General features: G+C 38.3%; 2 protein-coding genes and 2 long non-coding RNA genes across 9 annotated transcripts in view; 2 read left to right on the top strand and 2 right to left on the bottom strand.

The window, feature by feature from the left end:
* The window catches only part of LOC110805974 (probable feruloyl esterase A), a 12,535-nt gene extending 9,277 nt beyond the window's left edge, over positions 1–3,258 (top strand). For both annotated transcript variants that reach the window (XM_022011607.2, XM_022011608.2), the window contains 2 exons: positions 594–682; positions 2,772–3,258. In XM_022011607.2, coding sequence (XP_021867299.1) covers positions 594–682; positions 2,772–2,985 — 303 coding nt within the window. In that variant the 3' untranslated portion in view covers positions 2,986–3,258. The remainder of the gene's footprint in view (positions 1–593; positions 683–2,771) is intronic.
* A 13,730-nt stretch (positions 3,259–16,988) lies between these two features.
* On the bottom strand, positions 16,989–27,885 carry LOC130470276 (uncharacterized). 2 transcript variants are annotated; one of them, XR_008930277.1, is made up of 5 exons: positions 27,656–27,885; positions 20,658–20,932; positions 20,125–20,264; positions 19,674–19,730; positions 16,989–17,222 (listed from the first exon to the last, which is right to left on the bottom strand). It is a non-coding gene; the product is annotated as an uncharacterized lncRNA (long non-coding RNA). The 2 variants fall into 2 exon arrangements; XR_008930278.1 differs by lacking the exon at positions 19,674–19,730 and having other exon boundaries at positions 27,656–27,883.
* A 10,887-nt stretch (positions 27,886–38,772) lies between these two features.
* Positions 38,773–50,115, top strand: LOC110805978 (uncharacterized). 4 transcript variants are annotated; one of them, XR_008930275.1, is made up of 4 exons: positions 38,773–39,111; positions 40,781–42,551; positions 48,269–48,472; positions 49,803–50,115. XR_008930275.1 is itself a non-coding variant. In XM_056840050.1 (4 exons), exons 2-4 carry the CDS (start codon positions 40,890–40,892, stop codon positions 49,835–49,837), a joined length of 402 nt encoding a protein of 133 aa, XP_056696028.1. In that variant the 5' UTR covers positions 38,773–39,111; positions 40,781–40,889; the 3' UTR covers positions 49,838–50,115. The 4 variants fall into 4 exon arrangements, 2 of the variants coding, with proteins under 2 accessions (XP_056696028.1, XP_056696027.1); XM_056840050.1 differs by lacking the exon at positions 48,269–48,472 and having other exon boundaries at positions 40,781–41,110; positions 42,406–42,551; XM_056840049.1 differs by lacking the exons at positions 48,269–48,472; positions 49,803–50,115 and adding an exon at positions 43,787–44,018 and having other exon boundaries at positions 38,774–39,111; positions 40,781–41,110; positions 42,406–42,551.
* LOC130470275 (uncharacterized) lies at positions 44,935–46,971 on the bottom strand. The gene is made up of 3 exons (XR_008930276.1): positions 46,716–46,971; positions 46,242–46,302; positions 44,935–45,152 (listed from the first exon to the last, which is right to left on the bottom strand). It is a non-coding gene; the product is annotated as an uncharacterized lncRNA (long non-coding RNA).
* Positions 50,116–72,089: the final 21,974 nt, after the last annotated feature.

Raw genomic sequence — 72,089 nt, 5'->3', positions numbered from 1 at the left:
GTAGTTGAATTGTTCCTTTTTTTTAGGAAAGAATTAAATTTTATGAGGAAAGAATTAAATTTTATGTGTATGTTGTGTAGTGTAAGTGTGTAGTTGCTGAATGCTTCTTGCACGTTGAATTTTTTTGAGATTTGAAACAGTTATTTTACAAAACCTTAACCTGTACTCATCATTTGTCTTTGCTTTACTTCCCATTCCTTTGAACCTCAACCTGTAGCTGGTTGTACAGACCTGCACCAATCATTTACAATTGTTGACTGTTCCTGTCACCCCACATGCTGTTGTTGGAGGTACCTTTGTTGTTTTGGGTAATATCTCTCCACTGTGTTCATAGTAATAGTTGGATTCTTGGCTTTGTGCTGAGCTCCATTGCGTTCCTCATTCGATTGAAGAGTTTTCGAGTTCTTAGTCATTTGTGTTATCAACCATCCCCAGGGCTCTAAGTTGAAGCAACTTGCTCTTGAGTCTTGGGGTGAACTTATATTATCTTTCAGGTCGTCGGCAAAATTGGCCGTTTATCACTAGCCTGAACAGAACCTTTGTTGTCTTGCTCGTTGTTAATCCCGTAACTAATTATCCTACTCAAATTGCAGGTGTGGTTGTATAATATCGGATATGGAAGTTTAATTTACCCTGTTGAGAAGATTTGTGATTGTTCTGGTGAAGATCCATCTTGTAGCAGGTAAGTAGCACAACATCATTGGCATCTTTTGTTTTATTAATCGGAAACTTTGTTGAATGTGAAATAATGAATTTCCTAGCAAGATTGCTATACATTCTAGACACGTGTGGCTCAAGATTTACCCACTATATAGGAAACTAGTCAGTTAAGGTATTTTCACAATTTGTTATTATGAATTTGAACTTCTAGTCAACAGGAACTCCCTTAATCAATCCGTTCTCCTCACTCCTATTTTGATTAAGATTAAAGCTTATCCATCACTCAAGTAAGAGAAAGAAACCCAAAAGAGGGCCTTGACAGTTTCTGGAAGCACCGAACTTGCTCCTATGCTTGTCATTGATGAATGGCAAAAGAAAATTGTATAAATGGGAAACATCCCTGTCCAGTGTTGACACCTTTTCCTTCGATGATATCCACAAATTTCAGAAAATTTTATGCCAGGCCCTTTCTTGACCATTAAGCATGGAGATGATAATGTTCTATTAGTACTTTGAAGCACTTGAAAACTATTCAATCATACTTATGGTCATATATCACAAATTCCTTCCAAGTCCACTTGAACAAACAGAAACTCTTCTCTCCCCTCTTCAACTTTACTGTAAAAACTTCTCTCTTTTAATGGCCACCATCTTCACCAACCCCTCAATTTCCAAAATAGTAGCAGATGATAACAAATATACGATCTTGATTGTCGACAAATATAATTACAAACTTGAAACTATAGATCCACCGTTAAACCCATTAATTGTTATTCATGGTAAGTATTTGAAGTACTTTGCAAACTGGATTTTATGTCGCCTCATCGTTCTCCTTTATAATTCCGCTTATAAGCTTTATTCCTTTAATTCAAATCCTTTTCAGTTGATTTGCCACTACAATCATTCCTTTCATTTAAAAGAAAGCTTAGTGTGTTAATGGCGAAAATCCAATTGATTGGTGGATCTATTATGTTGGGAGGAAAGACATGAAACACGTTAGGAGCGAAGAAAAGAATGATAAGTGGTGGTGGTGGTTTGATGGAGGAAATGGTGGACTGGTTGTATGATGAAGGAAATGGAAAGTGCAGAATAAACAACGGGCCAAAAAAGAATCTTGTTTTGAAAACAATGGGCAAATTCAATTTGATTTTTTTATTGAAATTGGTGTGGGAGGTTGTGAAGTTGACGATGATGGCGGATTTTCTTGGAGATGATACTTAGGAATGTCTTGGAGGTGTTTGGTTGTGATTTGTGAAGTTGACGATGGTATGATGGATGATGATGCATGCAAAAATTAGTAGATTTGTTAAATAATATAAAAAGAAATCATAATAGTATGTTGATGAAGGTGGGATGAAAGAGAAAGGATTTGATCAGAGTTTTTTTTTTTTTTAATTATTAGTATCTTTTTTTAAAACACTTAATTATTAGTATCATGGTCTTGTAATATGAAGTTTTATTTAAGTTTTTACTAAATTAAATAGGAGTATTCAAGTTTCAATAAATTAGTTTAAAAGTCTAGAAATTTATAATTTGCCCAAACAGTGTAGAATTGTTTCTATTTCTTAAAAGCAATTCTAAAATTTTGGGCCAAACAATTCTATTTCTCACAAGTGTTTCTCTAGAAACATTTTCCATATAACTACTTTTGAGAAATAGAAATTGTTTTCTAGAAGGTTGGCCAATCAGACCCTTAGGTTTGTTTGACTCTAAATTAACACCCGGTTTTCTGAAGTCCGTTTGACCGAGCTGAATCATATAAGAAAATCTATGGCCCAACCTATTACATAATAGTTTTTTTTGGGTAGGACAAGAAAGCTAATGCTGGAATTAAACGCCCAAATTGGTGGGGAGAAGAAAGGAAAGCAAAACATGAAAACTAGAAAAAAAAATAGGGAATAGACAAAGTGGTGGTCTGGTGGACAAATATAGCTTCCTGTTAGTAGTAAAACTTGAGCCATGTCTAACTACATCTAGGAGTACAATTATATTGGTGGATGTTATTTGGTGTTTTAAAAAAGATCCAAAGTTATGATTTGAAGCTAAAATATCTTTTAACTTGGAATGTTATATGGTCTAATTTTTATTTTGTGAGCCTTTTCATCTTTCAGGTCAGTAATGGGAAATAGCGTATTGGATCATCTGGTTTATTACGGAGTTAATTTACAGGCTGAGTCTTGGAATTCATGTAGAATTGTGTCTGGTCCTCATCTTTCAAGGTACACAACCGCAGATAACACTGGAAATATTATCTTGAGCAAGGATCCTGGTTCTATTCTTCACCTTGTAAATGCAGTGTCAGGCGATGGGGCAAGTGCATCGTAAAATGTCTATGAATTTGAGTACACCTGTATCTTAGCTTTAGAAGAATGGATCCAATCCTTGTATGTTGTGAAAGGTGTATGGTGGCACGGGGGTTGGATATTTGGATGTGTATATTGCTTGCTTCGGATGTATGTAGGGAAATATCCATGACTAATGTAAATAAACACACTGCTAGATAACATGTAAATTAAAATGTAAATTAACATTTCGTACACCTTCTCCATGTATTTGTACATTGGAAGTTCAGGATATATATACCATACGTTAGTATGATCTCTCTTACAAATTTTTGCTCAGGATATATATATATGTAATCATATACAATATGACCAGTGTGAAAAAAAGAATAAAACAAAATTCCATTGACAAGTGATTTAAATGATTTCTTGCAAAATGTGTAGATGTTTCTTTCCCAGCATGGGAAATAAAGTAATCGCCTATTGGAGCGGGATGAGTTGAACATAAAGGCTGGGGTCTAATTTTTTTTTTTTTTTTTTTTTTTTTTTTTTTTTTTTTTTTTTTTTTTACTGTTTGGAACCTATAATTTTTTTAACTATTTACTTTCCGGTCAAAATTGGAGCGTGATGAGTTGAAAATAAAGACAGAGGGTTTAATTTACAATTTTTTTTACTGTTTGAGACCTATAAATTTTTTTACTATTCATTTTCCGGTCAAAATTAGTGAAAATAAGCAGAAGATTAATCCTCTTGGTTGAAATCCACATGGTAGCAATCGGTTTGTTTGCGCGTAAATGATGCAAGCCGATGAAGCAATGCAAATAAAGGAAAAAAAATGCAAACCGACGACGTTTAAATTCGTGGACCACAAATATATACAACTAACATCCTATTTTAGCGCTACTTCAGCTTCTCCTCGATTCCATTTCCTCTTCAAGGGAAACAAGAACTTCTTCCTCTTAATTCCATTGTAATTTATAGGAGCTTGGATTCAAGCCAAAATCATCAGATTTTTTAGTGCAATAACTCCACATTCGCTAGGTACGTTGTTAGATTTTGTTTCTTTCTTGTCTATATGCTATAATTCTGTGAAAAATCTAAGATAGTCATAATAAAAATGACCATGGTAGTGGAATTAATATAGACCACATAAATTGATTTTATTTTATCTTTTTTATTTTCTTTTATCTTTATTTTTTTATCCAAAAATCATTTAATTGAATTTTGGGAAATATGAAAAATCAATGTATTTATTTTTGTGAAAATCAATAAATAATTTCCAAAAATAATTAGGAAAATAATTAACTTTTGAGTTTGGTTAATTTATGGGTTTAGTTCAATTCTCTCTCCTCTCCCTCTCCTCTCCCTCTCCTCTGCTGGCTTCCGGAAAACTCACCGGCGAAACCAAATCGAAGCGCGCTGTCACTATCTCCTGCCCCCGACATCCACTCCCCTTCTCAACTCTCTTAGTACACAATTCCATGATTTCCATCATCTTCAACCTCTGCTCATACTCTAGAAAGAAAAAGAAATGCAAATAAATTGAATGGCGATGGTTGTCAACGAGAGATGCAACGTTTCTGAACGCAGATTAATTTGATGATAAGGAGAAATGGTTGTCGAAGATTGAGAAATGTCGACACAATTAAATATTTGGTTTCTCAAATTTTCAGATCGGTGTTGCGAATTTATGTTTTAGATCTAGAAATTTTGTTGATAGTGTAGTTTGTAATGTTGTTTTGTTGAATTTACAGTTGCACATTGACAGTTTGGGTGCACGTAAGCTATTGGGGTCCGAGGAAAAAGATGCTTAAAATTGCGTTTTGGGATTGTAGGAAGAAGATGATGAACATTAGTTGAATTTAGAATTAATTCCCGGACGTGGCAATTACCAACTTGAGTGACAAACCCTGATTATAGTACTGGCTATGAATATTCGTGGCCACTACCAACGCACAATGATGATTAAAAAACCAGTATGGTAGTTCAATAGGCCATTACCAAATGTATTTATGGACATTACCGAACACATATCATGAAGTTCAATAGTCTAGCAGTTGAGTGAAATTACCAAATAGGTATATTGATGTGACCAAATATATAAATATAGAAGTTAGGACACTTATCAAACGTCTAAGACAACAAACAAGTACATAATATATATTCAACAGATTGCGAATTAAGAGATAAAACACAAACAAAATTATATATTATTAGGGTAACATAGAAAACCACAAAATATAGAGGCAACGTATATAGCTCAACTTGGCTGCAAATAGATAATTAAAACAGGGAGCAGAAAACAAGAAATAAAACTACCAACAAGGATGCAGAAAACAGGAAATAAAACTAAAAATACGAAAACAATACATGAAACACAACCTGCAACATCATCCATGGAAGCACCACCAGCTTCACCACCATCACTGCACGGACGAGATGTTCAAACTAGATTGTACATATTGTTAAAACCGGCTGAAACGGCTTCATATGTCCTAATGCTCTCATGCACCGTCGTTTCCGCGTTGATTCCAGCTATTGTTGCTATATCAGCAGTCTGATAGCACAGATGAGCACCCCCTAAACAAACGAGCATATGTCCTCGTAGCTAGTCATGCATTCCCAGTCGGGGCACCCATATTAGACAAGTAGTGTGTTCTACCATGCCCCGTCAGCTCAAAATTTTCTTTGCGCCCCCCAAAATCAACGAACCATATCCTAAGAAACCAGACCCGTCCCATTGTCCCCTCACCTTGGTTACCCTGAACCCAAGGCCGATGAGTTCTTGTTTAAGCCAAGCAAGACTTCTTCTTGTTGGCTTCCCTCTGATGTACTCTATCGGCAAGTTTTTCATGACAATTGTGTAAGGATGAACTTACTGAACATTGGAAGCCATTTCTGACGCGAATAAGATGAAAAAGGAGAGAAAATATGGATGGTTGTTTGAATAGAGAAAGAAAGGGAAGTGATGAATATTGGAAATAAAAAACAGACCTCTATATATAAAGGTGTTATCATGCATTGGATTCTGCTTTCATGGTAGTTACCTAGGTAATTTACCGCGGTTTGAATGCATGCATGGTAATTACCAATGTATTTTTAAACTTTAGTCTTCCAACAATACATGACTTCTTTAAAAAAAGCACTGAAAATTTATTAAAAGTCTTCAACAAGGTCATTTATTGGATTGAATGGTCATATCCCACTGTTTCCGTGCTTGGTAGGTACCTGAATCATATGCCATTGATTGCATGCATGGTAGGTACCTAAGTCTTGTAGTCTTACAGTGTTTCGTTTCCCAATAACGCAGAAGCACTCATTTAGACACCTACTTTTGTCCCCATTCCCGAAAGGGAAGGTTCGATGATGAGAACATAAATCTCCACTTGACAACGCATCTCCTATAAAATAACGAATCTCAATTCCCCTTTTCATTTCCCGAAACCTGCTATTTATGGAAACCTGTTAAAAATAGTAACCGCCGTAATGGGTAGCTGTTAAAAGTGGCAAGTCATAAAAGATAGAAACCTGTCAGAATTAGGTGTTGCACTCCAACATAAATCCTAAATGAGATAGAAATTGCGAGAGAATCCTATTCCTAATATGATTCGAAAATAAGGGTTACGTATTAATTAAAATCCTAACGAGCCTAGAGTTCGTAACGGGCCCAGACGCATCCCGTCATGAAATTAATACTCACTAAAAGACTCGATTAAGTCTCATACACTCCGGATTCTAAGAGCCCGAATCAGACAAAGAAACGGCCAAAACATCAATTTCAACGCCCAACCCTGGGCGCTGAAATTGCTTGGATCCTATTTTCAACGCCCAGCCCTGGGCGCTGAAATTACCTGGGACGTGTTCTTTCCTAATTCTTCATGGATTAGAGCTCTACAATTCTATCTTTCCACGAACTCTTTTCTATAAATAGGGCCCTAAGTTCGACGTGAAAAAAGACAACAACACACAATTATTATTCTGAGTATTGACTCTAAACCCCTAAGCCTAAGCCTCACGCTGCAAAACTGATCACGCGTTCTGTCGCAATCGATCCAAACATCGAACAGAACATATCCTGTCCCATAACTTGAGATTCGTTAAATAAAAGGAGAAATAGCAAAGTCAAAGTGGTTAGTTTTCTGAGAACCGTGACACACCTCTCAAGGGTGCGTCGTAATGTGTCCCTTTTCCATGATTTAATTGCTTTCCTCGCCCTTTTATAAACTGTTAAACTAATTAAATCTGATTGTTCTATCACGCCTAATAAAGACAATATGTTGGGAAATCGGATTATCATGCTAGGTCCCTTAAAACAATCTAAATCAGATAATCGCGTTCGATCTAGTACTACATGTTGCATATTGTTAAAATCAACTCAGATTAGTTTAATAGTTAACGCATGTCCCTTCAATTATTTATGCTAAGCTAGTAAGGATATCCTGCCTCTGGAGTTATCGAAGAGCGAGTACTCCTCTCGGTAGTTACAGTCCCCCGAACCCTCAATCTCTACCTTGCGGGTGTATGTTGAGAGATCCCCACACCAGGGATCACAAGGGAACCTACGGCCGTCGTGGTCAAACATAATTGCACTCCCTTTATGTCACGATAACCGGGTTTTGTCAGTTTTTTTCATTGTCGTTAAAAACTGAATGACGACTCCTATATTACTAGTCAATTGGGTGTAAACTCACAGGAAATCCAATTACACTTGATTTGACAAAAAGAAGCGTCACACCCACGAGGGACGAGGTCACGCATTAGCCTCGTGCTTTTTCGACCCCCTCACAGTGGCGACTCCACTGGGGATAGTGAAGGAAATACTCGTGCTTGTAGGTAATCAAAATAGCCGAAGGGTGAAACGATCCTACCCCGCGTTTATTTCCCCATCAAGTTGGGACGACCTGAAAATCAGCATATTAATGTGAACGGACAGAACCGCATAACGAATCTTGGCTCCCTCAGGGAGTTAGGACTAAGGATACCCATCGCCAACCGGGGGGTGCATACGCTTCGGATGTTGTCCACTCGGCACTTTCGCTAGTAGTACACCCGTCCCAAACCCAATCGCTCGCCCACTAGGTCCCTCTCATTGGTGCATGCCCCCTTGGCTTACATCGTGATTGGCCTCTTGGGCGAAATTCGTCTGTTGAAGGCACTACCTCGACCGGGGCATGTGTTGGATCTGCGATAGAAGCGGTACCAAGCCGGCGCAAATACTACCCATAGAAGCCTATCATAAACTACATGACATATTATTATCTTGCCTCATGATGTAATGGTAGTTATGTGTAGCGAAATACGTGATTGTGTGTGACAAATAATGCTAGAAAACCAACGACCTTAAAAATTGCCCAAACATTCATAAACCAATTGGCCAAAGAGTTATACCAAAATACATGTTCCGCAAACCCGAACGATCGCCACAAAAATATGCGACGCTCAGGATGGCCTGTAATGAATCCCACGAACGCTGCACAACGCGTAAAGGACGTTATTAGGCAAGCACGCAAAATCAAAGTCGCATAAACAAAAAAGTAGACGCAAACAAAAAACGAGAACCAGCCAGGGACGCATTTGCCTGGCCTTTTGGTCAGGCACAACAGCCTCGGTGCCCACGCATGAAGAAAATACGTAGCAAAAAAAACTTTTCGTGAATTTTTTTTTGCTACGAGGGCGTATGAAAAAGCACTCGATTCTAAAAGCGACTTATAAAAAATAAATAACTCTTTGTGTCGTTGTTAGGCCTCCTACGACGACGATGTTCGGCACCAAAACCGAGCATGCTAATTAAACCTTGAATGTCACATGGGCAAAGTACTCAAAAAATAATGTTCAAAATGAAGTTTTCAAGGAAAAATAATGTTCGAATAAAAAAATAAATCCGAGTCTAGACTAGGCTATGCCAAAGTACAATCTAAATCCTAAGTCTTAGTTGTCTTATCCATAGAATCGGTCCTAATGCTTGGTGTCGTTCTGCAAGTTAAAAGGTTAAACCATGTTGAGTCTCCCTTCCTAGCATTCAAATCAATAAGCACCCATATGTAATTGTCATTCCTTGCTAAAAATCTACGGCCTCAATACTCTCTCACCAACAAGAAGAATATATTATAGGATTTGCAAAATGGAAACAGTCACATTCTGGAAATCATTCCCCCATAGTCGCACAACCCCCAAAGTGAGCCTAAGGTGTCAATACCATTAGCAAAAATTAATGGCCTCAAGGCTTATGATCGCATTGGGCCACGACTATCATAGTCCTCTCGAGCGACTCGCCCCTTGAAGTATTCCTAAGTACGGAATAAAAGATTTTCCATGAATGCAACATGACAAACCATGAAAATACCCAAATCGGCATGCCATAAGGCTACCATTGGGGTAAATCAATACACACTAAGAGAGAAGCCGCACTAATGATTCTAGTCTTGCAAAAATAAAAATTCGATCTCCCCAACTAACTACCTTGCCAACATTAAGCAAAATGGCACATGACAAATGAACACCCAAGGGTTAAAATCTAAAGTGTCAACCAACGAAAGTTATGGTCCAATTAGCCTAAGTCTGAAAGTTGCTTGGTCAAGTGTTATAGGCTTACGCCACGTCATTATTTTGAGTCTAGGCCACCTCCTTGTATTCATACACGGGTTATAATCAGAAAAATTAATGAAAGTTCGAGTCTAAATCACAACTTCCAATTAAATCCCGAAAACTGTAAAAAAATATTATTTTCAATGTAATTCTTTCGTTAAATTTCAATAAGGTAAAAACAACATTTTGAATCTACGCTATTTGCACATTTTAAGAAACGACTAAATACGCTTGCAAAGTAAGACAATTTAAAGGTCCACCCTAGGCCTACTAAAATTAAAGGTCCACCCTAGGCCTACTAAAAATAGAGGTCCGCTATAGGCCTACAAAACGAGGCTCACTCAGTCTCACCTCGTGACTCAAAGACCACAACCATCTACCTCTTAGCCCAAATAAATAAAAAATTGATTGAAGGATTTATGGAGAAATCCCAAGAAAAAACAAAAAATAGAAAGAGAAAAGGGAGAGCGAAAAGAGCAAGCCATGAAATACTTAAAAAGAAAGAGAAAAGGGAGAGCGAAAAGAGCGAGCCATGAAATACTTAGCCCGTACCTCCCAAAGTGCGAAATTTACCCAAGTAAACGAAGGAAAAGAATTGAGTCAACCAATCCAAATCATAAAGATCTACGATGTCTACCCTTTCCAATCCTTATGTTCTTAGACGCCTTCGCTCTGGGGCCCCTGTTCAGCTCATTTAACCCACCCGTGTTCTCACTGCCATAACCCAAGAAACCATTACCTCGACTCTTGTTCTTGAACTTGTTGTCAACCGCAAACCACGCACGGCCATTGACACGTGCGTCATACCCATTATTTCCAAAACTTGCCCTTACGCCACCATTAGCATAATGACCATATAACTTGTTTGGATACATCCTGTTGATATACTCTGTAGCCGTCCCCATGCTACTCATCGGCCTTGGTTGATGTAAACTCATGACACTAGCTTGAGGCTGCAAATTGTGAGTCCTAGCAGATATAATCCTCATGCTCGACCAATGCCTATACAAATTATCCTATCTCATTCAACCCATCTTTCAAACCGTCTTGAGTCACGAGTAAAAAAAAGAAGACAAATGAAAAGTACAAAACAATAATGAATAATAAAAAAAGCAAACTTTGCAAAGCGCCTTTTAAAAGTTCGTCTAAAAAGAAAAAGAAGCATTTAGCGCACCAAAAAAGATCCGTCCATAAGTCATTTTCAGCGCCCAGAGCTGGGCGCCGAAATCTTTAGCGCCCCAGCCTGGGCGCTGAATCTCTCCGCTTGCCAAATTTTGTCCAGAAGTGCTCGTCATTTATCCGCACATACACGGAACAATAACGAACACTTGGGGGGGGGTACAACACGTGTTCAGATATACGTACCACCAAAAAATACATGTACTCAAAAAATATATATATAAAACAAATTTTTGGCTTACGGCAAGGCAGCGGATTAAAATAATAATAAACTTCACTTATTCTACCATTTCAAATAATATGTTTCCACCTCAGAACGTACTTGTTTAAAATCGGCATTCTAAGAAACCATTTTCTAGGCTAAGAACTACGCAAGACCTGATTCCAAATTAAATCTATTTAAGGCGGATACGTAGGCAATCCATAATTCGGTCCAACCAATTTGCAAAAATGTTAGAGCCTATAGACTAACAACAATAAAAAATAGAGTCCCGTATTGAAATTTAATTACTTGCAATCCAAGTAGAAAGAAAAATTTAAGTCAAAGGAAGAATCCAAGTCATCAAGATGCCAAAATTAATGAGCACACATCGAAAAATAATAAGGGCACGTACCCTTGCCAGAAGGAGCACTCACACTCATAGGCACTTAGCCAAGACTCAAAAGACCGCTTTGCCTCAATTGAATGGGGGCTAGCGCAAGCGTCTATGATCTCTAAAGTACTCGAATTGACCCTCCCTAAAGCGAACTAACTCACTTAAAGACCTTCTTTCACCACTAGACATAGTCGTACGCTTAAAGACCTTCTTTCACCCCTAAGACACAGTCATAATCGCCAACAAGTAATAAAGGCAATAAGCTTGCAATAAAGAGGATTGTTCTACGACGTCGCCCCATCGTTCCTTCGAACTCAGGGCACCAGTTCATGGTAATTCAAATGATTGCGAATCCCCTTTGAAAAAAAAATCAGACATTGCCAATAGGACTTGGCACTTAACCAAGGCTCACCCTACTCAGACATATGACACGGGCATCTAAAATCGAAATCTAAAAGCATCATCAATGGGAAGACATAATAGCAACTGGGGGCTAAAAAATTGAAATGAAAGAGCTAGGGAAAAGAACTAAGTATACCTTGACCTTTTGTACAGACATACACCAAGTAAATCTAAGTCAATTTGAAAACGGTTTATATTCCCGCAATTCTGGAAAAGATGGCCCTAAAAGCCCAAAGCATGTGCCACACGGGCGCAAGTAATATCTTGACGCCTGCACACCTGGCTTCCAGCAAATCCTTAGACAGCATTCCAAAAAACGTAACAGTATTTTGATTCACCCATATAATCCTGTACGAACCCTTCTATAAGTCAACCTACTTAGGACACTTCGGATTGTACACAGTAGGACTCGGATTTCAAATAATTTTCAAAGACTTCTTCGAACATAATAAAGTGTCATTGGTTTAATCTAAGTATGCGTTTATCTCAATGTTGCAAGAGAGTCAAAGATATTTCTAAATATGATTATGGGTAAAGAAAGGCACCTAGCTTTTGGTCAAGGCACACTTCAACATGTGACTACCTTGACCATGGCAATGTCGCACAATACGACATTTACAAGAGAAGTAGCAAATCACTACTCGAACGTACCTCGCACTAAACGAGTCTAGTTCAAACTATTCATGATCCATGTCACCATGAAGGCATAAAAACGTGTGCCAAGCATTATAGCACCAAGCCAATCCCGTGGCTACAATTGGGGGCTTGAGAAAAACACTCTAAAAATACTCGAAATGACGATTTTATCGCAAAGTCTCGACGCTAATGCTATACACACGTCATAGGGGCACAATCCTAAGCTTTAATCGTGTAAAACGAACCTTAGAATGGCTACAACCCCTCCCAAAATCTAAGCACTACTTAGAACATATAAAGTCACCCCACTAACAAGGGTAACTGAAAATCACGAGTCACCAAAACTCCGATCAAACTACTGCACATAACGCTTGTTAGGTTATGATACATATGACAATTCATAAATCATGCGGAAAAACCATAAAGCCCGGAAAGCATATTATTTACACATAATCATTTAGCATAGAATAGATGCATACATGTTGTAGCGTGCCTTCCCTAGCTGCGCCCGAACCGAACAAGAACAAGTCTTTAGGACTCCAAATGTCGTCCCTCCGTAGATAGTCCACAGTACGTCCGGATCCGCCTCAAGTTAGACCAAGTAGAATCGCCCTTAAGGTGCTTAGGAATTTCGGCTAGTGTTTGCAAGTGTATGGCTGATTTTTATTTTAAAAACTTACCCTTTGAATACTTCAATCGTACCCATAAATTGTGACCCTAGGCACCTATTTATAGGAGTATGGAAAAGGAATTGTAATCCTACTAGGATGTGGATTTGCTAGTTAGAACTTTATTAGGACTCTAAATAACAAAACAAATCTAATAGGATTAGGATTTTAATCTTTGCACAAATCCTAATAGGATTAGGATTTCCCGCACAAGCATTGCACAAGCCGTGCACCCGCGCAAGCCTTGCGGCCCACGACAGGCGCACAGCCCACGCTGCTGTGTTGCGCGCGCGCGCCCTTGGCTGGGCCTGACCTTGCGCTGGGCCTGGTCGAGGCGTGCGTTGGTGCGTGCGGCTCGCTGGGCGATGGCCTGGCTTCGTGCTGGGCCTTCGTTTAGCGGGCCTCGTCCGATGCTAATTCGTACGATACGCTTCCGATTAAATTCCTGATTCCGAAATTCATTTCCGATACGAACAATATTTAATATTTCCGATTCCGGAATTAATTTCCGTTCCGAACAAATATTTAATATTTCCGTTTCCGGAATTATTTTCCGATTCCGATAATATTTCCGATTCTGACAATATTTCCGTTTCCGGCAATATTTCCGATTCCGGCAATATTTCCATTTCCGATAATATTTTCCGATACGTACCATGTTTCCTTTTCCGGCAACATCTACGACTTGGATAATATTTATATTTCCGATACGATCCATATTTCCGTTTCCGGCAATATCATCGTTTCCGGAGTATTCATTTCTTGCTTGTGACGATCTCAACTCCCACTGAAACCAAGATCCGTCGATTCCGAATATCCGTAGATAGAGTATTTAATGTCATTAAATACTTGATCCGTTTACGTACTATTTGTGTGACCCTACGGGTTCAGTCAAGAGTAAGCTGTGGATTAATATCATTAATTCCACTTGAACTTAAGCGGCCTCTAGCTAGGCATTCAGCTCACTTGATCTCACTAAATTATTAACTTGTTAATTAATACTGAACCGCATTTATTAGACTTAACATAGAATGCATACTTGGACCAAGGGCATTATTTCCTTCAGTCTCCCACTTGTCCTTAGGAACAAGTGTGCATTTCCTAATTATTTTGTCGCTCGATGCTTGCTCTTGAACATAAGGTAAGAGTTGTCATCCTTATTATGTCCAGAGGTGTTTCTCGGTTTCAGAGTTCAACTGATCAAATAAACAGATAATCATAACCTATGATTCATCCGAGCACGGCCATGCATTTCACAGTTTCTAGCTCTCCGAGTGGCCTTGTACAACTTTTAAGCATCTCATCCCGATTTATGGGAGGACAATCCCAATCTTGCGATCTTGAGATTAGACTTCGTTTGATAGGTGATTACCTGAGCGTTGCCTTTATAGCCTCCTTTTACGGTGCGATGGTTGGTCAACGTCAAAGCAACCAGTTCTCAAACAAGTAATCTCAAATCACTCAGGTATTGAGGATTTAGTGTCTAATAATTTTAATGAAATTTACTTATGACAGATTTTCATCTCTTACAGTAAAGTTTCATAGGTTTGTCCGATACTAGTCTTCCCAAAGTAAGTATCTATGCAAATGATTATGACATTGCCATGTCCACATAGTTCAAGAAACATAACTACTAGTCATCTTGCATTCTAGTCGTCTAACGTTTTCTATGCGTCCAATTTTATAGAAAACTCCGACTAGGGACCATTTTCAACTTTTGACATTCAAGTTCACTTGATAGACATTTCTTAGTCACAGGACTGGTCCTGACAGTCTATATTGAATATATTGTCAAATTGAAGGGACTCATCATTTAATAAACCACAAATTAAATGGAAAAATGAATTCTATTCATTTATTGTGAATGATTAACCAATAATGTTTTTACAAAGATTTAAACTCTAAAACTTTAAAACATTAAACAAGGATATCAAAGCCATTCTCCAATATGCTTGATTCCCATAGCTGCAGTGTGCGAGTTGTGCTTTGCCTGCGGCAGAGGTTTAGTCAATGGATCTGATATGTTGTCATCAGTTCCAATCTTGCTTATCTCGACTTCTTTTCTTTCAACGAACTCTCGTAGAAGTTGAAATCTACGAAGTACATGCTTGACTCTCTGGTGGTGTCTAGGCTCCTTTGCCTGTGCAATAGCTCCGTTATTATCACAATACAGGGCTATTGGTCCTTTAATGGAGGGGACTACACAAAGTTCGCCTATGAACTTCCTTAGCCATATAGCTTCCTTTGCTGCTTCATGTGCAGCAATGTACTCCGCTTCAGTTGTAGAATCCGCAATGGTGCTTTGCTTAGCACTTTTCCAGCTTACTGCACCTCCGTTGAGGCAGAAGACAAACCCAGACTGTGATCTGAAATCATCTTTGTCGGTTTGGAAACTTGCGTCCGTATAGCCTTTAACAATTAATTCATCATCTCCACCATAGACCAGGAAGTCATCTTTGTGCCTTTTCAGGTACTTCAGAATATTCTTGGCAGCAGTCCAATGCGCCTCTCCTGGGTCTGACTGGTATCTGCTCGTAGCACTGAGTGCGTACGCAACATCCGGGCGTGTACATATCATAGCATACATTATTGAACCAATCAATGATGCATATGGAATCCCATTCATTCGTCTACGCTCACCAAGTGTTTTTGGGCACTGAGTCTTGCTTAGAGTTATTCCATGAGACATGGGTAGTAGCCTCGCTTGGAGTCTGCCATCTTGAACCTATCAAGCACCTTATTGATATAAGTGTTTTGACTAAGTCCAATCATCTTTTTAGATCTATCTCTGTAAATCTTGATGCCCAATATGTACTGTGCTTCTCCTAGATCCTTCATCGAAAAACATTTCCCAAGCCAAATCTTGACAGAGTTCAACATAGGAATGTCATTTCCGATAAGTAATATGTCGTCGACATATAATACTAGAAAAGCAATTTTGCTCCCACTGACTTTCTTGTATACACAAGATTCGTCTGCGTTCTTGATGAAACCAAAGTCACTGACTGCTTCATCAAAACGTATATTCCAGCTCCTGGATGCCTGCTTCAATCCGTAGATTGATTTCTTTAGCTTGCATACCTTTTTAGCATTCTTTGGATCCTCAAAACCTTCAGGCTGTGTCATAAACACAGTTTCTGTTAAAATGCCTTTTAAGAAAGCAGTTTTGACATCCATCTACCATATTTCGTAATCGTAATATGCAGCGATTGCTAACATTATCCGAATAGATTTTAGCATTGCAACTGGTGAAAAGGTTTCATCGTAATCCACACCGTGGACTTGCCTGTAAACTTTTGCAACCAATCTAGCTTTGAAAACTTCAAGTTTCCCATCCTTGTCCTTTTTCAGTTTGAAAACCCATTTGCTTTCAATGGCTTGGTAGCCATTCGGCAAATCGACCAAATCCCATACTTGGTTTTCAGACATGGAGTCTAATTCAGATTGCATGGCTTCTTGCCATTGCTTGGAGCTAGGGCTCGTCATAGCTTGTTTCACTAGAGGAAAAACTTCAAGTGCGGGCTCATTTTAAGGGGTTTAGTGCTGGCTTTTACATGTGCAGCACATGGCCTGCCCGCACTTGATGTTTCTCAAGTGCTGCCAATTTGGAAAATGAGCCCGCACTTGACATATTTTGTGCTGCCAATTTTAGAATATGAGCCCGCACTTGATATATTTGGTGTTGCCAATTTTGAAAATGAGCCCGCACTTGACATATTTGGTGCTGCCAATATTGAAAATGAGCCCGCACTTGACATATTTGGTGCTGCCAAATTTGAAAATGAGCCCGCACTTGACATAGAAATGGGCAGCACAAGCATAAAAATGAGTCGCACTTGATATATAAATGAGTCGCACTTGGCTTATTAATGAGCCGCACTTGGCCTATAAATGAGCCGCACTTGATCTAGATTTGTTATATAACCGATTTCCCTGCTACATATTACAATTGGACCACGCCACTGATTAACCTCCATACGTTATATATGTAAAAAGTATCCAATTATATAGATAATTAAATTAAATAGTATATAATTGTAAATATAAAAGTCGATTACATTATAATCATATGAAAAACTAGCTAGCATCCATAATTTAAGATTCAGTACAAGAAAATATCAAAGACAATCACTGGTAATGAAGTTTGCCAACAATTTTCGAACTTCATCTATCTCCTCAAAGGTGAAAGGCCGCTCCCTCGGATTATTGAATACCTTAAAAAGATCGACCATCAAAAAATATATATACAATTTAGTTATATTATAAATATTGAATTGTACAATAAATTAAGACATAATTTATTCATAACAAAGAAATAATGAACCAAATAAAGTTTTTCCATGTTTGATACACTTAGTTTTATGCTTCAAAGACTCATTCTCACCCATTTTGGTGAAGTTATGTACATTTAAGCCTCGTTAGTTCATTATCGGTCACATTTTGACTAAAATGACTAATTTCGGTCCCAACTTTCATCTAATGAACTTAAATGAGTATTTTAAAGTCTTTCCATGTTTGATACACTTAGTTTTATGTTTCAAATACTAATTCTCACCCATTTGGTGAAGTTATGCACATTTAAGCCTCGTTAGTTCATTATCGGTCACATCTTGACTAAAATGGCTAATTTCGGTCCCAACTTTCAACTAATGAACATAAACGAGTATTTTAAAGTCCTTCCATGTTTGATACACTTAGCTTTATGTTTCAAAGACTCATTCTGACCCATTTTGGTGATGTTATGCACATTTAAGCCTCGTTAGTTCATTATCGGTCACATTTTGACTAAAATGGCTAATTTCGGTCATAACTTTCAACTAATGAACTTAAATGAGTATTTTTAAGTCTTTCCATGTTTAATACACTTAGTTTTATGTTTCAAATACTAATTCTCACCCATTTTGGTGAAGTTATGCACATTTAAGCCTCGGTAGTTCATTATCGGTCATATTTTTTACTAAAATGGCTAATTTCGGTCCCAACTTTCAACTAATGAAGTTAAATGAGTATTTTAAAGTCTTTCCATGTTTAATACACTTTATTTTATGTTTCAAAGACTCATTCTCACCCATTTTGGTGAAGTTATGCAAATTTAAGCCTCGTTAGTTCATTATCGGTCACATTTTTACTAAAATGGCTAATTTCGGCCCCAACTTTCAACTAATGAACTTAAATGAGTATTTTAAAGTCTTACCACGTTTAATACACTTAGATTTATGTTTCAAAGACTCATTCTCACCCATTTTGGTGAAGTTATGCACATTTAAGTCTCGTTAGTTCATTATCGGTCACATTTTGACTAAAATGGCTAATTTCGGTCCCAACTTTCAACTAATGAACTTAAATGAGTATTTTTAAGTCTTTCCATGTTTAATACACTTAGTTTTATGTTTCAAAGACTCATTCTCACCCATTTTGTTGAAGTTATGCTCATTTAAGCCTCGTTAGTTCATTATAGGTCACATTTTGACTAAAATGACTTATTTCGGTCCTAACTTTTAACTAATGAACTTAAAAAAGTATTTTAAACCTTTTACATGTCAAATATACTTAGTTTTAACTTTCAAATACTCAAGTTATACACATTTAAGGCTCATTTGATCAGTATAGGCCATATTTTGACTAAAATGGCTTATTTTAGTCCCAACTTTGAACTAATTAATGAACCTAAATAAGTATTAAAAACCTTTTACATGTTTATTAGACTTATTTTAATTTTTCTAAGCCTCAATCTTACCTACTTTGGACAAGTTATGCACATTTAAGGCTAGTTTGTTTATTATAGGCCGTATTTGACTAAAATGGCTTATTTCGCTCCCAAATTTGAACTAATGAATCCAAATAAGCATTTTAAACCCACTACATGTTTATTAGACTTATTTTAATGTTCCTAAGATTCATTCTCACCTACTTGAGTCAAGTTATACACATTTAAGGCGCGTTTGTTCATTATAGGTCACATTTTGACTATAATGGATTATTTCGGTCCTAACTTTCAACTAATGAACTTAAATATGTATTTAAACCTTTTACATGTCATAGATACTTAGTTTTAAGTTCAAATACTCATTCTCACCTACTTTGGTCAAGTTATATACATTTAAGGCTCGTTTGATCATTAAAGGCCACAATTTGACTAAAATGACTTATTTTGGTCTCAACTTTAAACTAATGAACTTAAATAAGTATTTAAAACACTTTACATGCTTAATACACTTATTCACATTTTGCTCATAGAACATTTAATACTTATTCTCATCTGCACATTATACTCTTAACACTAATGGTTTCTCATAACAAGACTAACTAGTTGAGAACATTTAACACTTTATCTCACCTAGTTTGTTATGCACATCCGAGCAACTCATTCTTACCTAGTGTGTTCATTATAACTAAAATGCCTTAGTTAGTGTTAAGAGAATATTTTAAGGCCGAGGAAAGAAAAGCCTATGAAAAGATTAGGATAGCTGAAAGGAAGGCAGACACAGGGATTCAAGTACAAAATGCCAAATAATGGAGATGAAGGAAGCACTCCAATACAGAATACAAGTACAGAATGCCCAAAATATTCAGTTGATAAGAAATCAATTGGGGTATACAGAACAAGTAAAAAATTGGTAACAATAATAATTCATCTATATAATATGTCATCACAATAAAAATACCTCTCGAGGAACCTACAAGTGATGAGAACAATGGTGAAACAAGTTCGGCACAAAGATCTACAAACAAAAAGAAGGTTGTGATCAAGATGGAAAAGAAATAAGGAATAGAAAGGGGCCGGGAGTTGTTTTTCCCCCCAAGTAACAAAGTTTAAAGTATGATTTTAGTTAAGACCTCTTGAGGTTATAATGTTTTCAATTCAGAATTGTTTTGGCCGTATGAGTTTTATTATGACAGAAATCATAAAAATTGCTTGGAATTGTTTGTTTTTTATGGATTGTTTAGATTTTTTTAAACAAGCATCCTACTTAATTTATTTGATTGTTTTAATGGAATTGCTTGGAGTTATTCATTAAACATTCTTTTTAATCTTTGTTTATATGCAGAGGGCCTACTTAATTGACTTGATTATTTCAAATTATAATAAGAACTGATAAGCCGAAATTTACTCACAGGTGATCAATGAAGGCAAGGGGTTTTACTTCTCCTGCATCACATTTTTCTGCAAGATGTTCGAGCAGTTGAGAAAAAAACTATGCATCAAATTTGACACCAGCTGGCAGACGCCACACATCAGGCCATTCATTATAAACCTGTGTAGAAGCAAATCACATAAAGACTCCAGTTCAGCAAGTTGTCTTTGTGTGCCTCTCGATTTTAAGATTAAAAATAGTTTTTAAAAAACAATCTCATCTAACATCTACGTGACAATGTTGTGGAAATGTCCCATCTTAGTTTAAACTCAGCGTCCCATTAGTGCCTCACGATTTTGATTGCATATTGTAGTTTAATAAATAACTATAGTCGAAAAAATATGAAGAATGGGTATGGGGAATAAGAAAATAAACAGGACAATGGACAACCTTGAAATCAAATTTTCATCTTAATCCCTTTGACATTTAGTTACTCAGCTCAGTAAGGGAGAAGCTATGTCCAAAACATTCTAAAGTTACTAAATTGAACCTGAAAAATATCATAGCGGTTACCTCAATGAGTTCAAGAAGTATTTTGATACGGTCTACTGATACCTTCATTTTGATGTCTCCGCCAACCACCAGTGTCATCCTTAGAGTGGATTTATTAATAGACGACAAATCCAATCATTGACAGCAATGTCAGTGCAGCTGCAGCAGCAAAACCCCCCATGCAGAGTGTGGCGCGTGATAAATGTTCTTGACCAAAGATTCCTTGGCACTTTGTGTGATATGCGTTTCTAATTGAACCTGATACCAAGCATGTTTCTGCGGCCAGGAAGGTCACCCTGCATTGCAGTTCGAAGGCCGTAAGCAGCAAATCAGAGAGGCATCTAGGAATTAACCAAAAAAACCTACTATATAAATAAAATAAAATACAGGCACGAACAATCTAGATTGTCAATATGGTCTAATGTTAAAGATAAGATCATTTCTTTTTACAGCAAGCACACAAATGGATTGTGAAACTAGTTTAATTTCTATGAGAGGTCCATCTAGCAAAACCAGTTGATTTTTAAAACTATATGTAACATGTGTAAGGCCAAACACACATTAAAATGCTCTACAAAGCTCTTCGTTCTTGCAGGGAACCTTAATAACATGAGCATTTGGAAACAATATTCAACCACGAAACCAAAATAAGCAGTCGCAAAAGTCACATGATTAAAAAAGAATGGTTATAAATTCAACATTGCATCTATTACTGAAACTATACTGACTACTTTTATTGCAGGACAAAAGCGCCGCTGAAACTACTGATTACCCTGACTGCAGGACAAAGCACGACTGGAAACTACTGACTACTCTTACTGCAGGATAAAGTGTGGGACTGAAACTACTGACAACAACTTCGGGAAAAATTAAGGCTGAAACTACTAACTAGTCTTACTGCAAAGTAAGTGAGGATGAAACTGACTAGTCTTACTGCAGGACAAATAACAACTGAAACTACCATTTGACATATGTGCACCTGAGGCAGATTTCGGTTCAACCACAACATCTTTCAATCCCATATTCTTAAGTAACTAAAGCTCGCATTTATGCAAGCAGATCATGTAAACTTCATCTCAACCATGATACCAATTGGCATAGAAATCAAAATATCATCACCACAATTGACGACTAATAACAATAAAATCCAACAAATTGTAATAAAATCCAACGAATTGCATAAAAATATTCTCCAATTCATTTGCAATTGACGATTAATAGCAATAAAATCAAAATATCATCACTACAATTGATAACTAATAGCAATAAATATCATCGATTACAAGACTGGCATTTTTTGTGTAAAGACTGACTTACATTCCAGAATGAGGTTTTAAGTAGATCGTGCACCTAAGAAACAATCACAAACTTTAAATGATATGCAGCTAAGAACAAGACAACCCGATTGAACACAAGATAATCTGATCTCTCATCCTCTTGGGACTATATTAATACAATAATAAAAGGATTATTAGAGAATAAATTTTACCTCTTTCCTGCAGAAAAGAGGAAAAATAAACTGAAGAAGATAACTGTTAAGATAGAATACTAAGTCAATTGTTAGAGTTAGAGTTAGACTAGGATTATTATAAATTGTAGTATCCTAGTACTAGACGCATACCAGTAGTATTACTAGTTAGAGTTGACATAGAACTCTAATAGATGGTACTATATATACTTTGGTTAATCATCAATAAGAACAACAACTTAATCTCATATTTGTCATGGTATCAAGAGCAAGGTTTTGAAATTTTTTCCGCAGAATTAAACCACGTACGTGAGTTATGGCCTCGGACGATGAGGAGCCAAAATCAAAGCAGGGAGTAGAGCTTGCTAAGGAGTACTATTTGGGTTCAAGTGATGCACCCGGAAACATTATCACGCCAATTAAACTGCGTGGATCAAAGAACTATGATGAATGGGCTGCCTCAGTTCGTCGAGCCCTCATATCAAAACGGAAATTCGGTTTCGTTGAAGGTAAAATCAAAGAACCTACGGACCCCGACAGGCTTGCGGATTGGATTGCGGTACACTCGATGCTCGTCTCTTGGATCTCTCACACTCTAGATGAATCCCTACGATCAACTGTCGGTGATTTCGATGATGCCGGAGTTATGTGGATATATTTGAAGACAAGATTCTGTGTGGTAAGCGGTACTCGTATCTGCCAGTTAAAGAAGAAGCTTGGGAATTGTAAACAACAACCCAATGAACCTGTTGCCACCTATTATGGTCGTCTCTCGACACTATGGAAGGAGTTCATCGCTTATGCCCGTGTGCCTAAGTGTTCTTGCGGGGCGTGCAAGTGTGATATTGCTGGACAAATTGCTCACATACGGGGTGAGGATTACTTGCATTACTTCTTGATCGGTTTGGACACTCCGTATGAGGCTATTCGAGCCCAATTGCTAGCACAATCGCCTCTGCCCAGTGTTGAAGAGGCATACCTGAATGTCTGCAATACTGAGGACCTCCGTGACGACCATACTCAAGAGGGACGCGCACCTGTGATGGCATTTAAGGTGGATACTCGCTCAAAAAATCGCGACGAAGATAACAGTGATAAATTCTGTAGTCACTGTAAGCGGGTAGGGCACGAAGAAGAAGGGTGTTTTCAATTAATTGGATTTCCAGAATGGTGGCCGGCTGATCGAAGGGGAGGACGTGGTGTCGGACGGTCAGGTACTAGGGGCAGCAAATCTGGTCGTGTTCGTTCGTCTGGTGCAGGAAGCAGCAACTATGGAGGGACGAACACAGGGGCTAACACTACCAACAATACTGCCAGGGCTAATAAAATACAAACCCAAACTGTACAGGCCTCAACCAAAAATAATATTGGGCTTGCAGATGGGTTAGCAGGAGTTTCAGCAACTCAAGTCCAACAAATTCTAGATATACTGTCATCCAAGGCTAAACCAAAACTGCAGGGTAAGAATACAAATAATTCACATTGGATTATTGACACAGGAGCGTCAAATCACTGCACATTCGATCTGTCGATATTGAAAAACATTCAGACAGTACCAAATTGTTCTGTAGGACTGCCAGACGGTCAGACCGCGAATGCAAATCAATGTGGTTCGGTAAAATTGGACGGCGGATTGGTGTTGGACAATGTGTTATTTGTGCCTCGTTTAAATTGCAATTTAATTTCTGTTACACAATTAAGTGATGAATCAAATTGTGTTGTTCAATGTACTAACAAAATATGTGTTATACAGGACCGGTCGACGAGGAAGATGATTGGCCTGGGTGTTAGAGAAGATGGACTTTATTTTTTCCGAAGCGTTCCGTTAGTCAAAGTGTGTGCAGTCGAGACAGAGTGTGTGGTGGAACTGTGGCATCAACGAATGGGACATCCATCGGAAAAGATAGTGAAACTTCTTCCTCCTGTTAGTAGTGCCGTCAGAAAAAATAATAAAGTATGTGATATCTGTCCTCGTGCTAAACATACTAGAAATAGTTTTCCTATTAGTGAGAATAGAGCAAGTAGAATGTTAGAATTAATACATCTGGATTTATGGGGACCCTACAAGACACGTTCGTCCTGTGGGGCTCGTTATTTTTTAACTATTGTAGATGATTTCTCTAGAGGAGTTTGGATTTATTTACTTCGTGATAAAACTGAGGTTGAAATTATGTTTATGAATTTTATTGCAATGAGTAAACGTCAATTCAATCAAAACATTAAAGTTATACGAAGTGATAATGGGACGGAATTTAATTGTCTGCAAGGTTATTTCTTCAAAAATGGCATTTTATTTGAATCTTCTTGTGTTGGCACTCCCCAACAAAATGGTAGAGTCGAACGAAAGCACCAACATCTTTTAAATGTGGCCCGAGCTTTGCGCTTTCAGGCACAGTTACCTAAGAAATTTTGGGGAGAGTGTGTGTTGGCGGCTTGTTACTTAATTAATAGGACTCCGACTCCGTTACTTGACAATAAAACTCCATTTGAAATGTTGTTCGGGAAAGTGCCGTCATATGAGTTAATTCGGATTTTTGGGTGTCTTTGCTATGCCCACAATCAACGGAGTAAAGGAGATAAATTTGAGTCTCGTGGTCGAAAATGCATTCTTATCGGATATCCGTTTGGGAAGAAAGGATGGCAATTGTTTGACTTAGAAACTCGGGAATTTTTTGTGTCTCGGGATGTTCGTTTTCATGAAAAGGTGTTCCCGTATAACGAGACCTTGAAAGATGTCGAAAATAATATTGGGCTTGCAGAAAACATGGTGATTTATGATTGTGATGATGGTCAGACACTGCTGGGCAGTAGCCAAGGAGAGATGGGTTCCCTGCCATCTGCGTGCAATACCCCACAGCTGCCTTCTGGTGCAACATCTACAGCACGCAGTGAGGCGCAGCATGAGTCTCATGAGGAGCTGCAGCCTGTAGAAGAGGCGCTGCCCATGCCTGAGTGCGAGGCGACGCACGAAGCGCACTTGGAGGCACTGCATCAGGCGCTACAGCCTGCTCAACTGTGCGCACAGAGGGATAAAAACGCAGCAGAGCTGCAACCTACACATCTGCGTGCACAGCAAGAGAAAAACGCAGCAACAGTGTTGGATACTCCTCCTCTGGACAGCAATATTCGAACACAATCAGATTCTAGTGAGCCTATGCAAGTGAGTGAGGGGTGTGAGTTGGGAAGAGGGAAACGACAAAAATTCCCATCAACAAGACTCCAAGGGTGCGTGACACACACAATACGGAAAAATAAAAGTCCATCGTCAAATTCATCCTTGCCATCATCCGACTCAGGTACTCCCTATCCTATAACATATTTTGTTAATTATGAACATTTTTCTGCAAGACACAGACACTTTATTGCAGCTATTATGGAGGACAAGGCTCCAAAATCTTTTAAAGAGGCAATGAAGTATGATGCATGGAGAGAAGCTATGGGAGCGGAAATAGACGCACTCGAAGGGCAAGGGACATGGGTCCTAGAGAAATTACCTCCGGGAAAGAAAGCACTTGGGAGCAAGTGGGTGTACACGGAGAAGAGGGATGAAGATGGAAATTTGATCCGGAATAAGGCGCGACTGGTTTGTTTAGGCAATCATCAGGTAGAAGGTACGGATTATAATGAAACTTTTGCCCCTGTTGCTAAAATGTCGACAGTAAGGACTTTTCTAGCAGTTGCAGCAGTGAAAAATTGGGAGGTGCATCAAATGGATGTACACAATGCTTTTCTTCATGGTGATTTAGAAGAGGAAATTTATATGAAAATTCCACCCGGCTTTCATAAAAATAATACTGACATGGTCTGCAGGATGAAAAAATCATTATATGGTTTGAAACAGGCACCCCGGTGTTGGTTTGAGAAATTGTCTACTGCTCTGAAAAAATATGGATTTAAGCAATCATACTCCGATTACTCGTTATTCACTATGTCAAAGGGAGAATTTCAATTGAGTGTCTTAATCTACGTTGATGATATGATTATTGCAGGAAATAATGTTTTTGCGTTGAATAGTTTTAAAGCGTATTTGAGTCAATGCTTTAAAATGAAGGACTTGGGACATCTAAAATATTTTCTAGGACTTGAAGTTGCCCGTAGCAAGAGTGGATTTTACGTGTGTCAAAGGAAATATGCGCTAGATATTATTTCTGAAACAGGTCTATTGGGTGCTAAGCCGGCAGAGTTTCCGATGGAACAAAATCACAAATTAGCCCTTGCAAAAGGTAAGGAGATGGAGGATGGGGAGAAGTACAGGCGTCTAGTGGGACGTCTAATTTACTTGGCGGTAACCAGGCCAGATTTGGCATATTCAGTACACATTTTGTCTCAATTCATGCAAGCACCAAAAGAGGAGCATTGGGAAGCAGCATTGCGGGTAGTGCGATACTTGAAAAAGTGTCCGGGACAAGGAATTCTTTTACGTTCTGACAGTGCGTTGCAACTAGAGGGATGGTGTGACTCGGACTGGGCTAGTTGCCCATTAACTCGCCGATCCTTAACCGGTTGGTTTGTCTTGCTCGGAATGTCTCCTGTGTCCTGGAAGACTAAGAAACAACATACAGTATCACGATCATCAGCCGAGGCAGAATATCGTTCTATGGCAGCAATAACTTGTGAGTTAAAGTGGTTGAAGCAGCTACTCGAAGACTTAGGCGTCGAACATAAGCAGGGCATGAACGTGTTTTGTGATAGTCAGTCTGCTCTTCACATTGCACAAAATCCGGTGTTCCATGAACGGACAAAACATATTGAAGCAGATTGTCACTTTATACGAGATGCAATCAAAGACGGAATTATTTGTCCGTCATATGTATCAACAAAGATGCAATTAGCAGATATTTTCACCAAAGCATTAGGAAAAGCACAATTCGAGTTTTTTCTTGGCAAGATGGGCATTCGAGATTTTCATGCTCCAGCTTGAGGGGAGATGTTAAGATAGAATACTAAGTCAATTGTTAGAGTTAGAGTTAGACTAGGATTATTATAAATTGTAGTATCCTAGTACTAGACGCATACCAGTAGTATTACTAGTTAGAGTTGACATAGAACTCTAATATATGGTACTATATATACTTTGGTTAATCATCAATAAGAACAACAACTTAATCTCATATTTGTCAATAACAATGATATAGATGAACACGCATTTTGAGTGAAACAAATAAGACAAGCTTTTTCGACAAATTCCAACATACAAGACTTCCTACATCCATTAAATCACCAAAATTCAACATATCAAAACTTAATCAAATAAGCTCAATCACTATGCTAAATTTCATAATTCATAACATTTAAATATGATTTAGGTAAAATTCATATACAACTAACAAAATCCAATTCAAATAAACCATCAACAAATTCCAAATCAAACACTCCGAACCCTGCAGACATCACCAATGAACACAATCGCAATTCAAACAATAAAAAAATTTAAAAGAAAACAAACAAAACCCTAGAAAATCAAAAACTAAAAGCACTAGAATGCAAAGCAACATATCAGAAATATAAATCGCCAAAAATAACCGAAAATTAAAAAAATCGCAGAACAAACCATAATTGGCTCGATCTGGAAGAAGGTAGAACTCAGCGGCGGTGGGGGAAGGGGGAGTGACGCGGAAGGAAGAGGAGAGGAAGAGCAGCGGCGACGCGGTAGGAAGAGGAAGAGCAGCGGCGACGCGTTAGAAAAGAACCGGAGAAGAAGCAGAGAAGGGGAAGGAGAGGATCAGAGGAGCGAGGAAATGAAAAGGAAAAAAAGAACCCGAAATTTTGTGCGGGTCGTTTTAAAAATTGGCCCGCAAGTGTTGCCAATTTTCTAAAATGAGCCCGCACTTGTGAAAGTATATATATATATATTTTTTATTGTGCTCTCAAGTATTGCCAATTTATTAAAAGAGCCGCACTTGAAGGGAAGCACATGACAATTTTTCCTCTAGTGTTTGTAAGTCGCAGGTTCATCACTTTCAAGTAATAGAACGTTATAGCTCTCGTTCGTCAAAATACCTAAGTACCTTTCCGGTTGAGATCTATATCTTTGCGATCTACGCGGGGTAACATTTCTAGATTGGCCATGATTCTCACCAGATTCTTCTAAAGATCTCTGAGTTTCATCCTGAATGTCATCTTGAGCATTCTCTAGAGTTTTTTGTTCGACTCGAATTTCTTCGAGGTCTACTTTTCTCCCACTTGTCATTTTGGAAATGTGATCTTTCTCCAAAAAGACACCATCTCGATCAACAAACACCTTGTTCTCAGATGTATTGTAGAAGTAATACCCCTTTGTTTCCTTTGGATAGCCCACAAGGATACATTTGTCAGATTTCGGATGAAGTTTGTCTGAAATTAATCGTTTGACGTATACTTCACATCCCCAAATCTCAAGAAAAGACACATTTGGAGGCTTTCCAAACCATAACTCATATGGAGTCTTTTCGACAGCTTTAGACGGAGCTCTATTTATAGTGAGTGCAGCTGTATTTAGTGCATGTCCCCAAAATTCTAATGGAAGTTCGGCCTGACCCATCATTGACCTGACCATGTCTAGCAAGGTTCTGTTCCTCCGTTCCGACACACCGTTCCATTGTGGTGTTCCAGGAGGAGTCAATTCTGATAGAATTCCACATTCTTTCAGATGGTCATCAAATTCATAGCTCAGATATTCACCGCCTCTATCAGACCGCAGTGCCTTAATCTTCTTGCCTAATTGATTCTCTACTTCACTCTGAAATTCCTTGAATTTGTCAAAGGATTCAGACTTATGCTTCATTAGGTAGACATAACCATATCTACTGAAGTCATCAGTGAAAGTGATAAAGTAGCTGAAACCACCTCTAGTATTTGTACTCATTGGTCCACATACATCTATATGGATTAAACCCAATAGTTCAGTTGCTCTTTCTCCAACTTTAGAGAAAGATTGCTTTGTCATTTTGCCAAGTAAACATGATTCGCATTTACCATAATCCTCTAAGTCAAATGGTTCTAGAATTCCTTCCTTTTGAAGTCTTTCTAAGCGTTTCAAGTTTATATGGCCTAATCGACAATGCCACAGATAGGTGAGATCTGAATCATCCTTTTTGGCCTTTTTGGTATTTATGTTATAAACTTGATTGTCGTGATCTAATAAATAAAGTCCATTGACTAATCTAGCAGATCCATAAAACATCTCTTTAAAATAAAACGAACAACTATTGTCTTTTATTAAAAAGGAAAATCCCTTAGCATCTAAGCAAGAAACTGAAATGATGTTTTTAGTAAGACTTGGAACATGGAAACATTCTTCCAGTTCCAAAACTAGCCCGGAGGGCAACGACAAATAATAAGTTCCTACAGCTAATGCAGCAATCCGTGCTCCATTTCCCACTCGTAGGTCGACTTCACCCTTGCTTAACTTTCTACTTCTTCTTAGTCCCTGTGGATTGGAACATAAGTGTGAGCCACAACTTGTATCTAATACCCAAGAAGTTGAATTAGCAAGTATACAGTCTATAACGAAAATACCTGAAGATGGAACGACTGTTCCGTTCTTCTGATCTTCCTTCAGCTTTGGACATTCTCTTTTGTAATGGCCTATTCCATCACAATAAAGACAACTTGATGTGGACTTGTCCTGCTTTGATTTAGCATTGCCCTTGGACTTTCCACTTTTCTTGAACGGTCTCCCTCTAGCCTTGAGTAAATCTTTGGCTTCACAGTCCAGTATTATCTCAGCCTTTCTGACAAGGTGAACAAATTCTGCAATTGTTTCTTCTCTTGGTTCACTTAGGTATAGTTGCTTGAAGCGACCAAACCCACTGTGTAGTGAATTGAGCAAGATAGAGACTGCCATCCTTTCGCTTATTGGTGTTCCTAGTAGACTTAGGCGATCAAAGTATGAACGCATAAGATCCACATGGAACCTTAGTGGGACGCCTACCCTCTGTTTAGTGCGAAGGAGCTGAACATGTGTTTCTTGGACTTCCATCCTATAACACCTGTTGGGAGAACTAACCTTTAGACCAGACATTGATTCAATCAACTCATGGACGTTCAGGTCCCTGTCCTCCGTGCTTCCACGAAAGATATCCCTCGGATTCTTGATGAGCGTAAAAGGTTCATAGGCTACAAACCTTCTAGCCCAATCATCAGGGATATTGTTCACCATGAGACTCATAACCTTTTTGAGATCCGCATCCCAGGCGAAAAATCTCTCAGGGGTCATGTCTCTGGCATAGTAGCTTGGCATGGGATGTAATAGTACATACTCAAGTCCATTGAGTCTGACTATTTCAACTAGCTTAGCTTCCCATTCAAGAAAATTTGCTAGGTTCAGCTTGACCATAAGCTCAGAACCCATGATGATGTTTTGATTGTTGTTTGCCATAGTTAAAACTACAATTGAAAAGAATAAACAAATAAATAACCATTCACAGTTTCTCTTAATAAACTTAAATTCTAGCATACATGCATAATTCAATGTTCATTAAGCATTTTATTCAAGTTATGTGTTCCGGCAGGTGTGAATAAAATGATTCCAAGATCCTAAAATCATTGAAGAATTAAGCACAGTTTGTCGACTTAATCCTAAAACATCTTAGGTAAGCAAAAGCCTTTTGCTAATAGTTTAGAAACTATTCTTGGTTGATAGGTACGTCTAAGAACTTATTAGGTAAACCTATCGATTTTGCCACGACATAAAAGGACTCCTTACTTATATCGTTGAGTTTCACCAAAACTAACATGTACTCACAATTATTTGTGTACCTTGCCCCTTTAGGACCAATAAGTAACACCTCGCTGAGCGAAAACTATTACTAGATTGATGTAAAGGATATCCAAGCAAGTGTATATTTTGGCATGGCACCTTTTAACTCAATTTTTAAGTTTGGAACTTAAGGCTCTTACTATGTTGGTTAGATTTTAAGTGAACTAAAATCCTTAATCATGCAACATAATCAAGCTTTGATCTCATGCATATTTAAGACATATTTAAAAGCAATAAATAACTTAAAACATGCATAAGATAAATGTGATCTAGTATGGCCCGACTTCATCTTGAAGCTTCAACTTCAAAGTCCGTCTTGAAAATCTCCGTGGGAGGCACCATTTTCTTCAAATAGGATAAGCTATAATTAAAACTAATTACAACTATTTGATGGTACGCAGACCATATTTGAATTGAAAAACAATTTTGGTACTTTGGACCAATTACATTCAAATTAATGGTACGCAGACCATATTTTCTATCCTATTTGGGCTATACTAGTCACTTCATAACCTGCAAAACAGTACATATACAATATATACCATTCACCCATTCATTATCATGAATGGCCCACATAGCTGGTTAGTAAAACACATTATGCATCACATAAACATTTGCAGCAATTAATCAAGGGCACCAATAATCTATCAATTATTCAGTCCTTATTAATTCTAATCAAGTTGTTTTAACCTTAAGGATTTGTAGACCTAATCAAGAGTTTATGACTAAAAGGGCACCCACTTAAACCAATAAATTCATATGCTTTACTAATTTCAAACATAAAAATGTATTTCTAGTCTAACCGGAAACATACAAATTTAATTAAAATTTAAAGCTCATATAAATTTATAATTGAATCCGCTTATTTAATTTATTTTTCAGTCGTATTTAAATTAATTCATGATTTTAATTTTAGTAAAATAATTAGAATAAATAAAATTTATTATAATTATAATATTCAAAATTAAAATCCAAGAAAACAATTTAAATTATTAATTTTAAAATTAATTAAAATTACGAAAACTGAAAATTTCAAATTAAAATTTTAAAACGATCTAATCGTAAAGCAACAACCCCACGCAACGCATAGCCATGGGCCACACGCACACAGCCATCGCTGGCCATGTGCGCGCAGCCCATGCGCTGCGTCGCATCGCTGCTGCTCACCATCGCAAGGCGCGCGTCAGCGCTCGTCGCAACAAGCACGCTGTTCACCATCGTTGGGCGCAGCGCTCGTCGCACGCGCACGCTGCTCACCATCGCTGGGCGCAGCGCTCGTCGCACGCTTGCGCGAGGCAGTGCGCGCTGTGGCGCAGCTCGCTTGCTGCCCACACGCGACTGCTCGTGCCTTGCTCTCGCCCTTGCCCATGCGCCCATCGCACACAGCCCACGACACAAGGCAGGGCTGCTGCCTTGTGCTCGTGCACCATGCCCTTGCTCACTGCATTCGTACCGCATGGGCGACGAGCTCCCTTGCTTGTCGTCGCATGCCCGCACTATACAACACCCCTTAAGGGTAACACGTAGCGTCCATTGCTTTGTGCGTGCAAGTTATATGAGCGAATCGCATAAAAATTAAAAATTTTATTTTCAAAATTAATGACAAATTAATAAATCATATTAATTTCATAATTTTAGGGCGAAAAAATCGAAAATTTATTAATTTATTGATTTCCGATTAACATGGATTCAAGTCTAGGTCATAAAAATTTAAAATTTAACATAAATTTACAATTTTTATGGTGGTTTTTAATCATAGGTATCTAATTAAATTATAACTAATTATGAAAATCAAATTAATTCTAAATTATTCCAATTTTCAACAAATTAATCATAATTACGAATTAGATTGCACAATTAACAAGGCTAGGCATTCAAACTTGTTAAACATATACAGTAGGTCAATCAAAAATTCAAGATTTATCAACAAGAATCGCAAATATTTAATTTAACATCTTAAATTTACGAAATTTTGCGTTCGAAAAACTAAAACCTCCGAAAAGTCATAGTTAGGCTTCGAATTTGAGAATTCTGGGTTCGGCCGAAAAATATTGTTTTTGTCAAAATTTTAGAATGCCTTTTACATGCGGAATTGACACAAAAATCACCCGATTTGGATGAGTAACGAAGAAACTGCCGAAAAATTGCGTACGTATAATTAAATAAACGCAATTTCCAATTAATTAACAATTACGAAAATTAATCACCCCTTTTAATTCTTGCATATTTGTAATATTTAACCATGTTTATGCAATTTAGATTATGAAAATAATAAGAGGATCGTGATACCACTGTTAGGTTATGATACATATGACAATTCATAAATCATGCGGAAAACCCATAAAGCCAGGAAAGCATATTATTTACACATAATCATTTAGCATAGAATAGATGCATACATGTTGTAGCGTGCCTTCCCTACCTGCGCCCGAACCGAACAAGAACAAGTCTTTAGGACTCCAAATGTCGTCCCTCCGTAGATAGTCCACAGTACGTCCGGATCCGCCTCAAGTTAGACCAACTAGAATCGCCCTTAAGGTGCTTAGGAATTTCGGCTAGTGTTTGCAAGTGTATGGCTGATTTTTATTTCAAAAACTTACCCTTTGAATACTTCAATCGTACCCATAAATTGTGACCCTAGGCACCTATTTATAGGAGTATGGAAACGGAATTGTAATCCTACTAGGATGTGGATTTGCTAGTTAGAACTTTATTAGGACTATAAATAACAAAACAAATCTAATAGGTTTAGGATTTTAATCTTTGCACAAATCCTAATAGGATTAGGATTTCCCGCACAAGCATTGCACAAGCCGTGCACCCGCGCAAGCCTTGCGGCCCACGACAGGCGCATAGCCCACGCTGCTGTGCTGCGCGCGCGCCCTTGGCTGGGCCTGGCCTTGCGCTGGGCCTGGTCGAGGCGTGCGTTGGTGCGTGCGGCTCGCTGGGCGATGGCCTGGCTTCGTGCTGGGCCTTCGTCTAGCGGGCCTCGTCCGATGCTAATTCGTACGATACGCTTCCGATTAAATTCCCGATTCCGGAATTCATTTCCGATACGAACAATATTTAATATTTTCGATTCCGGAATTAATTTCCGTTCCGAACAAATATTTAATATTTCCGTTTCCGGAATTATTTTCCGATTCCGATAATATTTCCGATTCTGACAATATTTCCGTTTCCGGCAATATTTCCGATTCCGGCAATATTTCCATTTCCGATAATATTTTCCGATACGTACCATGTTTCCGTTTCCGGCAACATCTACGACTTGGATAATATTTATATTTCCGATACGATCCATATTTCCGTTTCCGGCAATATCATCGTTTCCGGAGTATTCATTTCTTGCTTGTGACGATCTCAGCTCCCACTGAAACCAAGATCCGTCGATTCCGAATGTCCATAGATAGAGTATTTAATGCCATTAAATACTTGATCCGTTTACGTACTATTTGTGTGACCCTACGGGTTCAGTCAAGAGTAAGCTGTGGATTAATATCATTAATTCCACTTGAACTGAAGCGGCCTTTAGCTAGGCATTCAGCTCACTTGATCTCACTGAATTATTAACTTGAAAATTAATACTGAATCGCATTTATTAGACTTAACATAGAATGCATACTTGGACCAAGGGCATTATTTCCTTCAACGCTCGCCCTACAAGCGCCCGTTACACAGTCTACGTCGTTCCAAAGCAAAAGCGAAAGAAAAATCAAGGATATATAAAAAATAAAAAGAAAGAAACATCTATGAATCCTCGCATCGAACGAACCCACGAAGAAGGTGCTACACTTATCCGAGCACCTGAACGAGGCGTGATGAAGTACTCCAATGGAAAAAATAATAATGATATCCCAACACCTGGAGAAATGTTCTAAGACACGCTGTTAGGCCACACAAGCCTACGTCGCACCATAAGTTCAACCATCCCACGGTACAAGTCTAAAAAAGAGAGTAAGGCATATTGCACTAATGCGGGCACGACCAAAGAGCATGTGTAAAAGAGGCAAAGACTACTTATCGCCCAAATTCAAAAGGCAAGCCACACGACTTCTGCATTAAGGATTAAAGGTAGCAAAATATTACCTACCACGAAAGGAATAGCTCGCACCTACACGAGCGGAAACCCAAGGCATATTTCTCGAAAGAACCTGCAAAAATCGTACGCCAAAAGGAAGCATCCCAACATGCATACTTGGGGGCTCCAAGCTACGAAACAACCATAGCAAAAAAAATCTCGAAGCAAATGTTTGAACAATAAAAAAGGGTACGGTGTTTGAGCCCACTTCATGAATGGGCCTGAACCCTATCAAGCTTCTAAGCAAACTATTCAAAATCAGTCATTGCTCAAAAAAATAATAATTCAAGCAAACTGATTGATGGACCGCACACAACGACCATTCTATGAACACTCGTTCGCACGTACATATCATCATTCTAAGTATCGAACATTCACGAACACGTTCAAAAGGAAAAATATACAACAACAAGAGCGGTCAAAGTCTTACGCCTCAAGGTATGTTCCTCGGCCCATATAGACTCGCCCAACTATCGCAATAACTGTACGCCTTAAGAGCAACAGTTCCTTAAAATAATCGCCCCAAAGAGACAAGCACCGTAGTCCACCAATCGGCTACGGCTTCTTAAGAAAATCATCACGTTCTAAAAATAAAGAAAAAAACAAAAGAAAAGAGAATACATAGAACTTCCAAGTGAAATAAACGAATGAACAAGAGGCCAACTGTGTCATCAAAAGACCAGCCCAAACAACACTTTCAATGCCCCACCTGGGCGTGAATTATTTCGACGCCCTGGCCTGGGCGCCGAAAATGAACCCAGGCCAAAAAAACAGCTCTGACTTCTATAGGGCCCTGCCATATTCATTCGACTTGAAAATTGCCGATTTCTTTACTGAAAGTCGCACTCCACGACTTTGTCAAAATAGCATACCACTATAAAGGTCACTCGCACATACGAGCATGACCCCAAACATGATTAAAAGATGTTATAAGCTACGTGCCTCTCTTGGCAAAAAATGACCGACGAGCCCAATTGCTTGGGGGCTCGCGGAAAAATATATGCTCCAACAAAGAGTGTGCAAGGTTAAAATCATGTTCCCGGACTACGCTATACACAGTCCCGTGTTTGGACAATCTCAAAAAAAAAAAAAGGTGTTTTAAAAAAATATATCGTTAACGGAAATATACACAGTGTGGGCCCACTTATAGGACACACTTAATCAGGAAATATTGCGACCCACCAACAGGTTGTAAACACAAAAGCCCTTCTACATAGGCAAAATGAAAAGAAAGTAAGAAATTCAAAATGGGCTCGCCCACCTTCAACAGGCGGGGTCTGCGTCACTAGCCACGCAGGTCCTCAGTTTTCGAAAAATAAAGTCTTCAAATTTAAAATAGGCTCGCCATCTTCAGCCGGCGGGGTCTACGTCACAAACCACGTAGGTTCTTATTTTCAAAAAAGCACAAACAAATTTCAAAATAGATTCGTCCACTTCTATCGGACGGGGCGTCCACCCTCAACGGACAGGTTCGCCATCTTCAGCCGGCGGGGTCTACGTCACAAACCGCGTAGGTCCTTATTTTCAAAACATCAAAACAGATTCGTCCACTTCTATCGGACGGGGCGTCCACCCTCAACGGACAGGCTCGCCATCTTCAGCTGGCGGGGTCTGCGTCACTAACCGCGCAGGTCCTTAGTCGCCGCAACGATACCTTTTTCTGGTTTTCCCTTTTTCCAAAAATTAAAGGATTGGTTTTCCGTTTTTCCAAAAAAGAACGATGTGTTGGATTTTCCTTCGTTTTACGTCCCATGAAAACAAGGGGGTTTTCTCGTTTAGCTAACCCTTAAAATGAGAATCTTTAAAAAAACATTTTTACCTCGTGATTGGGATTGGCCAGGCCCAATTACACTTTATAGCTTTGATTTCGAAAACAACTGTAGCTACTCCCAATGACAAAGTGAGGGAGATTCTATGTCTCTTTAGATACTTCTAATGACAAAGTGAGGGAGTTTCTATACTATCCGTTGACAAATCCCAATGACACGTGAGGGATATGTCGACACTTCAAGTGATGACCCTTAAGTCAAATGTTATCACTCGGGGGCTCGTGAGACCCTCGCAAAAGCAGGTCACCATGACTTGTGTGGCGCACTCCGTCTAATACTTTGACCATCGTCTTACTCCAAGACTCAGTCAAAGTGGGGGCTAACTGTAGACACCTACTTTTGTCCCCATTTCCGAAAGGGAAGGTTTGATGATGAGAACATAAATCTCCACTTGACAACGCATCTCCTATAAAATAACGAATCTCAATTCCCCTTTTCATTTCCCGAAACCTGCTATTTATGGAAACCTGTTAAAAATAGTAACTGCCATAATGGGTAGCTATTAAAAGTGGCAAGTCATAAAAGATAGAAACCTGTCAGAATTAGGTGTTGCACTCCAACATAAATCCTAAATGAGATAGAAATTGCGAGAGAATCTTATTCCTAATATGATTCGAAAATAAGGGTTACGTATTAATTAAAATCCTAACGAGCCTAGAGTTCGTAACGGGCCCAGACGCATCCCGTCATGAAATTAATACGCACTAAAAGACTCGATTAAGTCTCATACACTCCGGATTTTAAGAGTCCGAATCAGACAAAGGAACGGCCAAAACATCAATTTCAACGCCCAGCCCTGGGCGCTGAAATTGCTTGGATCCTATTTTCAACGCCCAGCCCTGGGCGCTGAAATTACCTGGGACGTGTTCTTTCCTAATTCTTCATGGATTAGAGCTCTACAATTCTATCTTTCCACGAACTCTTTTCTATAAATAGGGCCCTAAGTTCGACGTGAAAAAAGACAACAACACACAATTATTATTCTGAGTATTGACTCTAAACCCCTAAGCCTAAGCCTCACGCTGCAAAACTGATCACGCGTTCTGTCGCAATCGTCCAAACATCGAACAGAACGTATCTTGTCCCATAACTTGAGATTCGTTAAATAAAAGGAGAAATAGCAAAGTCAAAGTGGTTAGTTTTTTTTGAGAACCGTGACGCACCTCTCAAGGGTGCGTCGTAATGTGTCCCTTTTCCATGATTTAATTGCTTTCCTCGCCCTTTTATAAACTGTTAAACTAATTAAATATGATTGTTCTATCACGCCTAATAAAGATAATATGTTGGGAAATCGGATTATCATGCTAGGTCCCTTAAAACAATCTAAATCAGATAATCGCGTTCGATCTAGTACTATATGTTGCATATTGTTAAAATCAACTCAGATTAGTTTAATAGTTAACGCATGTCCCTTCAATTATTTATGCTGAGCTAGTAAGGATATCCTGCCTCTGGAGTTATCGAAGAACGAGTACTCCTCTCGGTAGTTACAGTCCCCCGAACCCTCAATCTCTACCTTGCGGGTGTATGTTGAGAGATCCTCACACCAGGGATCACAAGGGAACCTACGGCCGTCGTGGTCAAACATAATTGCACTCCCTTTATGTCACGATAACCGGGTTTTGTCAGTTTTTCTCATTGTCGTTAAAAACTGAATGACGACTCCTATATTACTAGTCAATTGGGTGTAAACTCACAGGAAATCCAATTACACTTGATTTGACAAAAAGATGCGTCACACCCACGAGGGACGAGGTCACGCATTAGCCTCGTGCTTTTTCGACCCCCTCACAACTGAAAAGTTTCAAAGCATGACATTTTCAGCTAGGAATCTTATAAGTTGTTCATCAAAAGTTGCCCTTATACAACAAGAGCAACTTATAATGGTTAAAAAAAAAAAAAAAAAAAAAAAGCTGCCCTTATCTAACAAGAGCAACTTATAATGGTTAAAAAAAATAAAAAAAATAAAAGCTATCCCAACAAAACCCTTGCTTTCTTGCCCAATTTGATCAATTTATATTTTTTTTTTTAAAAAAATGCCAAACTCCGTACTCCGTCTTCCCCAATTTCTCTTTCAGATTCTCAAAATGAAAAAAGCCCCAAATCTTCCATTTACTTTCTCTCTCCCTAAGCTTCAATTTAACTTCTCTTCTCCCTTTCTCTCCCCTTAATCTCCAATTTTATTTCTCTCTCCCAATCTTCAAGTTTGCTAACCCTAATTTTACATGTTTTGGTTGAAATTTGATGTAGTTCATCTGAAAGTTAGTTGAGTTCGCTGAAATTTGCTTGAGTTCGTCTGAGATTTGGTTCAATCGCACGTATTTTCTCATATCTGAAGCTCCCCTGAAGTTCGCCTGGTATCGTTTTTGCTCCACCTCTTCTCTCTTTGCGTTTTTTTTTGTGAGCTGGTATTTGAATTTTGAACTTAAGTGACAAATTAGGAGATGTATAATAACTGGTGTCATATTGTTTTTGATTATTTGTTTCTAGTTCATCATTATTTACCCTGTTTTATTGCGTTTTTTTGTTGTAATTTTGACGATTTGGCTCTTTTTTTTTGCTGTTTTGGATGATATATGTTTGACCTTAATGTTTGTTTTTAATTTGATTTTATTGAGATTATCTGAATTTTGTTAATGGATATTTGATTATTAAATTTTAGCTGATTTGATTATGATTTTAGGTATATGAAGTATGTAGCTAGACTGTTAAGGTGGTAGTAGTTGCAGCAATTTTTTAGACTTGAGGTTAACTTACTAAAATCACGGTGGTCAAGTTTTGTGTTATCAGAGAAATTATCTGATGAGAACATTTAATAGTGGAATATTTAAATCCTAGATAAAAGGATGGATAATCTGATGAAGTGCTGAACGAGATCATCATTGGCTATTTATTGTTTATTTGGCAGAGTATCCCATTAGAATAGGCATCAAAACTTTGATAAGCCTAAATCTATTAAGACTAACTGGAAGAACCATATTTGTGACCCTTGTAACTGTATTGGCTATGGCAATGCCTTCTTCAATGGCGTCATTGCGTTGCTAGGAGCAGTCGGGTTTTGGCCATTATCCATATATTTCCCAATACAGATGTACATTGCCCAAAACAGGATCAAACGATGTTCATTCAAGTGGTTAATGATCCAACTTCTTAACTTGTTGTTTTTGCTTGTTTCAATAGATGCTGGTGCTGCTTCTGGTCTTCATACCTCAAAGCCCTTCCAATTCAAAGTATAATGAAAATGTTTGATCATCTTCTTTCAGGTTTAGGCAGTGCCAATGTACGTTTTGTATGTATAGTCTGTACTAGTTTGTAGTTAAGTCTTGTCTGCAGAATGCTTAGAAACAATTTTATTAAGAAAAATTTAGTGTTTTTTTCTTCTTCTAGTGTTTGATTAGTGTAGATTTGGAGCATTTGAAAATTAGCTATTTGGTACTCCGTATGTGCTTATTAGATCTAATATAATACGAGAGTATGGTCCCATATCCTTCCTGCCAGATTATACTAAATATTATTTCAGTAATACCAAGTCTTATTTTGGATTATGTTTTGGTGGACTGTTGTTTTTAGATTTTATAAATGCAGAACCATTATTTTATTTATTTAGTTTCCCCTATGCTTCCTGCCTATGTTTGCTACTTGTATTTCTTTATTGTAAGCATTTTTTTTATTCCCATTTAAACAAAGTGTGGCCTTCTAGTTATTAGTTTATCAATAATAGCAGTCTTTATATGTCAAAGGCATATACATTGTTCTGAAACGACTTAAGTCAGGTTATTGCAGTTCATATTTGATTACATTAATTGTCTAATGCAGTGATAATTTTATCTGCATGATCTGAGTCATGTTCTTACTTCTGATAGAATTATATCACTTTTCTTGTTTTGATACCTTGTAAACGTTCATTATGATTTAGTTAGCAGGTACTTGTGCAAGAAGATGAAAATAAGAAGAGGGAAATCAGTTTCCTTATGTTAGTAGTGTTATATCTTTTGAAACTGACTTTCTTCTTATACTATGTTGCAGGAACCCTAGCTACCATGGACGAGGGGAAACAATTTATGTACAATCAAGAACAATTGGTAGTCCTGAGGGAATTAGACCTACCAATCGTATTGGCTTGCTTTCAAGCAATATGGTTGATACCATAGAATACTACAATAAGAAGGTAAGTGAAATTACTCTTAAGCTAGAAGCTGAGCAAAAAATCACCTTAAGAGATCGACAACTTGCTGTAGCACTCGTATCCTTTTCGAATAGGGTGGATATTGCTGCTGCTCAGAGTTTATCTGAGAAGCAAGAATTCATTACAGTGATGAAACATCCACTCCAAGTCCATATTTCTCCAAGGAAAAAGTAAATAAACATCATAGAAGTTTTCCTTGTTCGCAACTGTCTTTGTATTCAAATTTTAGCATGTCCGTGGTATATAAATAAGTCATATTACTTTCTAAGAGCATAGTATTTTTGCTGGCCTAGATCGCTTCCCGCGCTTTGTTTTTACTGGAAACTGATATGCCTCTTATTATATGCGGGACGAGGAGATAACTATTTTGCTATTGGCCTTTTTGCTTTCATCCTCTTGTTCATGAAAACTTCTCCCCTGTCCTTCTATTTTGTCTATTTTGGTTTATGCATGCCTGTTTTCAGTTGGTTTATTTTACTCCCTCCGTATTTTTTTAAGAGATACACTTGGCCGGGCACGGGTATTAAGAAGAATAATTGAATGGAATAAAATAATAAAGCAAGTGGGGTTGGATAGATATTTTAATAATTAAATATGTGGGGACCATGTCATTTTGGTGGGTGGAGAGTGGGGTGAGTTTATGAAAATATTTGTTTAATAGGATAGTGGGTGATAGGGTATATTAGATGTATTATTTAATTAGATGGTGGGGTTGATAAGTTACTAAAAATGGCAAGTGTATCTCTTAAATAAATACGGCCGGAAAAGGCAAGTGTATCCCTTAAAAAAATACGGAGGGAGTATCAGTGTTGGGGCACTGATTTGGTCATGGTTTTATGAGGGTTGGATCTTGAACGGTTGTACCTTAACACCTACTAGAAGCTTCTGTTCAGGTAGATGTGAATCAATAGGAACTGGTATGCTGTTATTAGAGTGAATATGACATTGCTACGGTTCATCGTAACTGTTGAAATGTAGTTGCCTAATGTTGGAAGAGGGGTGGGGGGAGAGTTGCATGTCCATTGCGAACTGTTTAAGGGTAATTAATTAATTATGAACAAAAAAATGATGAAAAAAAAAGTGTTGAATGTGCTTTAGCTTTGTAAGAATGTCACCTGTTTCTTTTACAAACTATAGGTGCATGTGCATGTCGAACAGTAAAGAAAATTTATGGACAAAAAGCAGTGATGATGCCTTCAGCTTTTCTTATGAGTGATATTGTTGCCTTTGACAATATAAAGGTGGTATCTTCTTTAAGAAAGGATAAAGGTGGAAGAAACGTCGTTAATTTGTTATGAATGATATGCTCATCTTGATAGGGTTTCTTGTAATTGACTTCTTAAGTAGTGTGTTATGATTAGTATGCGTAATCATTGTTCAAAGACCCCCCACCGCTGCTCATCTTTGCTGGATTGGAATTTCTATGCAAAGTAAAACTCATAAGTCTTTCTTTGACATTCACTAGGTCGCATCTGACAATGGGATCACTTCTGATTCCACCTCATCTAATCAGGGTGTCCCCAAACGTCAAAGGGGAGACTGGTCAAGAGTCAGGTGCTGGGCAAGATGTGTATAATCCACCTGCTAGCTATTACAATTATTATTATCCAGGTTAGACTTTTGTTGTACTTTCTTTCTGTGTACTTATTCATAGTATGCTTCCTGGCTGAAATGCTATGATGAAAAATAAGTTTACTTGAAGTTTAATGCAAGTGGTATTACTATTACTTCAGTTACAAAACAAAAAAAGTAAAATTGATTAGAAATAATTCAGATAATACTTCGCCACCATCTTTAATAAAAACAGACTTAACTAAGGAAATACACAAAGTATAAGGGGTTGTTTGGTTGACATCTAAAAATTGGGGAATTTGAAATTCATGGGAATTTATAGATTGGCTAGTTGTTTGGTTGACATAAAAAGTAAAAATAGAGGAAGTTAGAATTTATTATACTTGTCTCGGTATGACCTATATCGGGCCAAATGAGCCTTAGATGTGCATAAAGAACTTGAAATAAATCTTAGTAACCTCTAAGGCTCTAACTTATCATATCAAACATAAAAAAGATTTAGAAAGTGTCCTTAGGTTCATTTGTTGATATTTGGGATCGAAAATGCCATTTTTGACCATAAATGACCTATATCGACCCAAATGAACCATAGACGTGCATAACGAACTTGAAATGACTCTTATAATCATATAACTAATCATATGAATCATGAAAAACGTTTAGAATATAGAAATAGGTTCGTTTGTTGGTAGTTGGGATCGAAAATGCCATTTTTGGCCATAAATGACCTATATCGACCCAAATGACCCTTAGGCGTGCATAACAAACGAAATGAGTTTCACAAACATATAACTAATCATAAGAATCATGAAAAACATTTAGAATATGGATATAGGTTTGTTTGTTGGTAGTTGGGATCGAAAATGCCATTTTTGACCATAAAAGATCTATATCGACCCAAATGAACCATAGGCGTGCATAACGAACTTGAACTGATTCTTATAATCATATAATTAATCATCTAAATCATGAAAAAGGTTTAGAATGTGGATATACGTTCGTTTGTTCGTAGTTGGGATCGAAAATGCCATTTTTGGCCATAAATGACCAATAGGCGTGCATAACGAACTTGAAATGAGTCTTATAATCATCTTACTAATCTTATAAATCATGAAAAAGGGTTAGAGTGTGGAAAGAGATTCGCTTGTTGGTATTTGGGTTCAAAAATGTCATTTTTGGCCAATATAATTGTTTTCGTGACCAATATAATTTTTGTTTTCGCATATGAAACTTAATTTAATTTATTGGTTTGCATGTACGGTGTTCTTTTAAAGGTTTTCAAAACTCCAAGGGAGGGGCCCTTTACCAAAAAGGAGTTGGATGAAGTTCGAGACAAGTGGGCTACTTACTTCAACGATTGTGAACTACCCTCAGTGTAATAAATAGAGAAGACTTGTAGTTATTCGTGACTCTTACATTATTTTGTTATTTATCGATTTAATTAATTACATTTGAATTAATTCGGTAATATTATTGGAAATTTGAAATTTATATCATTTTGGAGAATGTCAAGCTGATATTTGATGAAACAGAAATTATATTGCAAAATCAGAAATTATATTGCAGAATATTAGGAATTATATTGCAGATTTTTTTTTTTAAAAAAAAAAAAACTCAAAAGTTGCCCTTGTTTGCAACAAGAGCAACTTATGTGCAGCTAATAAGGTGCCCTTGTTTGGAACAAGGGCAACTTATAAGTTTCACATAAGGTGCCCTTGTTTGCAACAAGGGCACCTTATAAGTTTCACATAAGGTGCCCTTGTTTGCAACAAAGGCACCTTATAAGATTATAAGGTGCCCTTTTTAAGGGCAACTTTTGATAATTTTACAAAAGTGACCCCCCATTGGTGGCACTTACGAAGGGCAACTTATAAGCCACTTTTAAGAGCAACTTATCAAGTTTTTTCCTCTAATGACTCCTCTCGGTAGTTACAGTCCCCCGAACCCTCAATCTCTACCTTGCGGGTGTATGTTGAGAGATCCCCACACCAGGGATCACAAGGGAACCTACGGCCGTCGTGGTCAAACATAATTGCACTCCCTTTATGTCATGATAACCGGGTTTTGTCAGTTTTTCTCATTGTCATTAAAAATTGAATGGCGACTCCTATATTACTAGTCAATTGGGTGTAAACTCACAGAAATCCAGTTACACTTGATTTGACAAAAAGAAGCGTCACACCCACGAGGGACGAGGTCACGCATTAGCCTCGTGCTTTTTCGACCCCCTCACAACTGAAAAGTTTCAAAGCATGACATTTTCAGCTAGGAATCTGACTGGTATTGTAACACCCTGATAATTCCTTATATTTATAATTCCTTTTTCCAACTAATATAAATGAATTACCAAGATATTACCGCCATCGTCATAACGACTAAGGCTATTTACCAGAATTACGCAGCGGAAATAACTAACTTTCAAATCATAATAAATAGTTAATGGTGTGACTACAAAGTCGAAACCGTTACGGCCCAAAACAAATTGAAATCCATTAACTCATAATTAAATCATTGGTTTAGTCACGACTATAAAATAAAATAGAGTTTATAAAATACGGAAGTAGGAAAACATAAACTCTCATCACAATCCCATGATAACTTCTTCCGCAAGTTATCTCTCACAACCTGTTTATTCGAAATCTACTCTCCAACAATGCAAATGCAATGGTGGATCATCATAGGGTCATTAAGGCAAAGGCCATGACCGAAATACATGAAGCAGAAAGTCAGCCAAAACCTGAGTACGGACAAGCTAGAATAACATTCTATCCTAACATGCTTCACTCGAATTAATAAAAATCCACATGCAAAAGCCATTTATTAAACAAGTAATCATGGAGACAAGACTCGACACTTGACTACAGATTAATAAGAATTAACTTCGAACGGGTAAGAGAAAATATCCACAAAGGGAAAGATAAAGGTGTTGGGAGCCCTCCAAGCACCAAATAAATAAAATTCGGACTTTCTACCGACAGTTGGGCCATACCGATGGAATTCCAGTGCATAAAAGCATAAAAATAAAATAATGAAACAACGTCTTGTATCATTCAAGGGGTACAAGTTTTCCGGCAAGACTCCCCCCATTGTTCATACTCGAGGTATATACGTTCCAAGAGTTTTAAAGCTCATTCGGGTTACACTTTACGTTAATTAATATGTTATGTTCAAGGCGACTCAATACTCAACACAAAGCATAACATACAAACAGTTAAACAATGACACTTTATTTTAATCCTTTAGGACTTGTGATCAAACATAGGACTCAAGTGATATTACTCCCATTGTTCCTTCTCAAACACCGTTGAGATAACCCGACATTGCCAGTTAACAAGTGGGGTGTGCTCATAGCACGAATAGTCCTTAGTTCAATTCACATAAAATTTCCAAACATATTCTACTCTACGGTAGAATAAATAATGCACTGCAGCATATCCACTAGGCTCAAAGTATGCTAGACATCCCGTACAATAGCATAACCATAAAAACTTGCATGTGAAACACTCATACATGCATATAAACTTGAACAACATGCTTGACATAATTCAACGTTTATAATTGATCACAACATGATTGTCCACATAGAATTCATAGATTCAATAATAATTCTCAGCATGCTTGTTCACACATCAAACATGAATTCTCAACACTTTAAGTCCACATGATTCACAATTAATAAACATCACATAATCCTCATGGAATAGGTGGTCACCCTAGTCATGTACGTACCTTGAATACCTAAGTATGGGGGCCACTTTGTGAATCACGACCCAAAGCTAGAAATCACCTCCTATAATTAAAATAAAGAAACTTAATTATTATCCATGTTTACTAAATTTCCAACAACTATTATAGATTCTAAAATCTTTGTTTTGATAATAAAAATTGACACTTTAATATTTTATTTAATCTGAAAATTATTACTTTTCCAATTAAAATCAATCTCATGAATTTAAATACGAAAACATCAATATACGGTGTTCATAACCGTTCCCAGCAGTTTAAATAATCAAAATCAATAATATTATAAGGTGAAGCAAATGGAAGAGAAAATGGATGAATTGGTGAAGAAATCGACGGAATCTGATAAATTGATCAGCGGATTAACGGAGAAAGTTAACAAAGAGAGAAGCTGTTATTCTAGAAAAAGCTGATAAGGAGAAGCAAGCGATAACAAATTCAAAGGATTAAAGACTCAATTACCTGTTATTGGAGCTATTTCTGCTAGTGTTCTTGTCGTTGTCGTCGTTGCTTGCTACATTAGGAAAAAGTAGAAAAAGGTACAAAATATAGTGTGTTTAAAAGAGATAATTTGGTTTAGGTTGAGAATTTGATGGTTATTATGGGCTAGTAATAATCTAGTTATTTGTTAAAATTTGATGTTATTTACTGTTGTTTTTTCTCTAGCGTTTTTTTTTTTTGCTATTATAGCAAGCAAATTTGGAAATACCTCTCTGGTTTGTTTCAGGTTTGGAGGTTATTGAGTTTTTTATCTCAATTTTGTTCTATGATAAATGATGATTATTGTTGAGGCCTTGATTTGGAATAGTTTCCTGTTTGAATTTTTCAAGCTTGATGTTAAAAATTTATTTCATTTCTCTCATTTAGTATCGAAATTAGGTACCATGTTTGAGTTGGTGAATTATCTAATTTTGTTTCTAATTTGTCCTCTTATTGTTGCCTCATTGTACCATTAGTGTTGAATTTCATGAAAATAAGCTCCACAACTCAGAATTTTGGTGTTCGAATCTGGTGATTTGGGTCTCAGAACTTGATTTTATGACTTTAAGCTGCGTTATTTTTTTGTCTTTTTCTAATTGGAAACTTATACATGATAGGGATTTGAGTGAACAAACAAGTCTAACCATAAGGCTTTTATAGAATTTACACCCCCTATCCCCTCTGACGCGAAAGTGCAGGTAGGCCAATAGTGGCAATTGGTGATTTGATTTCAATTGTAGCAGCATTTACTGGCTAGGGTTCGGAAACTGGAAATGTTTTTGGCACAATTCATGTGAGTATAAGAGGTTTTATATTCTCTCATAAAGGGTGCTCTAACATCACCTTAGTGGTGTGCATGGATCAATTTCCTTAGGAAACCTATGATACTTCTCAAGGTATTAAATGTCAATAAGCTAAGTCTGAATACCATTGTTTTCATTATTGATTTGTTGTTAGTTTTAAAAGGGTGATTATAATCTTTACTAACTCCACATTCTTTATGGAAAAAAGGCGAAAGCATCAGAAGATATGTTTAGTTCACCTTTGTGCTTCAGGAATGTAGTTCATATGAATGCTTAGACCGTTCTTGAACTAATGTGTTATTCGTTGGTATTAATATTAAGGGATTGGAAATTTATTTGTTGATTGGTATTGATTACGGAATAATTGTTTATTTTCTAATTATGGATTTAGTATAAACATCGTCTTAATGAACTAGAGACTGTTGTTGAGCGAGAACTTTAGTCACCGAGCTGTTAAATTTGTATTGTTATGTTGTTACTTTATTCCCTGTGAAAACTGTAGAACAAAATATAGTGAAATCGGAACATATGTGGTGAGGCTAAATTGTCGTGTGGTACTGATTGTTGTGCAGTGTGGTTTTTGGCATTGTTATCTGTTACTGCTGCTCTCTTTTCTGTTCAAGTTTGTTGCAGTTTATGTGATGCATGTTCATTGATTTGTTGTTGTTGTAGTGCTTCCCCAATTCAAATGGTATATGCATGTATAACTAGTGACTTTGTGTCAATGCATAGGGGTTTTATGTCATTGAGAATCACAAACGTTGGATACTTTCAAAAGCTGCAAAGGGATGGAAAGCTTTCAACACTAGATTAGGACTTCAATGGATGTATTTAGATGATGGAACAATAAGTCAACAACCACCATGGAAATATTCTTGGATAGTTAAACCTGATTGGGATAAGTTCATGGACTACTGCACTTATGAAAAGTTCAAGGTCGTAGACTTCATTACTCCCTTACAGTTCTATTTTAAGTATATAGCTTTTGATGTTTTATTTAAATATGCACTTGTTACATCTGTTGTGAGCCTACTGAAATTTATGTTCTTAGGGTTTAGGGGGATGTTGGTTTATAATAATTAAAGCAGTAGAAAAAAATAAAAATATACGGACAGATAAGAAAACTTGAAGTTTCAGGGTAATATTAAACAGACATTGAGGACTAGGGGGGAAATAATTAGAGGCTTGGGCTTGTATCTTTGTACTTTAGAGGCTCATTTGTAGTTGAATTACCAAGACTATTGTTTAATTTATTTTGCTTTGGGCTAAAGTGATTGTTAATTTGTTTTGTTTTGGGTTAAATTGGTTAATGTATTGTTTGATCTTTTTCTGGTTGCATTTGGGTGCTAGCTTGTATGTATGTCTCTGCTTGTAATGTTTCAATTTCAATGATTCAGTAGATGTAGGTAAGTGTGAAGTTATTTTAAAAGTTCTATCATCAGGAAAATGTACATTGGAAATTTAGGAACAATCTATTTTGGTTCTGAAAAATTCTTAGTCGTTCATTTATCCGCTCTCTCCTTTACTACAGAACATTGAAATGAAACCAACAATCAACGATCAAACAAAATACCTAGCTGTATCCATTGGTAATGGTATTGATATTGTACAATTGAAATTCTTACCCTCGCGTAGAGACTTTTAGGGTCTGTTGCAGCACCCATGCTAGCTCTAGTTTTGCCATTTAAGATGATAGTAGTATTACTAATTTCCTTTGAGCCAACTCCTGAGACTCCTCTTCAGAATTTCTAATTGAGTTCTGCTTATTAAGGCCAGAAGAATTATCTTCGTCATTGGAATAATTTCTCTAATTCTTCTTTGTCTTATTGTTCCACTTTTCTTTCTGATCATACATTGCAATAATTCTATGATCAGACATTGTTTATTGTGTGGCATGATTAACTACTTGACCACTATAAGGCTATAAAAAAGTCAGCCGTCCTCTAAAATTCGAGGTATTTTCCTGCCAATCTCATCACGCCTTCTATCTTCAGAAGGCGGCTAAATTTCAGTCATCTAATATTCTTGTTTCAGCTGCAAATTATTATTATCCAATAAATCTGGTTGATCATCAAAGCAACCACTGTAGCTCATTTCTAGATTCAAGCACTACATGCTCCTAAAATTTGAGTTGGAATTCTTTGAATACCACAAGTTTACATTTTGCATTCAAACTGATGACAATGTTGGGATTTGAGTTTTATATCCTTTGGATACCACAAGACTATGAATTTGCTTAAATACTAATTATGTTACTTATTTACAGTTTTCTCAAGAAACTTAAACATCGAAAAATGTTGATGAGGTTAGAGACATGTGGGTTGAGTATTTGCTCAAGCAAGAAGCAGATGAAGAAAAAAAGATGATGCTATGGAAATAACTCCATGAGTTTCGGTTCCAATTATTGGTAAATTGGTGTGAATGAATAGATTTTATAACATTTTCTTTTACGTTTTTCGAAATTATGATGTAAAGCTTTTACGTTTATGGAAATTACAATTAATGTATCGATTTTGCGTTTTGAGCATTACTTATGGAAAATATTTTTTTCGGTAATAATATATATTATTATGGAATTATTAATGAATTATTATGAAATATTATGAAATATTATTGCAGGTGTATCTACGTAATTCGTAGGTATTTACCTGCTATTATCGATCTTTTGAACAAATATTATAAGTGAAAAGAGACCTGTTATGTATAAAAATTCTCTCTAGGTATAATAATAAAAAATTCAAAGAGATCCCATATCTTACATACGGGGTCTGAGCTTATTAGAATAAAAATATTAAAAATGTCAAAGAGACCCCATACCTTACATGTGGGGTCTGGGCTTATTCGATAAAAAAATATTAAAATTTTTAAAGAGACCCAATATCTAATATATGGGGTCTTAATTTCTTGAATAAAAAAAATTAAAAAATTCAAAGAGACCCCCTACCTTACATATGGGGTTTGAATATCTTTACGAACATATCCCATATCTCTAATAAGGGGTCTCATTCCCTTCTAAAATATTTTCGACCAACTTTACATAAGAGTCCCCCATCTAGAGGGGGTCTCTTTTAAAAAGAGACCCCCCATCTAGAGACCCCCCTAGAGGAGGTATCTTATGCCATTTTAGGAGGGTCTCTTTGCCCATATTTGTAGTAGTGATTACATCAACAGCTTTAGATCGACATTCGATCTCTGCGAGCTTAGACTGATTAATAGAAGACTCTAACTCTAGACTCTTGGACTTATTAGGACTCGAGAATTGAAAACATGGACTCTAGACTTAGACTCTATGCATGAACATTAAGCATAGACTTAATCAAAGATGTAATTTCAATGGAGCTCCCAATGATCCTCTTCATCGATGATGTAGCAGTCACTTCCGGTGAGGGTGGCCATGTCTCGAATCTGATCCCAAGTACTATACAGATACATGGAGAAGTGGCTCTTGTATGTCTTGTTCAGACTTAGCATGAACATCCGGACCAAATTTCCTCCTGGAAGATTAGGCTAGATGCGGCTAACGGCGCCCAACCACTTATAGAAGTAAGTTAACATCTCTTTATCCTCTTCTTGGCGCAGATCCATGGTTTCTCGGATGAGTTTGTCTTTTGGTCTAAGACCCTTCAGGGCCAAGTAGGATGGATCGTCTAACAGTTCTTCAACCCAAGGCTTGTCAAGGAGTAGATCAGAGTAGGCTTGAATGTTAATTATTAGAAAGTGTGACTATTTCCTGTTGCACCCAACATAGAAAATTAGACTTTTGATTCCCAAAACCTTGTTGGTGATGCCATAAAGCTTGAGATTCTTCATAGGAGATAGCATGAGATCATAGCCCGAAAATCCCAGAGCTTTGAGAGTTGACAATGGGCATATGTTTTCCTCGAGATCAGGGGTGACCAATTGATTAGGCACTTTCCAGACTTGAATTTGAGGCCTGAGGTGGTAAAAGTTAGGGACCACTAGCTCCGATACGGGTTGGAAGATAGTAGAAAGTAGATTGCAAGGAAAGGAATCCTCAAGGTCCTCATAGTCTTCAAAGATGGCTAGGACTACAAGTGATTTCTTCGCCCCTGAAAGAAGTGGTAGAGGTTTGTTTTCCACCATGTTTTGGATCAGGTGTTTGATCTTGTAGAAATATTCGATGTCATGTCCATTACCATTATGGAATTTGCAATAGGCATCCTTGTTCCAGCTCTTGGACCTTTTGTCGACTGGTGGGTCCTCTGTTGGGCCAATTGGAGTGATGAGCTCTTTTTCAATCAACTGATCAAATGCATCCGAGTAGGTCATACCTAGGTTAGTGAACACCCTTTGAAGTAGGTTTTGAAAGTTGCGTTGATTTCCATTGTTTTTCTTAGGGAAGCCATTTCCCTTGGAGAAGTTTCTTTGGGGGTGAGGAGCTTCGAGTGCATTGACCTCGTGAACGTTGGGTCCCGTTTCAGTTTTCTTACTCCTCCATTTTTTTGCTTGAGGAGTAGGTGTTGATGGTGTCTTCATCAAGTCATCCTCAATGCCTACCCAGATATTATATTCCCTTTCATAGGTTTTGAGACCCGTACACTTCATGTGGTTGTTTTATTTCGGGAGCAGACTGGCAATGAAAGTTTTGACTAGATCCTTTTCTGGTGGCCTAGTTACCATCTGAGATGCCATCTGTAACACCCTAATAATTCCTTGCTTTTATAAAATCATTTTCCAACTTAAAATAAAGGAATTACTAAAGTATTACCGCCACCGTGATAACGGTTAAGGCTATTACCAGAATTACGCAGCGGAATTAAATGTCAACTAACTTTTAAAAACCATAATTAATGAAATATTGAGGCCTCCTACAATTTGGAACCATAATGGCCCAAAACCCAAAATATAAATAATTCAAACATTTCAAACGTAATTAAAATATTGAATAAAATAGTTTCAAAGAACGAAAGCATGCAACTCTCTCAATCATCCCAAGCCACATGATTTCGATCGTACTTGATCTACCAACCTGCTATATTAATCTACTCCCCAACAATGCAAGTGCAAATGATGGATCATCATAGGGTCATTAAGGCAAAGACCATGACCAGAAACACACAAAGCACGTAGTCAGCAAAAGCTGAGTACTTACAAGCATAGAGTAAATGAAACTAAAACATGCATCACTCATTAAGTACTAATCAACATGCAAAAGCCATATAATACTTAACAAACAATCATGAGACACATGACTCGACTCTTGACTCACAATTTAATTAGAATAAGCTTCGAACGGGCCAAAAGAATAATCCACAAAGGGAAAAGGTGATGGGAGCCAACCATACACCAAATATAATAATAAAATCGGGTCATACCGAGTGTCGGGCCATACCGACGGAATTCCTGCGCATAATATAAATGAAACAACGTCTTGTATCATTAGTAGGAGTACGAGCTTTCCGGCAAGACTCCCCCCATTGTTCATACTCAAGGTATATACGTTCCAAGAGTTTTGAAGCTTGTTCCGGTTGCACTTTACGTTTATTAATATTTTAATAAAGGCGAACTCAAGACTCGACAACATGCATACATACAATTAATAAACAACAACCAAAACAATCTTATTTTAATGCTTTAAGACTTGTGATCAACCAAGCAAGACACTTGTGATATTACTACCATGTTCCTCCTCACCAAAGTGAGACTCCACATCATGCATATTAACATGAGGGTTGTGCCCTTGCACGACAAATCCTAATTCATTTCATACATAATATTCCCAACTGAACCCTACATGTGCGGTGGCTTACGTGAGCTAACCCTTCACATGTGGTAAAATAAATAGTACAACGAGGTACAAATAAATGGCTCAAAGTATGCTAGACATCCCGTACAATAACATACAAATAAATAATCCATCCCTTGCATGTGAAATAAACCATACATGCATAAATATTGAACAACATGATTGACAATGAAATCCATACTCATAATAATTTCAACATGCTTGTTCAACAATTAATCCAATAAATCCAACATCACAAATCACATGCTCGTTCACCAAAATAAACATGATTCCACATAATATAATTCACATCATCAACAATCATGTAATGTCATTGACAAAAAGGTGTGGTCGCCCTAGACTTGTACGTACCTTGAATACCTAAGCGTAGGGGCCACTTTGCAATAACGAGCACTCAACTAGAATTCACCTCCTATCATCAAAATAATGAAACTTAAATTATTTCCATATTCATTAAATTTCCAGCAACTTTATAAAAATTAAAACCTCCTTTAGACTTTAGAATTCAATCGTTTTTCAATAATAAAATCGTCTCAATTTGCAAAATCAATCCCTAGTACGAAAACATACTTTTTCCGCCTTTAAAATCAATAAAAATCAACACTTTAAACCTTTATTCAAATCTGAAAATATAATTGATTATCATAATTAAAATCATCACCTAATTATGCTAATCAATTGACTCATTAGGTCTAGGTTAAAACCCAAACTTGAAAATCCCAATAACACTAGTTTATTATCATAAAAATCAATGCTTTATTCAATAAACAAATCTGAAAATTCATCCTTTAATAATTAAACAAACCTAATGAATCACAACACACAAATCCTCAAACCACGGTATTCATAACCGGTTCCCAGCATTTTAATTACTCAAAACAATATTAATATAATAATTTAAAATACGGAATTTAAATAGAATAGGTAAGGAAGAAGAGAATTATACCAATCCGGCCTATAGCACGGAACAACCACGAATTAATGTGATTGGGCGAAAAGAATTGAACAACGAACGAACAACACACACACGATCGTGTGTGTGCGCGCAGCAGCGAGGGGACGAGGCACAGGGGCGCGCGCCGCGACGAGGGGACGAGGGCAGCAGGGGCGCGCGCTGTGCGCGAGGAGAGAGCGAGAGAGGGCGAGAGTGTGGGCGCTGTGCGCGAGGGAAGGCGAGCAAAGCAGGGGCGCGCTGTGCGCGAGGGAGAGAGGAAGAGAGGGAGTGGGCGTTGGGCGTGAGGCGGAGCAGCACGAGGGCGCAGCAGCACGAGCACGGGGCTGTGTGCGTGCGTGCGGTGTGCCGAGCAAAGAGAGGAGAGGAGTGAGGTGCAAGAAATCAAAAATGGGCTTTATGAAATTTTAGGGGTTCATTTAATGATGGGGGAGTCTATTTATAGGCTCCCTAATCCCTTGATGGGCCAGGCTTAGGATATTTGAGTTGGGCTTAGGAATTAAATGAATTGGGCTAGCTTAGGATTTAAATTAAACTGTTTGGATTGGGCTCGTTTAATAAAACGAATTGGACTTTTTATTTAAAACCCGAAGCTTTAAAAATCATTTGCAACTCATTTAATTTCCCGACTCAAGAATTAAATTCGTTTCGTAATTAATTAAAATAATAAATATCCTAATTAAAATAAAATACATTAAATGCAATGCGTTTAAATATTATTTAAACGATAATAAATCGTAAAATGCTTTATAAATATAATAAAATATATTTATAAATATTATAAAAATACGAGGTATTACAGTCTACCCTCCTTAAAAGAAGTTTCGTCCTGAAACTTGGGTTCGGAAATCAAAATTCAACTCAAAACTTGAGACTTTCTGAGACTTTCAATACGTTCATTTACAAAAAAATTAAGTTGATGTACTCTTCACATGATTAAACAGGACAATAATAAGTGCAAATTCAATAGAAAGCACTAAATTGAGCATAAAATAGGGGAAAACAAGGTAAAAAGCGCGAAATTCTACCGCACTCTACCCCCCTTAAAAGACACGAGTTACGACCCCGTAACTCAACTAACCTCAGGAAAAAGCTCGGGATATTTCTTTCTCATGTCGTCCTCCGCTTCCCAAGTAGCTTCCTCAGATTCTTGGTTAGACCACAACACTTTGACAATTTTCACATCTTTAGTACGCGTACTACGCACTTTGCTATCAAGGATCTTGACAGGTCTTTCCTCAAAGGTTAGACTTTGGTCTAATTCTAGGGTCTCCGGTTGCAACACATGCGATTTATCCGGGATATATTTCCTTAACTGAGATATGTGGAACACATTATGCACTCTATGCAAGTCCATAGGCAAGGCTAGTTTATAAGCTACCTTTCCGATTCTTTCTAAGAACTCATATGGGCCTATGTACTTAGGGCTTAACTTCCCTTTCTTCCCAAATCTCATGACACCTTTCATTGGTGACACTTTGAGCAACACTTTATCACCTATGTTGAACTCTTCATCCCTACGTTTCAAGTCTGCATAACTCTTTTGGCGATCCTGCGCCGCTTGAATCTTTGATTGGATGGTTCTGATTTGGTTCATGGTTTCCTCTATCATTTGAGGTCCCAACACTACGGTTTCACTAATATCGTTCCAACAAAGTGGACTTCTACACTTTCGTCCATACAAAGCCTCAAATGGTGCCATTCCAATGCTAGCATGATAGCTATTGTTATAGGAAAACTCAATCAGATCTAGGCTATCTTCCCAACTTCCTTGGAAATCAATAACGCATGCCCGAAGCATGTCCTCCAGGGTTTGGATAGTCCTTTCAGTTTGTCCATCCGTGGCTGGGTGGAAGGCTGCACTCATTTTCAATGTCGTACCAAAACTCTTCTGCACACTTTTCCAGAAATTCGAAAGAAACCTTGAAACCCTATCTGATACGATATCCTTAGGAACTCCATGTAACCTCACAACATTCTTAATGTAGGCTTTAGCAAGTTGTTCCATTTTCCAGGTTTCCTTCATTGGTATAAACATTGCTGACTTGGTCAACCTATCTACCACAACCCAAATTGTATCATTCCCAGTCTTTGACTTAGGTAAACAAGTGACAAAGTCCATAGGAATACAGTCCCATTTCCAGCTTGGAATCTCTAAAGGTTGGACCTTCCCTTGAGGTCTCCTATGCTCAATTTTAACCTTCTGACAAGTCAAACATCTAGCCACAAATTCAGCCACTTCGTTCTTCATCCTTGGCCACCAATAGACCTTTTTCAAGTCCTTATACAACTTGTCACCCCCTGGGTGCACAGAATATGGCGTATTATGCCCTTCTTTCATCAATCTCTCTTTCAGTTCTCCACACTTTTGAGGCACGCACCACCTGCCTTTGTACCTCAAACTTCCATCATCATGGATTTGGAAATCTAACTCCTTACCTTGCGAAATCTTTTCCTTGATTCGCTCCAACTTTACATCACCAGCTTGATTCTCTCTAATCTCATCAAATATTGACGGTTGGATGGTTAAGGCATTCATTATTCCCACAAGGCTATCACCACTTACTATTTCAAGGTTCAAACGCTGCATGTCCTTACACAGCTCGTTAGCAACTACTAACGCATTAACACTATGACTTGATTTCCTACTCAAGGCATCCGCAACTACATTGGCTTTTCCCTCATGGTACTGGATATCCAAATCATAGTCCTTAATTAACTCCAACCACCTTCGTTGGCGCATATTCAAATCCTTCTGTGTGAAGATGTACTTCAAACTCTTGTGGTCCGTAAATATCCTACACTTCACACCATACAGATAGTGTCTCCATATCTTCAATGCGAATACTATAGCCGCTAGCTCTAAATCATGGGTAGGGTAATTGGATTCATATGGCTTCAATTGCCTTGACGCATACGCAATAACTTTCCCGTTTTGCATCAATACACACCCTAAACCATTCTTAGAGGCATCACTATACACATCGTATGCACCACTCTCATCTGGTAAGGTTAACACTGGCGCGGTTGTCAATCGTGTCTTTAAGGCTTGGAATGCTTCCTCACACTGGTCACTCCATTCAAACTTGGTTTCCTTCTTCATCAAGGTAGTCATGGGCTTGGCTATCCTAGAGAAGTCTTGTACAAATCGTCTATAGTAGCCAGCTAATCCCAGAAAACTACGAATGTCAGTCACACTCTTGGGTGTAGGCCATTCACTAACAGCTTTGATCTTAGCAGGGTCAACTGCCACTCCTTCTTTTGACACAAAATGTCCCAAAAATGCAACTCTTTCCAACCAAAACTCACACTTTGAGAACTTGGCATACAACTGGTTATCTCTCAAGGTACTCAACACCGATCTCAAGTGTTCCGCGTGATCTTCTTCACTCTTTGAATACACTAGGATGTCATCCATGAAAACCACTACAAACTTGTCCAAATAGGCATGGAATACACGATTCATTAAGTCCATAAATATTGCAGGGGCATTGGTTAACCCAAAAGGCATAACAGTGAACTCATAATGTCCATATCTAGTTCTGAATGCAGTCTTTGGTATGTCACGGTCAGCGATTCTCAATTGATGATAACCCGAACGCAAATCGATCTTTAAAAAGATTCCTGCTCCTTTTAGTTGGTCAAATAGGTCTTCTATCCTAGGTAATGGATATTTGTTCTTGATTGTGACTTTATTGAGCTCCCTGTATTCTATACAGAGCCTCATGCTTCCATCCTTTTTCTTCACAAACAGCACTGGTGCTCCCCAAGGCGATGCGCTTGGCCTAATATAACCTTTCTCCAATAGATCCTCTAGTTGGCTTTTTAATTCATTCATTTATGCTGGAGCCATTTGTGAGGGGGTCGAAAAAGCACGAGGCTAATTCATGACCTCGTCCCTCGTGGGTGTGACGCTTCTTTTTGTCAAATCAAGTGTAATTGGATTTCCTGTGAGTTTACACCCAATTGACTAGTAATATAGGAGTCGCCATTCAGTTTTTAACGACAATGAGAAAAACTGACAAAACCCGGTTATCGTGACATAAAGGGAGTGCAATTATGTTTGACCACGACGGCCGTAGGTTCCCTTGTGATCCCTGGTGGTGGGGATCGCTCAACGTACACCCGCAGGGTAGAGATTGAGGGTTCGGGGGACTGTAACTACCGAGAGGAGTACTCGCTCTTCGATAACTCCAAAGGCAGGATATCCTTACTAGCTCAGCATAAATAATTGAAGGGACATGCGTTAACTATTAAACTAATCTGAGTTGATTTTAATAATATGCAACATATAGTACTAGATCGAGCGCGATTATCTGATTTAGATTGTTTTAAGGGACCTAGCATGATAATCCAATTTCCCAAAAATATCATATTTATTAAGCGTGATCGAACAATCAGATTTTAGTTAGTTTAACAGTTCATAAAAGGGCGAGGAAAGCAATTAAACCATGGAAAAGGGACACATTACGACGCACCCTTGAGAGGTGCGTCACGGTTCTCAGAAAACTAACCACTTTGACTTTGCTATTTCTCCTTTTATTTAACGAATCTCAAATTATGGGACGGGATACGTTCTGTTCGATTTATGGATCGATTGCGACAGAACGCGTGATCAGTTTTGCAGCGTGAGGCTTAGGCTTAGGGGTTTAGAGTCAATACTCAGAATATAATTGTGTGTTGTGTGTTCTCTTCAGGTCGGTTTTAGGGGTCTATTATAGGAAAGAGTGGCGTAGAAAGATATATTTTCAGGAATTTGAATACGAAACGGATTAGGAAAAGAATCCGCCCCAGGTATTTTCGGCGCCCAGCTCAGGGCGTCAAAGATTTCGGCGCCCAGGGCTGGGCGTTGAAAATAGGGTCTGGCAGAATTCTTTATCAAATTGGACTCTAGAGTACGGAGTTCATTAAGAGACTTAATCCGAGTTATTTGGTGCGTATCAATTTACGACGGAAAGCGTCTGGGCCCTTTACGAACTCTAGGTTCGTTATGAGTTTAATTAATACGTTAACTCTTTTATCGAACTGCGATAGGAATAGAATTCCTTTTACAATTTCTATCTCTTTTAGGATTTATGTTGGAGTTCAACACCTAATTCTTACAGGTTTCTATCTTTGTATTCTTACTACTTTTAACAACTACCCATTACGGTAGTTACTATTTTTAGCAGGTTTCCATAAATAGCAGGTTTCGGGTGAAATGAAAAGGGGAATTGAGATTCGTTATTTTATAGGAGATGCGTTGTCAAGTGGAGATTTACGCTTTCATCATCGAACCTTCCCTTTCGGGAATGGGGACAAAAGTAGGTGTCTACAGTTAGCCCCCACTTTGACTGAGTCTTGGAGTAAGACGATTGTCAAAGTTTTAGACGGAGTGCGTCGCACAAGCCATGGTGACCTGTTTTGGCGAGGGTCTCACGAGCCCCCGAGTGATAACATTTGACTTAAGGGTCATCACTTGAAGTGTCGACATACCCCTCACGTGTCATTGGGATTTGTCAACGGATAGTATAGAAACTTCCTCACTTTGTCATTGGAAGGATCTAAAGAAGTGTAGAAACTCCCTCACTTTGTCATTGGGAGTAGCTACAAATGTTTTCGAAATCAAAGCTATAAAGTGTAATTGGGCCTGGCCAAGCCCAACCACGAGGTAAAAAGGTTTTAAAGATTCTCATTTTCAAGGCTAGTTAAACGAGAAAACCCCCTTGTTTTTATGGGAAGTAAAACGAAGGAAAATCCAGCACATCGCTCTTTTTTTGGAAAAAACGGAAAACCAATCACATCGTTCTTTTTTGGAAAAACGGAAAACCAATCCTTAAATTTTTGGAAAAAGGGAAAATCGATCCTTTAATTTTTGGAAAAAGGGAAAACCGATCCTTTAATTTTTGGAAAAAGGGAAAACCGATCCTTTAATTTTTGGAAAAAGGGAAAACCGATAAAGGTTATCGCTGCAGCGACTAAGGACCTGCGCGGTTAGCGACGCAGACCCCGCTGGCTAAAGATGGCGAGCCTGTCCGCTAAGGGTGGACGCCCCGTCCGAAAAAGTGGACGAATCTTGTTTTTTAAATTTGACAATAAGGACCTACGCGGCTTGTGACGTAGACCCCGCCGGCTAAAGATGGCGAACCTGTCCGCTAAGGGTGGACACCCCGTCCGATAGAAGTGGACGAATCTATTTTGAAATTTGTTTTGTGTTTATTTTTTGGAAAATGAGGACCTACGTGGTTTGCCCCGTAGACCCCGCCGGCTGAAGATGGCGAGCCTGTTTTATTTTGAATTTTAAAAATTTTACATTTTTGGAAAACTGAGCACCTGCGCGGCTAGTGACGCAGACCCCGCCCGCTGAGGTTGGGCGAACCCTGTCCGCTGAGGGTGGACGTCCCTGAATTCGTTTTTCGTTTTGAAACTCGCGTGGTTCGTGACGTGATCTTGCCCGATTGAGGTGGGCAAGTCCCTATTTCATTTGTTCTTGTGATTTCTTTGAGAATTTCTTTTCTTATTCATTCTCACAGGAGCGAATTCTTTCGAGGGATGCTCGGACTTAGTTGTAACCTGAATGTAGGTTGACAACGTGCTTAGACGGACCATTTTCTTGTGGTCATCATCTTTCATGGTTTTGAGCTAGTCATTACGGCTCAATCTTGCCACTACCTGGGTCCTTGATTAGGGGACTATGTATAAGTGTCAATGGCGACCTTTGTCTTTAGGTCGTAAACCGGTTTTATTTTTTGAGACATCCAGACACGTAGTTTGGGAATATTGTTTTAACTTTGCATAATATATATTTTCTTTCGAGTCCCCAAGCACTCGTGCTTGACGGTCATTTCTTGTCAAAGAGGTTCCTTGGGGATACGCATTCTGTAATGTCCTTGATCGTGTTTGGGATTGTACTCGTAAGTGCGAGCGATCTTTGTAGTGGTGTGCTACTCTTGACAAAGTCGTGAGGTGCGACTTTCAGTAAGGAAATCGCCAATTTTCGAGTCGAATGGATACGACAGGGCCCTATAGAAGTCAGAGCTTTTTTCGGGCCTGGGTTCATTTTCGGCGCCCAGGCCTGGGCGTTGAAATAATTCACGCCCAGGTGGGGCGTTGAAAGTGTTGTTTGGGCTGGTCTTTTGATGACACAGTTGGCCTCTTGTTCATTCGTTTATTTCACTTGGAAGTTCTATGTATTCTCTTTTCTTTTCTATTGTTTTTTTCTTTGTTTTTAGAACGTGATGATTTTCTTGAGAAGCCGTAGCCGATTGGTGGACTACGGTGCCTGTCGCTTCGGGGCGATTATTTTAAGGAACTGTTGCTCTTAAGGCGTACAGTTATTGCGATAGTTGGGCGAGTCTATATGGCCCGAGGAACATACCTTGAGGCGTAAGACTTTGACCGCTCTTGTTGTTGTATATTTTTCCTTTTGAACGCGTTCGTGGATGTTCGATACTTAGAATGATGATATGTATGTGCGAACTAGCGTTCATAGAATGGCCATTGTGTGCGGTCCATTAATCAGTTTGCTTGAATCATTTTTGAGCAATGACTGATTTTGAATAGTTTGCTTAGAAGCTTGATAGGGTTCAGGCCCATTCATGAAGTGGGCTCAAACATCGTGCCCTTTCGATTGTTCAAACATTTGCTTCGAGATTTTTTATCTTGCTATGTTTGTTTCGTAGCTTGGAGCCCCCAAGTATGCATGTTGGGATGCTTCCTTTTGGCGTACGATTTTTGTAGGTTCTTTTGAGAAAGATGCCTTGGGGTTCCGCTCGTGTAGGTGCGAGCTATCCCTTTCGTGGTAGGTAATATTTTGCTACCTTTAATCCTTAATGTAGAAGTCGTGTGGCTTGCATTTTGAATTTGGGCGATAAGTAATCTTTGCCTCTTTTACACATGCTCTTTGGTCGTGCTCGCATTAGTGCAATATGCCTTACTCTCTCTCTTTTTTTAGACTTGTACCGTGGGATGGTTGAACTTATGGTGCGACGTAGGCTTGTGTGGCCTAACAACGTGTCTTAGAACATTCCTCCAGGTGTTGGGATATCATTATTATTTTTGCATTGGAGTATTTCATCAAGCCTCGTTCAGGTGTTTGAACAAGTGTAGCACCTTCTGCGTGGGTTTGCACGGCTTATTACTTCGTTCGATGCGAGGATTCATAGGTGTTTCTTATTTTTATATCTGGGAAAAACTTGGCTAGCAGAAAGATTCAGCGCCCAGGCTGGGGCGTCAAAGATATCGGCGCCCAGCTCTGGGCGTTGAAAATGATTTCTGGGTATATTTTGACAGTTCTTATCCTTGATTTTTTCTTTCGCTTTTGCTTTGGAACGAGGTAGACTGTGTAACGGGCGCTTGTAGGGCGAGCGTTATGTGCAGTAGTTTGGTCAGAGGTTTTGGTGACTCGCGATTTTCAGTTACCCTTGTTAGTGGGGTGACTTTATATATTCTAAGTAGTGCTTTAGAATTTGGGAGGGGTTGTAGCCATTCTAAGGTTCGTTTTACACGATTAAAGGTTAGGATTGTGCCCCTATGATGTATGTATAGCATTAGCGTCGAGAATTTGCAATAAAATCGTCATTTCGAGCATTTTTAGAGTGTTTTTCTCAAGCCCCCAATTGTAGCTACGGGATTGGCTTGGTGCTATAATGCTTTGCATACGTCATTATGCATTCATGGTGACATGGATCATGAATAGTTTGAACCAGACTCGTTTAGTGCGAGGTACGTTCGAGTAGTGACTTGCTACTTCTCTTGTAAATGTCGTATTATGCGACATCGACATGGTCAAGGTAGTAACATGTGGAAGTGTGCCTTGACCAAAAGTTAGGTGCCTTTCTTTACCCATAATCATATTTAGAAATCTTTTTTTTGACTCACTTGCAACATCGAGATAAACGCATACTTAGCTTAAACCAACGACACTTTATTATGTTCGAAGAAGTCTTTAAAAATCATTTGAAAAATTATTTAAAATCTGAATCCTACTGTGTACAATCCGAGGTGTCCTAAGTAGGTTGACTTATAGAAGGGTTCGTACAAGATTACATGAGTGAATCAAAATACTGTTACGATTTTTGGAATGCTGTCTGAGGATTTTCTAGAAGCCAGGGTGCAGTCGTCAAGATATACTTGTGCCCGTTCGGCATATGCTTTAGGCTTTTAGGGCCGTCTTTTCCAGAATTGCGGGAATATAAACCGTTTTCAAATTGACTTAGATTTACTTGGCGTATGTTTGTACAAAAGGTCAAGGCATACTTAGTTCTTTCCCTAGCTCTTCCATTTCAATTTTTTTAGCCCCCAGTTGCTATTATGTCTTCCCATTAATGATGCTTTCAGATTTCGATTTTAGATGCCCGTGTCATATGTCTGAGTAGAGCGAGCCTTGGTTAAGTGCCAAGTCCTATTGACAATGTCTGATTTTTTTTTAAAAAAAGGGGATTCGCGAGCGTTTGAGTTACCATGAACGGGTGCCCTGAGCTCGAAGGAACGATGGGGCGACGCCGTAGAACAATCCTCTTTATTGCAAGCTTACTGCCTTTACTACTTGTTGGCGATTATGACTATGTCTAGTGGTGAAAGAAGGTCTTTAAGCGAACGACTATGTCTAGTGGTGAAAGAAAGTCTTTAAGTGAGTTAGTTCGCTTTAGGGAGGGTCAAGTCGAGTACTTTAGAGGTCATGGACGCTTGCACTAGCCCCCTATTCAATTGAGGCAAAGCGATCTTTTTGAGTCTTGGCTAAGTGCCTAGGAGTGTGAGTGCTCCTTCTGGCAAGGGTACGTGCCCTTATTATTTTTCGATGTGTGCTCGTCTTGGCATCTTGATGACTTGGATTCTTCTTCGTGCTTTCAATTTTTCTTTCGACTTGGATTGCAAGTAATTAAATTTCAATAAGGGACTCTATTTCTTATTCTTGTTATTCTATAGGCTTTAATATTTTTGCAAATTAGTTGGACCGAATCATGGATTGCCTACGTATCCGCCTTAAATAGATTTAATTTGGAATCAGGTCTTGCGTAGTTCTTGTTAGGTTATGATACATATGACAATTCATAAATCATGCGGAAACAACCATTTAGCCAGGAATACATATTATTTACACATAATCATATAGCATAATTTAGATGCATACTCTTTGTTGCGTGCCTTCCCTAGCTGCGCCCGAACCGAACAAGAACAAGTCTTTAGGACTCCAAGTGTCGTCCCTCCGTAGATAGTCCACAGCACGTCCGGATCCGCCTTAAGATTGACCAACTAGAATCGCCCTTAAGGTACTAGAATTTTCTGCACTCTTAGGTAAGAAATATGACTGAATTTTTCTCTCAAAACTCACTTTGAATACTTGAATTAATCTCTGAAAATATGTGACCCTAGGCACGTATTTATAGAGTTATGGAAAGGGAATTGGAATCCTAGTAGGATACGAATTAATTAAACTTAGAATCCTATACGAACTCTAATTAATTAATTTATCCTTTTAGGAATAGGAATTTAATCATATACCAAATCCTAATAGCTTTAGGAATCGTGCATGAACACAAACACACACACACACACGCGGCAGCCACGAGGGCCGCCCATGCGCGTGCGTGCGAGCAGCAGCCCACGCCACGAGGCCCACGCAGCCGTGGCCTTGGCGCGCGCTGGGCCTGCCTTGCGGTGGGCCTGGGCGCTGCCTTGGCTGGGCTTGTGGCGCGCGTTTGGCTTGCTGGGCGATGGCCCCGACTTCGTGCTGGGCCTTCGTCCGGCAGGCCTCGTCCGATGCTAATTCGTACGATACGCTTCCGATTAAATTCCCGGTTCCGGAATTCATTTCCGATACGAACAATATTTAATATTTCCGATTCCGGAATCAATTTCTGTTTCGAACAAATATTTAATATTTCCGTTTCCGGAATCAATTTCCGATTCCGATAATATTTCCGATTCTGACAATATTTCCGTTTCCGGCAATATTTCCGATTCTGGCAATATTTCCATTTCCGATAATATTTTCCGATACGTACCATGTTTCCGTTTCCGGCAACATCTACGACTTGGATAATATTTATATTTCCGATACGATCCATATTTCCGTTTTCGGCAATATCATCGTTTCCGGAGTATTCATTTCTTGCCTGTGACGATCTCAGCTCCCACTGAAACCAAGATCCGTCTATTCCGAATATCCATAGATGGAGTATCTAATGCCATTAAATACTTGATCCGTTTACGTACTATTTGTGTGACCCTACGGGTTCAGTCAAGAGTAAGCTGTGGATTAATATCATTAATTCCACTTGAACTGAAGCGGCCTCTAGCTAGGCATTCAGCTCACTTGATCTCACTGAATTATTAACTTGTTAATTAATACTGAACCGCATTTATTAGACTTAACATAGAATGCATACTTGGACCAAGGGCATTATTTCCTTCAGTCTCCCACTTGTCCTTAGGGACAAGTGTGCATTTCCTAATTCCTTTGTCGCTCGATGCTTGCTCTTGAACATAAGGTAAGAGTCGTCATCCTTATTATGTCCAGAGGTGTTCCTCGGTTTCAGAGTTCAACTGATCAAATAAACAGATAATCATAGCCTATGATTCATCCGCGCACGGCCATGCATTTCACAGTTTCTAGCTCTCCGAGTGGCCTTGTACAACTTTTAAGCATCTCATCCCGATTTATGGGAGGACAATCCCAATCTTGCGATCTTGAGATTAGACTTCGTTTGATAGGTGATTACCTGAGCGTTGCCTTTATAGCCTCCTTTTACGGTGCGACGGTTGGTCAACGTCAAAGCAACCAGTTCTCAAACAAGTAATCTCAAATCACTCAGGTATTGAGGATTTAGTGTCTAATAATTTAATGAAATTTACTTATGACAGACTTTCATCTCTTATAGTAAAGTTTCATAGGTCTTGTCCGATACTAGTCTTCCCAAAGTAAGTATCTATGCAAATGATTATGACATTGCCATGTCCACATAGTTCAAGAAACAAAACTACTAGTCATCTTGCATTCTAATCGTCTAACGTTTTCTATGCGTCCAATTTTATAGAAAACTCCGACTAGGGACCATTTTCAACCTTTGACATTCAAGTTCACTTGATAGACATTTCTTAGTCACAGGACTGGTCCTGACAGTCTATCTTGAATATATCGTCAAATTGAAGGGACTCATCATTTAATAAACCACAAATTAAATGGAAAAATGAATTCTTTTCATTTATTGTGAATGATTAACCAATAATGTTTTACAAAGATTTAAACTCTAAAACTTTAAAACATTAAATAGAGACATCAAAGCCATTCTCCAATATGCTTGATTCCCATAGCTGCAGTGTGCGAGTTGTGCTTCGCCTGCGGCAGAGGTTTAGTCAATGGATCTGATATGTTGTCATCAGTTCCAATTTTGCTTATCTCGACTTCTTTTCTTTCAACGAACTCTCGTAGAAGGTGAAATCTACGAAGTACATGCTTGACTCTCTGGTGGTGTCTAGGCTCTTTTGCCTGTGCAATAGCTCCGTTATTGTCACAATACAGGGCTATTGGTCCTTTAATGGAGGGGACTACACCAAGTTCACCTATGAACTTCCTTAGCCATATAGCTTCCTTTGCTGCTTCATGTGCAGCAATGTACTCCGCTTCAGTTGTAGAATCCGCAATGGTGCTTTGCTTAGCACTTCTCCAGCTTACTGCTCCTCCGTTGAGGCAGAAGACAAACCCAGACTGTGATCTGAAATCATCTTTGTCGGTTTGGAAACTTGCGTCCGTATAGCCTTTAACAATTAATTCATCATCTCCACCATAGACCAGGAAGTCATCTTTGTGCCTTTTCAGGTACTTCAGAATGTTCTTGGCAGCAGTCCAATGCGCCTCTCCTGGGTCTGACTGGTATCTGCTCGTAGCACTGAGTGCGTACGCAACATCCGGGCGTGTACATATCATAGCATACATTATTGAACCAATCAATGATGCATATGGAATCCCATTCATTCGTCTACGCTCATCAAGTGTTTTTGGGCACTGAGTCTTGCTTAGAGTTATTCCATGAGACATGGGTAGGTAGCCTCGCTTGGAGTCCGCCATCTTGAACCTATCAAGCACCTTATTGATATAAGTGCTTTGACTAAGTCCAATCATCCTTTTAGATCTATCTCTGTAAATCTTGATGCCCAATATGTACTGTGCTTCTCCTAGATCCTTCATCGAAAAACATTTCCCAAGCCAAATCTTGACAGAGTTCAACATAGGAATGTCATTTTTGATAAGCAATATGTCGTCGACATATAATACTAGGAAAGCAATTTTGCTCCCACTGACCTTCTTGTATACACAAGATTCGTCCGCGTTCTTGATGAAACCAAAGTCCTTGACTGCTTCATCAAAACGTATGTTCCAGCTCCTGGATGCCTGCTTCAATCCATAGATTGATTTCTTTAGCTTGCATACCTTTTTAGCATTCTTTGGATCCTCAAAACCTTCAGGCTGTGTCATAAACACAGTTTCTGTTAAAATGCCGTTTAAGAAAGCAGTTTTGACATCCATCTGCCATATTTCGTAATCGTAATATGCAGCGATTGCTAACATTATCCGAATAGACTTTAGCATTGCAACTGGTGAAAAGGTTTCATCGTAGTCCACACCGTGGACTTGCATGTAACCTTTTGCAACCAATCTAGCTTTGAAAACTTCAAGTTTCCCATCCTTGTCCTTTTTCAGTTTGAAAACCCATTTGCTTCCAATGGCTTGGTACCCATCTGGCAAATCGACCAAATCCCATACTTGGTTTTCAGACATGGAGTCTAATTCAGATTGCATGGCTTCTTGCCATTGCTTGGAGCTAGGGCTCGTCATAGCTTGTTTGTAAGTCGCAGGTTCATCACTTTCAAGTAATAGAACGTCATAGCTCTCGTTCGTCAAAATACCTAAGTACCATTCCGGTTGAGATCTATATCTTTGCGATCTACGCGGGGTAACATTTCTAGATTGATCATGATTCTCACCAGATTCTTCTAAAGATCTCTGAGTTTCATCCTGAATGTCATTTTGAGCATTCTCTAGAGTTTGTTGTTCGACTCGAATTTCTTCGAAGTCTACTTTTCTCCCACTTGTCATTTTGGAAATGTGATCTTTCTCCAAAAAGACACCATCTCGAGCAACAAACACTTTGTTCTCAGATGTATTGTAGAAGTAATACCCCTTTGTTTCCTTTGGATAGCCCACAAGGATACATTTGTCAGATTTTGGATGAAGTTTGTCTGAAATTAATCGTTTGACGTATACTTCACATCCCCAAATCTTAAGAAAAGACACATTTGGAGGCTTTCCAAACCATAATTCGTATGGAGTCTTTTCGACAGCTTTAGACGGAGCTCTATTTATAGTGAGTGCAGTTGTATTTAGTGCATGTCCCCAAAATTCTAATGGAAGTTCGGCCTGACCCATCATTGACCTGACCATGTCTAGCAAGGTTCTGTTCCTCCGTTCCGACACACCGTTCCATTGTGGTGTTCCAGGAGGAGTCAATTCTGATAGAATTCCACATTCTTTCAGATGGTCATCAAATTCATAGCTCAGATATTCACCGCCTCTATCAGACCGCAGTGCTTTAATCTTCTTGCCTAATTGATTCTCTACTTCACTCTGAAATTCCTTGAATTTGTCAAAGGATTCAGACTTATGCTTCATTAGGTAGACATAACCATACCTACTGAAGTCATCAGTGAAAGTGATAAAGTAGCTGAAACCACCTCTAGCATTTGTACTCATTGGTCCACATACATCTGTATGGATTAAACCCAATAGTTCATTTGCTCTTTCTCCAACTTTAGAGAAAGGTTGCTTTGTTATTTTTCCAAGTAAACATGATTCGCATTTACCATAATCCTCTAAGTCAAATGGTTCTAGAATTCCTTCCTTTTGAAGTCTTTCTAAGCGTTTCAAGTTTATATGGCCTAATCGACAATGCCACAGATAGGTGAGATCTGAATCATCATTTTTGGCCCTTTTGGTATTTATGTTATATACTTGTTTGTCGTGATCTAATAAATAAAGTCCATTGACTAATCTAGCAGATCCATAAAACATCTCTTTAAAATAAAACGAACAACTATTGTCTTTTATTAAAAAGGAAAATCCCTTAGCATCTAAGCAAGAAACTGAAATGATGTTTTTAGTAAGACTTGGAACATGGAAACATTCTTCCAGTTCCAAAACTAGCCCGGAGGGCAACGACAAATAGTAAGTTCCTACAGCTAATGCAGCAATCCGTGCTCCATTTCCCACTCGTAGGTCGACTTCACCCTTGCTTAACTTTCTACTTCTTCTTAGTCCCTGTGGATTGGAACATAAGTGTGAGCCACAACCTGTATCTAATACTCAAGAAGTTGAATTAGCAAGTATACAGTCTATAACGAAAATACCTGAAGATGGAACGACTGTTCCGTTCTTCTGATCTTCCTTTAGCTTCAAGCAATCTCTCTTCCAATGCCCCTTCTTCTTGCAGTAGAAGCATTCGGATTCAGAAGTGGGTTGACTGACCTTCCTCTTTACAGATTTGGCGCCAGTTTGCTTAGTTGGGCTGGCCTTGTTGCCACCTTTCTTAGCATTCCTTTTCTTTCCAGATTTCTTGAACTTGCCCCCACGCACCATAAGCACATCCTGCTTATCACTTTTGAGCGTCTTTTCAGCGGTCTTCAGCATACCGTGAAGCTCAGTGAGCGTTTTGTCCAGACTATTCATACTGTAGTTCAGTTTGAACTGATCTTACCCGCTATGAAGAGAATGGAGGATGGTGTCTATAGCCATTTCCTGAGAAAATTGCTGATCCAGCCGACTCATATTCTCAATGAGTCCAATCATTTTGAGAACATGTGGACTTACGGGCTCGCCTTTCTTAAGCTTGGTCTCAAGAATTTGCCTATGAGTCTCGAATCTTTCGACTCGAGCCAGATCTTGGAACATGTTCTTCAACTCACTGATGATTGTGAAAGCATCTGAGTTGATGAACGTTTTCTGCAGATCCGCACTCATGGTGGCGAGCATTAGACATTTCACATCCTTGTTGGCATCAATCCAACGATTGAGGGCTGCCTGAGTGACCCCGTCGCCTGCGGCTTCGGGCATCGCCTCATCTAGGACATACTCCTTTTCTTCCTGCATAAGAACTATTTGCAAGTTCCTTTGCCAGTCAAGGAAGTTTTTCCCGTTCAACTTCTCCTTTTCGAGAATTGATCGAATGTTGAATGAATTGTTGTTTGCCATATTAAAAACTACAATTGAAAAGAATAAACAAATAAATAACCATTCACAGTTTCTCTTAATAAACTTAAATTCTAGCATACATGCATAATTCAATGTTTATTAAGCATTTTATTCAAGTTATTTGTTCCGGCAGGTGTGAATAAAATGATTCCAAGATCCTAAAATCATTGAAGAACTAAGCACAGTTTGTCGACTTAATCCTAAAACATCTTAGGTAAGCAAAAACCTTTTGCTAATAGTCTAGAAACTATTCTTGGTTGATAGGTACGTCTAAGAACTTATTAGGTAAACCTATCGATTTTGCCACGACATAAAAGGACTCCTTACTTATATCGTTGAGTTTCACCAAAACTAACATGTACTCACAATTATTTGTGTACCTTGCCCCTTTAGGACCAATAAGTAACACCTCGCTGAGCGAAAACTATTACTAGATTGATGTAAAGGATATCCAAGCAAGTGTATATTTTGGCATGGCACCTTTTAACTCAATTTTTAAGTTTGGAACTTAAGGCTCTTACTATGTTGGTTAGATTTTAAGTGAACTAAAATCCTTAATCATGCAACATAATCAAGCTTTTGATCTCATGCATTTTAAGACATATTTAAAAGCAATAAATAACTTAAAACATGCATAAGATAAATGTGATCTAGTATGGCCCGACTTCATCTTGAAGCTTTGACTTCAAAGTCCGTCTTGAAAATCTCCGTGGGAGGCACCATTTTCTTCAAATAGGATAAGCTATAACTAATTACAACTATTTGATGGTACGCAGACCATATTTGAATTGAAAAATAACTTTGGTACTTTAGACCAATTACATTCAAATTAATGGTACGCAGACCATATTTTCTATCCTATTTGGGCCATACTAGTCACTTCATAACCTGCAAAACAGTACATATACAATATATACCATTCACCCATTCATTATCATGAATGGCCCACATAGCTGGTTAGTAAAACACATTATGCATCACGTAAACATTTGCAGCAATTAATCAAGGGCACCAATAATCTACCAATTATTCAGTCCTTATTAATTCTAATCAAGTTGTTTTAACCTTAAGGATTTGTAGACCTAATCAAGAGTTTTATGACTAAAAGGGCTCCCACTTAAACCAATAAATTCATATGCTTTACTAATTTTAAACATAAAAATGTATTTCAAGTCTAACCGGAAACATACAAATTTAATTAAAATTTAAAGCTCATATAAATTTATAATTGAATCCAAAAAGTTTAATTTAATTTCAGTCGTATTTAAATTAATTCATGATTTTAATTTTAGTAAAATAATTAGAATAAATAAAATTTATTATAATTACAATATTCAAAATTAAAATCCAAGAAAATAATTTAAATTATTAATTTTAAAATTAATTAAAATTACGTAAACTGAAAAATTTCAAATTAAACATTCAAAACGATCTAATCGCAACGCAAACACCCTACGCATTGCGCGCCCATGGGCCGCACGCACACAGCCATCGCTGGCCATGTGCGCGCAGCCCATGCGCTCGTCGCATAGCTGCTGCATCTTCCATCGCAAGCCATCGCACGCTATGGTGCTCGCTGCGTGCGCGCCAGCGCTCGACGCACGCGAGC

The sequence above is a fragment of the Spinacia oleracea genome, chromosome 3 (genome assembly GCF_020520425.1).
Source record: "Spinacia oleracea cultivar Varoflay chromosome 3, BTI_SOV_V1, whole genome shotgun sequence".
NCBI lineage: Eukaryota > Viridiplantae > Streptophyta > Magnoliopsida > Caryophyllales > Amaranthaceae > Spinacia > Spinacia oleracea.
This window is presented reverse-complemented; position numbering and strand designations above follow the sequence as displayed.

Bases quoted from the DNA above. Each gene is read 5' to 3' on its own strand.
- LOC110805978 (XM_056840049.1), top strand. From the start codon at position 40,890: ATGGTTGATACCATAGAATACTACAATAAGAAGGTAAGTGAAATTACT. The intron at 41,111-42,405 runs GTAAATAAACAT...GACATTCACTAG, and splicing joins CATATTTCTCCAAGGAAAAA to GTCGCATCTGACAATGGGAT. The intron at 42,552-43,786 runs GTTAGACTTTTG...GTTCTTTTAAAG, and splicing joins TTACAATTATTATTATCCAG to GTTTTCAAAACTCCAAGGGA.